Source organism: Quercus robur, chromosome 3 (assembly GCF_932294415.1).
Source record: "Quercus robur chromosome 3, dhQueRobu3.1, whole genome shotgun sequence".
NCBI classification, from domain to species: domain Eukaryota; kingdom Viridiplantae; phylum Streptophyta; class Magnoliopsida; order Fagales; family Fagaceae; genus Quercus; species Quercus robur.
Genome location: NC_065536.1, coordinates 48,333,490 through 48,405,578, shown reverse-complemented (window position 1 = coordinate 48,405,578; position 72,089 = coordinate 48,333,490). Strand labels below are relative to the sequence as shown.

Sequence of the window (72,089 nt, the reverse complement as noted above, 5' to 3'; positions counted from 1 at the left end):
CTTTAATTAAGCTAAAACATATCTATTTCGAATTTTTGGGGATAACGACGCAATCCAATTCGTATCTAATCCTATTCAACTTATTTTTCAAGCATCCAACCTCTATAAATAGGAAATCAGGGCCTTTTTTCTGACTTCTTTGCTCCCCTTACGTTAAAGACATTTTGGAAGCCTTGGCTTTAAGAATTTCTTTTCCGTAAGTGAACATATTTTAGATCTCAAAGAGGTTAAACTTCTTTGATTTCTAAAATATTCTTTCATTGAAGGGTATATTCATGCATGTATGTCTTTACTCTCACTTTTTGTTTATTCTTTTCTTTCTTATCTGATATATGTATTTTGTTCATTGCATGATTTTTAGGAATATATGTTTGATTTTATTCATTGTTGATACAATCTTGTTCATATTTTTTTCTGCCATGTTCACATGTTTAATTTGTTGTTTAATAGTTGATTAACATGTCTAGGTTTAAGATTTGGTTCTTCCTTAAATTTCAAGATCTGCAATAAACCACTAAAAACAATTTTTTTTAAAAAAAAAAATTGGTCTGTATTTTCATTAAATACAGATCTGAAATTTTCAGCACATAAAAACTAGTAAGTATTTTCATTAAATACAGATCTAAAAAGTTTTTTTTCATAACAAAACAGATATGTATTTTCATTAAATACAGATTTGAAAATTCTTTTGAACAAAAACTGATCTGTATTTTCATTAAATACAAATCTGAAATTTTTTTGGCATAACAAAACAGATTTGTACTTTTATTAAAGGGATAATTACAGTAAACCCACCTGAGGTTTGGCCCGTTTACACTTTACCTACCCATGGTTTAAAACTTATCACTTTGCTCGCCTGAGGTGCCTTCCGTTAGAGATCTGTTACCCACCTCTCCCTTTGCCGTTAGAAAAACACATTTTTAGAGAAAAACAAACATAACAAAGATAAAAAAGTTAGGGTTTTTTTTTTACTTAAGAACTTCACGATCTCAATCCAACTCCGCCACTAAGATCCAGTCCGCATACCGGGCCCACGCGATCCGCACCCTGTACAAAAAGATCTCAGCCGTCAGCTCCGAAGCTGATCACCTCCAGCGCTTAATCCAACGGCAAGAAACGGTGGACGCAATCTACAGCAACGAGCGGGAGAAGCTGAGGATGAACGAGGCCCTGATGGGTCTGCTACTGAAGCTGGACTCGGTGCCCGGAGTTAATCCAATGGTGAGGGAGGTGAGGAGGAAGGTGAGTAGTCGGATCGTGGCGTTGCAGGAAATACTCGACGCTGTTTCGGAGGCAAAGACGGTTTACGACGACGACTGTTACGAATACAAGTTTGTGAGGAGCTGGGACGACGTCGTTACGCAGATGGAGGAAGAGGTTTGTAGAGAAAGAGGAGGTGATGAGATGGAGAGGTTTTATGCTGAGCATTTGGGGTTTCGTTGCTTGTAGAGATTTCTCAGTGGGCCCTGATCTTCTGTGCTCCGGTACAGACTCTACACCCCTATATATATATAGTGTATGTATAGTTTAATAGTTGATTGTGTAAGTCTAATCTAATTTTCGTTCTCTGATTTCGTTTGTAGAAGGATCCAGATGCACAAAAGTATGGACAAGAGAATAGCAATACTGTTGGTTTGTGTTTTGTTCTAAAAGAAGTTCTTAAGAAATAAAAAATCCTAACTTTTTGATCTTTGTTATGTTTGTTTTTCTCTAAAAATGTGTTTTTCTAACGGCAAAGGGAGAGGTGGGTAATAGATCTCTAACGGAAGGCACCTCAGGTAGGCAAAGTGATAAGTTTTAAACCACGGGTAGGTAAAGTGTAAACGGGCCAAACCTCAGGTGGGTTTGCTGTAATTATCCCTTTATTAAATATAGATTTTAATTTTTTTTGCATAACAAAACATAATACAGATCTAAAATTTTTTTTGTATAACAAAACAAATCTGTATTTTCATTAAATACAGATTTGAAAATTTTTTCAAAACAAAAACTGATCTGTATTTTCATTAAACACAAATCTAAATTTTTATGCTTAAAAAAAAAAAACTAATATGTATTTTCATTAAATGCATATCTAAACCTTTTTTTATAATAAAAAAAATGTTTTCTTCAATGTAAAATATCACAAATTTTGTATTTCTTCTTAAATAAAAAATGCAAATTTTGAATCCTTAAAGAATGAATTAATCTTGAATTTGGGAACTTCAATATGTCATGCATCATTTAAATGGATATGTAAATGGTCATTTAGAGTCTAGAAGACCACACTTCGTCTGGGCAGAATGGGTGCCTAACACCTTCCCATTCTGTAACCTAGCCCCTAAATCTAGATTTTGGTTCGTAGATAGTGTGTTATCCTTTCTTTTTTAGATTGTAATCTAGGAAACAAAGCTTTGTAATTTTTTTTTACTAGATTTTAATCTAGGAAACAAAGCCATGTAAACGTTATTTTATCAAATTGTAATTCATTCAAATTAATGAGAGGTTGTATTATTGAAGTATGTACCTTGTGTATTTCTTTTTTCTTTTTTCTTTTTTTTTGTAACAAAAAAATAAGTGGTGACTCCAAATATAATCTTGAAAAGGGAAGGTGTCGATGCCTCACCCCTTTTCTAAGAGCACCATTTGGAAGCTAGTATTTTCTACAGTCTCTCATAGTGGCGACTCCGCTGGGAATGTCGAGGGCTAAGCTTCACATTAGACTTCAAATTACCAATTATATACCCTTGTTTTTTGTATGATATTTTTGTTTGGTTCTTTATGTCTTGTTTTATTTGTATAATATTTTGTTTGAAGTTGCCATGTTGGTTATTAAAAGCTTTTCCTAATTGTCATAGTGTGTACCATCAAAATAACAAATATGCATGTACCTATCTCAATATATGGTGGTAGTAACCATGGATCACCGGTCTTCATTAGATTCGGGTACCCCAGTGGTGAACTCACTAACCCATAGCCCAAAGTCATTGGATCATTTCTTGTTGACTAAAAAGGATAGACCATGCTCTTGGACCAACGTAATGGTCATCACATGACAAGTTGGGAGGTGTAACTTCCTAGATATGGGAAACAACAAAACAACAAACCCACCCTACAATGTAATGACTTAGAACCTATTCTTATGCCAGTTCATGTTAAAATTGCATTACATTCTTTGTATGTTTGTTTGGTTGATAGATTGATATAAATGAAGATGGGGACCTAGCTTTGTTTGACCCAACCAAGCCTTTTCTTAGGGGAGAATTTGGTCAAGATCAGAGGGAAGACTCCAAAGAGAATCCAAGAACAATAGCCAAGCTAGTAGTTCTAGCTCCAAGCCTATCACAGTACTAAGGCCCGTGAGTATAAAAGGTACTCCGTAGTTACAACATCTCAACCTTGTGTTCGACTTGCAAGACAGCATAGCCAAAAGAAATCTGAAGACTTTGTCACCATGGTAGAGGGGGAAGAGCACCCAAACACTGAAGAGCCAATGAACACTCAAGAGCTACTAAACACTATGGTGGCAAGCCAAATTCAGTTAAGGTAATACATGAACCTTATCGTGCAGCAGTTTCAGAACTTGAAGGGTAGCCAAGAGGAAAACAAGACCAATTAGAATCCCCCTATCTCGAAGAGTGAGAAGAAGATTAGTAAGATGGAGGAGATGATCAAAAGGGCCCACAAGATGGAAGATCTCATGGATTACCAAAAGCTCTCGCTTTTCTCAAATGTGAGATTGCCCCTAAAGTTCAAGATGCTAGTCTTGGACAAGTTCGATGGCACAGGCTGCCCCAAATCCCACCTAAAGATGTACGTGAGGGCTATGCAGCCCCTGGGAGCTACTAAAGAAATGTTGGCACAAATGTTCCAAAATACCTTGACTAGAGTCGCTCTTAGATGGTTCCTCAATGTTGAAGACAATAGAGCTAGAAACTAGGAAGACATTTGCTAGGTTCTAAAGACTTAGGATTTTATGTATTTAGAACTCTAATGTGTATTGTTGGCAAACCATGATCAAAACAAGATGTTTAGTCGTGTTTAGACTTGCTCAAAGTTGTGTCATTTATGTAAATTTGGATTTAAGTTGATGCAGATTTAATAAAGCAATTCGACCTGGTTCGATTGATCGAAGCTTAGGCTCAATCAATCGAAATTCGGGTAGAATGCATTTTCTGCAGAATTCCAACTCATCCCTAGTTTATTTAAAGTGTTTAGGGTTTTGTGTTTTTGCCCTAGGTATATAAGGCAAACCCTAGCCACGTTTTAGTGTTGCTCATATTGCTGTTTGTGTATATCTCTTGTGAGATCTGTGAGGAGCTTTCTTTTACACAAACTTAGGATTATCAAGAAGGAGATTCGTTCAAGAACTTGATGATCATTCAGTTGCTGCCATAAGAACTTAAAGAAACACAAGTGGGTGTGCTTGTACTTGTTGGAGAATCCAAGAAAGGAGGAGTCCGTGGTTTTGGAGCTTGCACGTGGTCATGTTTGTAAGTTTCTACTGGTGGGTAGCAATAGGATGTTAGCGGTCTAAGTCCTATTGTAAAACTTCGATTCTTTTATAATGAATTCAAGTTTACTTTGAGGATAGCTAGGTTAAATCCTCCCCAGGTGTTTATCGGTTTGGTTTCCTGGGTGATCATATCATTGTGTTATTTATCTTTCCGCTGCTTTGCATGATATGATTGTTTGATTGTGATAACTTAGATTTGGAATTTGGACTAAGTAATAACTTGGCTAATTAACTAGGTTGATCCAATTATGTTTTAAGGGGTCTAAAAAACTTTCAAGTGGTATCAGAGCGGGTTGCTCTCTTGTTGTTGATCTTTTGATCACTAAGCTGATCCTTGACTCCTGTTGTCATGGAACATGGACATTCTCTTGTTATTCCTCCTCACTTTGATGGGAATAACTATGCTTATTGGAAAGTAAGGATGAAAGCATTCCTGAAATCAATTGATGAGAGAGTCTAGAACTCCGTCGAATACGGATGGGAGAAGCCTACTACTCCTGTTAGTGAGTGGCAAACTTCTCAAAAAGAAGCAGCCACGTTCAATAGCAAAGCTATGAATGCTATCTTTAATGCTGTTTCTATGGAGGAATTTAAGAGAATCTCTAATGTTGAGGTTGCTCATACTGCTTGAAATATCCTCCAGACTGTGCATGAAGGCGTAAAGGCTGTCAAAATCAACAAATTGCAGCAGTTAACTTCTAAATTTGAAAGCATTAGGATGTTTGATGATGAATCTTTTGATGAATTCTATGTTAAACTTAATGATATTGTTAATTCTGCATATAACTTAGGTGAAATCTATGATCAACCTAAAATTGTTAGGAAGATTCTCAGATCTTTGACTGAAGATTTTAGACCCAAGGTGACTACCATCACTGAGAGCAAGGATGTGGACTCCATCCCTGTTGATGAACTTGTAAGATCTCTTCAATTCTATGAGTTGGACCTACCTAAGACTAGCAAATCCAAATCAATGGCTCTTAAGTCAGTTGATAATGTTGATGTTGGTGGATTTGATGATGAGCTCTCTGCTACAGAGATTGCTTACCTTGCCAAGAACTTTAGGAATTTCCCTAGAAACAACAACAGAAGGGCAAGAAATAAGAACACTGCTGAACCTAGAAACTTTAGGAAGAATGATCCCACTAAGGTTAATAACACCGATAAACCTAAAGAAAAAGTAGGTCAATCTTCTAATAATTCTATGGGTCCTCAGTGTTTTGGATGTCAAGGGTATGGTTACATGAAATCTGAATGTCCTACTTACTTGAAGTCTAAGGGTAAAACTATGGTTGTAACCCTTAGTGATGGTGAAGTTTCTGATGATGAGTCTGGTTGTGACGAGGATGGAAACTTCATTGCTTTCACTGCTACTGCTGTAGTCAATGAAAGTGTATCTGCTGAAGAGAACCCTTCTGATGGGGAACTCTCTGAGGATGCAGATCTTCAAGAAGCCTACAATAAACTTTGCAAAGTTGCTGCAAAGGATGCTATGAATGTTGAATTAGGCTTAAAGAAAATTGCATCTCTTGAGCTTGATAAGAAAAATTTGCTTGTTAAATTGTTTGATGCTACTAAACTGTTGAATAATGTGAAGACTAAGAACATGCTTTTGCTTGATAAAGTTAAGAATTTGGAACATGAGTTTTCTGTTGCTAGAGAACAATCTAATAGGTCTGCTAGTTCCAAACTTGATCATATGCTTAGTGTTCAAAAGTCTCCTTCTGACAAAACTGGGTTAGGTTTTGTAGAAAGCATCAATGTGTCTACACCAAATTCCACTATCTTTGTTCCTTCATCTTCTTCTGAACCCTCTGTGAATGAGGTTGTGAGTGAGGTTGTCAAACCCTTAGAAGTTACACCTCCTAGGAAAATTAGGGTTGATCTGAAAGAGTCTAAACCTAAGCAGCCTACCCTTTCTAAGGACAAGTCACATGATAAGCCTGCATGGGTTTGTCATTTTTGTGGAAAGTCTAGACACATTCGTCCAAACTGTTACAAGTTGCAACATGCCAAGAGAGCAAACAAACTAAAAGTATTTGTGCCCCAAGCACAAGATCCTATGGTACTCATTGGTGAATTGGTAAAGGCTCTAAACCTTTATTCCAATCCTGGAGTTGGAAATCATATGCTCGTGGTGCATCTAAAAAGTTTTGGATGCAAAAGGCTTAATCTAATTGAGTCCTTCTAACATGGTCCTTGTACTTCATTGCTATTCTTTGTGACCATTGTTCTTTGGTTTTTGTTTTCTTTATTTCTAGGATTTGCATTGCATAACATTCATGCATTTCATTCTAGGTTGTTTTTGTTTATCTTTTTCAAATTTTTTTTAAAAAAAAGGAAGAAAAAGGAAGCAAGTTGTGTTTTGCACTATTTTCTTGGTTTTTGAAAACAAGGTTGGTCAATTTATTTTCACTTAACATGTCTTTTGTACTTTGTTTAGCTTTGATGAACTTACTCATTGCACTTTACTAGTTGAAGCTTTGTAGTGCATGTTGTGTGGGAAAGATGCTTATGATTTTGATCACTTTGTCTTGATCTTGAAGTCACATGTCTTTGACTGTCGGACTTGAACCTTTAGAGAAATGCATAAATAACCATCTCACCACTATTCACTAGCCAATCATGAACACCTTAGTGCATATCGTAAGATTTTGTGCTCGAGAAAGTGTAGCACATGCACAAAAAGATCATAAGATGTAGCCTCGGTTTAAATGCTAAAATTGGTGTGTACATTATTGGACTAAAAGCTAAATCAAATAATTGCTAAAATTGGTGTGTACATTATCCCGGCTATTATAATAAGTTTCTGAATAATTTAAAATTGGTGTGTACAATATGAGGCAAAATCAAGAAACTTACATGATTGCAAGCTTATGATCTAGGACATGTGGGAGTTATATGATGTAACCCTTTTAGTAATAGTCTCCTTCAAATTCTATGTGATGAATTTTGTAGACTTTGTGTTTAATTGCTATACACATATCACCTCACATGTATCTCAAACTTTTGCCAGTTGCACACACTACACAAGTTACTCTTTGCTAAACATTGTACATGTTATTGTGTGTGTCTTTGGTCTGACCAACCAAGTTTGCAAATACTTTGAGTTTTTATGCAAAACAGATTTGATGCTTGAGAATTTATGGAGAATGTTTGGTGATCTTAATTTTGGGAAAACTGGGTTTAAAACTTTGTTTTTGAAATACATGTCATCACATACTCATGCATTTTGTTCATCAATTTCAATACTTTGAGGTGTTTCTAAAATGTGTCTTTGTTATTTTCAAAACTGTGTTTTTTTCTCAAAAATTTTGTGAGCCTCTATCTGGTTCGATTGATCCAATCTGTATTTCGATCAATCGAAATTGTTTTAAAATTGTTTAAGGAAGCCTTTGTCTGCTTCGATCGATCCAAACTGATTTTAGATCAATCAAAATTGTTTTGAAATTGTTTTAAAATTTTTAAAGAAGCCTCTGTTTGTTTCGATCAATCGAAACTGATTTTCGATCAATCGAAACTCATGAATCAGGTTTTTTAAAAATCAGATTTGACTTGTTCAAACTTACTTTTCAAAAGGGGTTTTCAAACTTTTTCTCTCTCTCCGAATTGGACAAGGCTAGCCCACAAATATTTTGTCGTTTTCCTCTGGAGTTTTTGCAAGGTTTTCCTCTCTATAAGCTGGTAAGTCCATTGTGCCCTTCCTTTTGCATTTTATTTCATATTTTCATGCATTTCATTGGGTATCAGGTCCAGGAGATTTTGAGGGGTGCATGCTAAACAAAGCCTTTCTAACCTCTTCTGGTGTGTAGGGTTGGTAGGGTTGAAGGAGTGTATGGTTCATATCTGTATGGACCACCTTATCCACCGAGTCCAAGACCGACTCCAAATTTGTTAGGTTAGACGTTGTGAACAAATTCTGAAAATAATTTTCAGCCAATCTGGCTATATCAACATCTAATGTACGCCATTGTTCATGCTTATATAGGAATCCATGGATATGGTTCTTTCATCTTCGTCGGCTGGCTCTTTGATGAAAATATCTTGTATTTTTGTCTCCTGCAAGAAGCCAAATAGCCCTAAACCGCTGTCTCCAAAACAATTCATCCTGTAAGAGCAAACAATTTATCTCATCCTGAACTTTGTGAATCTGTCTTGATTTTTGGCTAGGTTCATAGAGGTTAATGCCTCTAATTCTGCATACTTCACCTCAATTTACTCCTTAGAATTGCCCAAAGTTCAGCTCCACCTCACCAAAGCCATACGACAAGCCTTTATTTTTTCAAATAATTGATACATGCGGCTACCTGTGAGGTTCACTCTTTCCTATGCCTCTCGGATCACCCCCTCACAAGCCGGATCCAATGCCCACCACTCTTCAAACCTCTTTGGCTTTCGTCTCCTTCTAATAAATTGTGTGACTTCCTGTGTGGTAATCAAAATTGGCTCATGATTAGAGTATGCTGCATGGAGGTGGTGCACTCTTGAAAATGGATAGATTTCCCTCCATTTAGTATTTGCACATGCCCGGTCCAACCTCTCTTGGACAAAAGCCCTTCTCGGCCTTCCATTCCTCCAGGTAAAGATGTTTCCAATGAAGCCAAGATCGCTCAAACCACAATGTAATAGTGCTTGGCGAAATTCCTCAACTGGCCTAGGTGGTCGTGGTAGGCACCCTTTCTTTTCATCTAATGACAATATCACGTTGTAGTCACCCACACACAACCACGGCATGGAATCTCTAGAGTTCAGGTGCCTTAAGAGCTCCCAAGACTCATGTTTTCAATGTGCCTCCGGTCTTCCATAAAAACCTGTTAATCTCCAAGGTGTAGGTGAATAATTCATGATTCGGGCATCAATATGATTCAAAGAAAAGTTTGCATGTGTAAATCAACTCTTGCCTTCCACATCATTGCCAGGCCACTTGCTCTACGGACACATGGGACTGCTAGCATAGATTCATAGTGTAAATCAGCTTGAATAGTTTTCATCTCTTCAACTATCTGTTTTGTCTCCATGAGAAACAAAATATCGGGAGCTTTCCCTCTCACCAAGTGAGAGAGTACAGTGCCTGCATGAGGTTCCCAAGCCCCTAGCAATTCCAACTTAGGGCGATCATTGTGCTCGGCGGGGCTAGTCATCAGCCTTTACCATTTTGCTTTCAATTTCTTTTGCCGCTGCCCTTGATTTTTTCTTGGACCCATCTTGTGCTGCCCCTACTTGTGATCTTTTTTTTTTCCTATTTCTATTCTACCCATGATTGTTGTATTGTTGGCTAAAGCTTCCCTAGCAATTTTTGTCCACTTAGGAGTCTTTGGTCGTGTGGTTTGATGTGAAACACGTGACTGCCCCTCAGTTTCGTGTGTGGCTAGGGTTTCACGTTGAAAATTTTTTCCTAAGTTGACCATATTGCCCACGTAAGCTATTGGAACCGTAATAAATTCCTCAGCCTTTAATTCTGCATGTTGCTCCTTCCCATTTAGTTCCTTGCTGTTTGAAACCTCATAATTATCCAAGTTTATTTCCCTCATAACTCCTGGAGTAATTCCCTCCGTAATATCTGGATTTATATCCTCCATAATGGTTGGTTTGGTCATGCCGTGACCATTTTGTGCATTTAGTGCGATCATTGAGTCCATTACTCCCTCATTATTGTCACGTTCCACGCTGGTATCGGACCGAGTAGGAGCCACCACTAGTATGTCAGTTTGTCTGTGAGGGTTGGTGGTTCGTTTGCTGTCGATGGGGTGGGCTTGGTGCCTCCTTTCTTGGTTGCTCTCTCTGCCTTCAACCCCCAGCCCGTAGCCAGTCTTCATAGGGAAGCTCTTCCCCCTTTCTGACACTCGGACCTGAACACACCTTTGCCTCATGCCCCAACAGTCCACACCATAAACATAATCCCAGCAGCCTTTCGTATTGGAAAGCCACCCACACCGTATCCCCCTTCGGGTTGAGGACTAGTGCCCTACAGCAAACCGGTTTGTCCAACGGCATGTCGACTCTGACATATAGGAATTTAGCTTGGTTTGCTGCTATGGCTTATAGTCAACCTTGATGACCCTCCCAATTCCTCTTCTAATGTCTCTCCTAGCCTCCTCACTGATCAGGTTGAAAGGCAATCCCCATACTTGCACCCAAATGGGAATTGTTTTGAAATTCACCAAGAAAGCAGTCATTCCTTTTTCCCACCGTCGCAATAGTAGGATATGATTTTCGAAACTCCACTATCCGTTATTCATAACCCACTTCAGTTGGCTCTCCATCGTGAATTTAAATTGGAACATCCCACCCCTTACCTCTGTAATCATCATATCCTTCCCCATCTTCCATACAGACCTAAGAAGGTTTTTCATAGCTCTGAAGTTAATATTTTTAGTTGTATGGAATCTTCCCACTAGACTAAGTGAACAATCCTCTAATATCTTCTCCCGATTTTCTGCACGTACTATAATCACCTCACCTTCTTCTGCCATTAACTTAATCTTTTGTAAACGTTCAATAAATTCCGAGTCCGTGTCGAGGAAAGAAAAATTAGAAAAAATGATGATGAATGACAAAACCTACACCTAGCAGGGGAGGAGAGTTTGTTTTGTGACCCACACTGTAGGGTAGGAAGAAAGAAATCTCACTCTTCATGTGAAAGGAAACTCCTAGCAAGAGGAGTAGAAAAAATATTGTATTTGGATTTTCTCTTTTAATATATACTAGTGTGTAGCCCCGTGCATATGCACGGGTACAATTTAAAACAATTATAATTATACGGTTAAAATTATACCTTATTTTTTAAAAGAGATTCAAATTATACATGGTATTAGCTTACACTTTTTAAAAACTATACATTTCTAAAATATGTAATGGTTTTCTCATATATATATATGATTTAGAATTTTATTGATTTTAGACTCTTTGGTTTTTACACCCAATAATGCTCTTGCCACAAAAATTAAAAATTTAGATTGACATGTGGCGGAAAATTGGACTTCAATTTAGAATTTAATTAGATTTGGACTTTTCGATTTTTACACTCAATAATTCACTTGACTCAAAATTAAAAATTAAATGGGATACGTGGCACAAAATTATTTTTATATATAAATATAAATAATTTAGAATTTAATTGGTTTTAGGCTTTTCAATTTTTGCACCTAATAATTCACTTGCCACAAAAATTAAAAACTTAGATGGACACATGGCAGAAAATTTGACTCCAATTGAAATCCATTTTTGAATTTAATTGGATTTGGATTTTTCGATTTTTACACTCAATAATTCACTTGGCACAAAATTAAAAATTAAATGGACATGTGGTGCAAAATTGAGAATTCAATTAAAATCTAATTGAATTTTATCTAAGCTTTGGCTATTAATATATACTAGTGTGTAGCCCCATGCATATGCACAGGTACAATTAAAAAAAATTACAATTATATGGTTCAAATTTTACATTTTTTTTATAAGAGATTCAAATATTACATGGTATTAGCTTACATTTTTTTTTTAAACCATGCATTTCTAAAATATGTAATGGATGCTTACATTTTTTTGCACCTAATAATTCACTTGACAAAAAATTAAAAACTTAGATGGACACATGGTGAAAAATTGGACTCCAATTTAGAATCTAATTAGATTTGGACACTTCAATTTTTACACTCAATAATTCACTTTACACAAAATAAAAATTCAAATATGACACATGACGCAAAATTGAGAATCCAATTAAAGTCTAATTGGATTTTTTCTAAGCTTTGAATATAGATTATGGGGGTTGTTTTTAGGGATTTAATTCTCTGATAATGAGATGTGAGTGGCAGGTGTTAATGTAATGATTAGAATCTCAGAAGTGTTCATTAATCATGCTTGGGATTGTCCATCCAAACTGATCCTAAGAGGTTGTTTTAGGCTTTCTTGAGGTGGGTGATCAAAGTAAGGAGATGGGTCATCACTTGGCTTTGTCATAGAAAGGGTACACTGTCTCAAGAGTCCCAATAAAGGATGAGGAATTGTCTTTGAAAATCTCTCGATGGATGAGATCTTCCAAGTAGTCGTCTCGAAGAGGTGACTGTAGGCACTCAATTTTGCACCCATAATTTAAGCAAGGAAGATGACTGGAGTAACCATCCACGTACAAAAAAGAAAAAAGAAAAAAAAGAAGTTCATTCTTGCATCACATGCATCATTTTGTTCTTGCATCACATGCATCAATTTGTTCCTGCATTGTATGCACTAATTCATTCATTGCATATCATAAAAATGATCTTGAGATTCTAACAGTCGCAACGGTGTTTCCGACTTCCAAATTGGACCATTGGATCGAAAGATATTGCAAGATCAAGTTTGAACGGTCAGCATGCATTGTGTCTAAGTAGAATTGACCGCACATGATTAATTTAAATTAATTCTGATTGGATAAGCAAATAAAATTAATTAGATAATTTTGTGATTGGTTGATAATTAGTGTTTAAAATAGGGATGCATGCATGGGAATAAAAGGGATGATTGGATAACAATAAAATTGTGGATAATCTAAAATTTATCAAGATTTATTTTAAGGTATTTATCTTCAAGATAATTACTCTTAAAAAAGCCTAAATTATCTAGAAAAGAGACAAAAAAATCATAAACGGAGGTTGAAAACACGTCTAGGTACAAGGACCGGTCAAAAAACCCTCGAAGGAGAGACCAAATGGCACCCGAACACGAAAGTGTGTTCGGCCTCCAAGAGCCAATTTGGCACTTTTGGAGTGCCGAACGGCACTCCAAAAGTGTCGAATTGCCATCATGTGGGCTTTGGCCCAACGGCCTTCGGGTGACGATAATGCACACCCTTTTCGATCTTTTCGCAAAAGGATGCAGCTAGATTCAAACCCTAATCATCCATACCTATTTTTTAGAGTCTTCTGTCCTCTATAAATAGAGACTAAACCTCATAATTCAGCACCTTTTTTTCACCCTCTGAGAGGCATACATTTTTTACTCTCAAACCACACATATTTTCTGATCCTCTCTCTGAGTGTTGCTACAAAATTAGGGTTTTTAGGTTTCAGAGAGAATTGAACAAATTTCTTTGAACCCTAAAACATCTTCTCAAGAACAAACTGTGCTCATGCAAGAGGTTGTTTCCTTCACCCTTCTCTTGTGATGTGATGATGCATGTTATATATCTTTCTTTTTCAAATATCTATGAATTGTTAATTGTGCTTTTGTTTGAAACATGATATTTTCTATATGATTTTTATAATCTTTTTCTTGAACGACAATAAATTTGCATGTGAACAATTATTTTCTTAAAACAAAACAGATCTACATCTTTATAAGATGTAGATCTGAATTTTTCTTTAAAAAAAAAAAAAATCTTTCTTAAGATGTAGATCTGAGTTTTCTCAAACAAAAAGTGATCTGCATCTTTATGAGATGCAGATCTAAATTTTTCTCAAATTTGATTTTCTTAATACATGAAAATTGTTGAAATAAAGAAAGAGATTATGTATTATTGTGCTTATGTTTATTTTAATTCATGATTGCATAATTTTAGATTATGAGTGAAGTTTTCTTCTTAGAAAATATATTTTTTAAAATATATAATTAAACAGATCTAAATTTTTGTCATCAAAAATCACTTTTTTTTTTTTTTTTTAATATATATATAACAAAATAGATCTGAATTTTTGTCATCACAAAACCTTTTTTTTTTACATCCCACGAAGCAGATATGATATTTTGACAAATCAAAATCATTTTTTTAACAATAAAAACAGACATGATATATATATATATATATTTTTTTTTTTTTTTTTACAAAAGAAGAGATTTCATCCATACATAAATTTGTGTGATTTGATTTTTCATTCACATGTTCAACATATCATGCATGACATGCATAGCATAGTACATTGGTCACAAGAGTCTAGAAGACCAAACTTTGTCTGGGTAGAATGGGTGCTTAACATCTTCCCATTCCGTAACCTAGCCTCTGGATTTAGGTTTTTTGTTTATTTATGTTTTATGGGATGTTGTATTTTGGTGTATGATATTTTGTTGTTTGTTTTGGTTGTTAAAATCTTTCCCTAACTGTCATAGTGTGTGCCATCCAAACAATAATGTATGCACCCCTTTCAACAATTTTGTGGTAGTAGTAACCATGGATCACTAGTCTTCATTAGATTCGGGTACCTAGTGGCGAACTCACCAACGCATAGCCCAAAGTCACTGGATCATTTCCTGTTGACTATAATGGACAAACCATGCCATTTGGACCAACGCAATGTTCATTACATTACAAGTTGGGAGGTGTAGTGTCCTAGCTATAGGAAACAATGAAATAACAAACCCACTGTACAACATAATGACTTAGAACCTATCCTTAGGTTGGTCTCGGTTAAAATTCCATTGCATGTTGTGTGTGTTTTTTTTGATTGACTAATGGATGTGGATCAGGTCTTAGCTTTGATTAACTCAACCAGTCTAGAATCTGGTCAAGATCTGAAGGAAGGCTACATAGAGAACTAAAGTCCGACACTCAAGCCAGTAGCTCCAGCTCCAAGCCTGTCACTTCCATCACAATACTGAAGCCTTCAAGCTTAGAAGAGACCCCACTGCTGTAACATCACAACCCCATCTTTGACCTCCAAGATAGTTCAAGCCATAAGAAGTTTGAAGCCTCTAGCAATATGGCAAAAGAGGGAGAACACCCAAACATAGAGGAACCTATGAACACCCAGCAGCTACTAAACACTATGGTAGCTAGTTAGATTTAGCTGAGGGAAGATATGAACTGTATGATGCAACAGTTTCAGAATTTAAAGAGCAATCAAGAGGGGGATAATACTGATCATAATCCACCAGCCCTAGAGAGTGAGAAGAAGATCAATGAAAGGATGAATAAAATGGAGGAGATGATTAGAAGAGCCCGCAAGATGGAGGAACTTATGGATTACGATTCTCTTTCCCTATTTCCCAATGCAAGGTTGCCACCCAAGTTCAAGATGCCAAATCTAAACAAGTTTGATGGGACCGGTTGCCCAAAGTCTCATCTGAAGATGTATATGAGAGCTATGCAGCCCTTAGGTGCGACCAAGGAAGTACTTGCTTAGATGTTCCAAAACACATTGACCGGAGTCGCATTTAGATGGTTCCTCAACCTAGATGATGCAAGAGCAAGAAGTTGGGAGGACATCTGCCGAGAGTTTCACAAGCAATACAAGTACAATATGGAAGTGGACATCACAAGAAGAGACCTTCAGACTACCAAGCAAGAGCCGAAAGAATCCTTCTCTACTTTCATCACCAAGTGGAGAGCCAAGGCAGCACAGATGATAAGTAGGCCGAGTGAAGAAGAACAGTTAGCCATGGTTGTAAAGAACTTATTGCCTGTATACCATAAATATATGTTTGCACAATATTTTCCCAATTTTAAGGCTTTAATTGCTGTCAGAACTCAAATTGAAGATGTTATAAACAATGGTACTATAAAGACTGATGACCTTCCAAGGTTTAGAAAGAATCTAGGATCTAATTCTAAGACTGCAAAGGTTTCCAATATTCATAAAAATGATCCTTATCAATTGGTTGCACCCATTGCACCTGTGAAAATACCCCAAGGGCCTAGACCCAAGAGAGAATTTCATGAGTTGTACAAGCCCATAAGTCAAGTGTTTGATAAGCTAAAAGTAAAAGGGTTACTGAAACCCTTGGACCCAAGACCAATTCCAAACCCTTTGCCCTCAGGATTTGATATGAATAAAAGATGTGCCTACCACCAAGTACCTAGTCATGACACTGATCGTTGTTTCGCCTTTGGTCATGCAATTCAAGACCTAATAGACAATAAAGCGATTGTGCCGCCTACAAGGCCTAGCATCACTAACAATCCCTTGTCCAATCAGAATTTTGGGAAAGGACCAAGGGTTAATTGCTTGATGACCGAAGAAGATAATAAGGAAGACCCGTTCGACTTGATCTATGACCTCCCCGAGTGTTTCATGATGACGTGGAAAGAATTAATGGATAAAACCTCTGTTACCGTCACAAGATATGACATATGGAATGAAGTACTAGAATAGGAGAACAACCAAACACCCACAAATGGGGGGAGACACTTCAAACCCCAAGAGAACAACCAAACACCCATAAATGAGGGGAGACACTTCAAACCCTAAAAGAATAGCCAAACATCTACAAATGGAGGGAGACACTTCAAACCCCAAGAGAACAGCCAAACATCCACAAACTAGGGGAGACACTTCAAACCCCAAGAAAACAACCAAACATCCACAAATGGGGGGAGACACTTCAAACCTTGAGACACTAATCCCCATGATTCAACCAAAATTGCCCATATCACAAGGGGGGAAGACACTTCAAACCCCCACATTTAGAGACCGATAACCCGGTTGAAGCTCTGAACAAGTCCACTTAACAAACACCTGCCGAAGAAGATGAATTCCTCAAGCAACTACAGAAGACGTAAGCCAACATATCCTTATGGGGTTTACTCATGGCCTTATTCAAACACCGACAAAACCTAGTAAACTGGCTCAACCAAATCCAAGTCCCAACAACCACAACCTCCCAAGATCTGAATGCTATGATTGGGTCCATAAATAGGGAGCTTATTATTTCCTATTTCGACATGGATTTGACCAAGAAAGGGAAGCACCACAACGATCCGTTGCATATCACTGTGGATTCCATGGGGAAAAGGATACCAATGGTTTTAATCGATGATGGAAGTGCCTTGAATGTCTGTCCTTTAAAGACCGCAAGTGCCTTGGCTTGAGTATTGAAGACTTTGTGCCTACCGATCAACATGTGAGGCCATACGACAACAGTAGAAGAGAAGTCCTGGGAACCATAACATTAGAGCTTACCATCGGACTGATGGTCAAGAAGGTGGATTTTCAGGTCCTTAATATAGCCTCATGCTTCAATATGCTCCTTGGGCGACCATGGATCCATGACACAAAAGCCATACCTTCTTCCCTATATCAAAAGGTTCGGTTTCCACATGAAGGAGCTATTGTAACCATCTATGGGGATACTTTGACTATGCCTAAACCCGTTTACGGTATTGATTCTAAGAAAGAGTCATTGACTTTGGATGGCTTTGAGATTGAGAGGCCTAGTTTTGAGAAGAGAGAAGAAGAAGTTGAGAAGATCCCAATAGACTTTGCTCCTTATGGTAACAATAATGTGGTAGCAATGATGAGAAGAATGAACTACCTTCTTGGAATGAATTTGGGGAGAGCTATAAAGAAGCCAACTATTCAAGACTTGGCAATTCCTACTACCACACCACCTTTTAGGCTAGGCTATAAGCCCACTGACGATGATTTGTTGGAAATGGAAGTAAGAAGGATGGCTTGAGCCAAGGCCAAAGCAAAAGGACTTCCTTGTCCTCTAGAATCTAAAGCCCTACATTCCTACACTGAATGGGAAGTTTGTAAAAGCTGGAGAAAGTCAATGTTATTAGGGATTCCCAGAACCGAGATTCGATCCTATAACAAAGACAATAGTGCCCGATTTCGAGATACTACTAGATTGTCACAATAACTCTCCAGAATTGAAGAAGGAAGATACAACCTAGGTCCCTATTGATTGGGCTAATCACATGGATCCTAACGCCATGACTACGCTCCTTGGAGATCATATCTATAACATAGAAGAAGAAGAATATTGGGAGGCCTTCCAGCATATGTTGAAGAGCCCGTATGAACTAAAAGCTAATGATGAAGATGAGGAAGGGGGAGTAGCCCTTAGTGATGATGAAGATGGAAGTGAAGACAAGAGTAATAGTAGTAGTGACAACAGCAGCAATGATGGTGGACATGGTGATGATGACAGCAGCACCAATAGTGATGACAACAGCAACAGAAGTTATGATAGCCCATACAGCGAAGACGATTGGGGTGAACCCCCTAGTGATAGAGAAGATGAAGATGCAGACCTAATCTATGAGGAATATGACAGTGATATGGATTACTATAATTAAGAAATTGAAGATGATACTGAAACTAACAGGTGGAATGACATTGATAATGATCAATACGGGCTGATAAATGTGTTAGAGGATGCAAGAGAGGAAAATGCACAAGCCAACCAAATGTATCACGAAGAATATCCCTATGGGCATCTTTTAGATTGGAGTGATATCACCAATGTCAGCTCAAGGTCTGGCCCTAGGTATGACAAGCATGGAAGAGAGGTTCCGAAATTGGAGTCGTATTATGAGTCAGAACCAAGTACACCAACCTTACATACTGTAGAGCATGATGACATAGATGCCATGTTGGTCGCTCTAGACCAAAAACTGATGGTCCACAGTCTTAGGGTCATGACACTTGAAAATGTTGAACATAATGAGGAGAGAATGGAAGGAAGTGAGCCAGAGCATCTCCCTCAACCCATTGATTTGGGCAACAAAGGAAAGTAAGAGCTATTTGATGAATGGATGGATGGCATAGAGCACCTGGATGCTCTAGTGACAAACAAGCCCATAGATATGGAGGTTGAAGAAGAAGCTACAGATTATATGGATGTAGATCCTACGGTACTAATGCTGAGGGAAGAAGAAACTTACTGGGAGCCACCTGCAATGATGGAAGCCAAGACTGAGTTGAAGAACTGGGCATGGGAAGGAGCCATCCACCCTATGGAGGACTTTATGAGGAAAATCAAGACCGTAGAGCCAGTCTCTCCTGCCAAAAACATTGTTTCTATTCCTATTGAGTCTATTTCTGCTAGTTCCTGTTAAGTCTATTTGTGATAGTTTTCCAGTTAAGTCTGTTGAGTCTGTTAAAAACTTTGTCCCTTTTAATATGATTTCTAATTCTACTTATTTGTTGGCTTTGAATGTTTTTATTTCTAAAAATTGGTAAAGAAACTCTTAATAATAAGGAATTAAAACATGGATACCTAGAACCTATAAAAGAAGAAACCCAACTCATTAACCTAAGAACTGATGATGAACCCAAAATAATCCAAGTGGGCAACACCCTAACCGCCTCAGAGAAAGATGCATTAGTGGCACTGCTGACAGAGTTCAAAGAGATCTTTGCCTGGTCATATGAAGACATGCCTGGGATTGAAACAAATATAGTACAACATTGCATTCCAATAGATCCAACCATAAACCTAGCCAAGTAGAAGTTGAGAAGAATGAAGCTAGAATGGACTCTCAAGATCAAAGAAAAAGTAGAAAAATAGTACAATACAAAATTCCTAAGAGTGGTTAGCTAATGTGGTTCCGGTACCAAAGAAGGATGGGAAGGTCAGAATGTGTGTAGATTTCCGAGATCTGAATAAGGCCAGCCCAAAAGACGACTTTCCATTGCCTCACATTGACGTCCTGGTTAACAACACAGCAGGGCATGCGCTACTTTCATTTATGGATGGATTTTTAGGATACAATTAGATTAAGATGGCTCCAGAAGATATGGAGAAGACTTCCTTCATTACACCATAAGGGATATATTGCTACAAGGTCATGCCATTTGGCCTTAAGAATGCTAGTGCTACTTACCAACGAGCAACCACCACTTTGTTGCATGATTTGATCCACAAGGAAGTAGAAGTTTATGTTAATGACATGATAGTAAAGTCCAATGACTGTGAAGGGCACATACTAGCTTTGAGGAAGTTCTTTGAGAGAATTTGGTTCTATAAGCTGTGGTTGAATAAGAAGAAGTGTACTTTCGGAGTCACATCTAGAAAACTGTTAGGGTTTATCGTAAGCTAGAGGGGAATAGAAGTTGATCCTGACAAAATCAAGGCAATCATAGAAAATGAAGCCTCCAAAGACTAAAAAGGAGATCCGAGGATTTTTGGGGAGAATGCAGTACATCAGCAAGTTCATAGCTCAACTCATTATGACATGTGAACCAATCTTCCGACTGCTTAAGAAGGAGGTCCCAATCATGTGGAATGAACAATGCCAAGAAGCCTTTGAGAAGATCAAAAGTTATCTAATGAAACCACCAATACTTGTTCCATCAGCTCTTGAAAATCCATTGTTGTTATACCTTACCACTATAGATATAGTGATAGGGGCTTTACTTACACAATACTTAGAGGAGACTAGAAAGGAGAATGTCATATACTACATCAGTAAGAAGATGATGCCTTATGAAGAGAAGTATTCACCATTAGAAAAGACATGTGTAGCACTCATATGGGCAACCCGTAAACTTAGACATTTTATGCTAGCTTACAAGGTTCTGTTGATTGCAAGAATGGATCCTTTGAAGTATTTAATGGAAAAACTGTGCAAGATGGGAAGACTGTGAAATGGGTTTTGCTTTTGTCAGAATTCGATATTAGGTATGTGACTCAGAAATTTGTGAAAGGAAGAGCAATTGCCAATCACTTAGCCCATTGTTCACCAAAAGAAGCTGAAGAGATTCAAGGAGACTTTTTGGATGAAGACACCATGGAGATTGAAGTAGAATCATGGAAGATATATTTTGATGGAGTAACAAATCAAAATGAAAGTGGAATTGGAGTTCTCTTAATTTCTCCAAAATGGGCACACATCCTATTTTCTGCCAGACTCAACTTCCCTGCCATCAACAACGCCACAAAATATGAAACTTGCATCATGGGCCTACAAGCAACCTTAAGCCTAGGAGTGAAAGAGTTGGAGGTGTATGGAGACTCAACTCTAATAATCTCTCAGGTACAGAATAAATGGAAGATCAAAGAAGAGAGGCTTATGCCTTATCATCAATGTCTACAAAAGTGGTCATCAAAATTTAGCAAGATCCAATATCAGTATGTGCCGAGGATGCAGAATCAAATTGTAGATGCTTTAGTAACCATGACATCCATGATGGATGAGCCAAAAGAAGATGAAGCTAGACTTATAATGTTGGAACAAAAAGAAGAACTAGCCTACTGCATAATAGTAGAAGAAGATGAAGGAAAGGATGGGGAAGGTGAATGGTATTCAGACACCATACAATACCTCAAGGATGGAACATAGTCGGAGTCTGCAGACAAGAATGATTAGTTAACCATTCGGAGGTTGTCCACTAATTATATTATTTGTGGTGAAAGGCTTTACCAAAGATCATATGATGGAATTCATCTCCTTTGTGTAACTACCAAGGAAGCACAACAGATAATTGAAGAGGTTCATAAGTCAAGTTATAGGCCACATATGAATGCACATATGTTATCAAGGAAGATAATGAGACAGGGTTACCACTGGACCACTATGGAAGCCAACTGTGCGGCTCATGTTCGAAGATGTCATCAATGCCAAGTCCATGGAGATCTGAAGCACATGCCACCCATGCCACTACATACCATGACATCGCCTTGGCCATTCTCTATATGGGGAATAGACATTATTAGGAAGATCCACCCTAAAGCATCCAATGGCCATGAATTTATACTTGTAGCCATTGATTACTTTACTAAATGGGTAGAAGCTACCTCATACAAAGTTTTGAATTCAAAGAAAGTTGTTCAGTTCATTCAGACCAATATCATTTGCAGATATGGGGTACTGCATGAAATTATCTCTGACAATGGGCAGCATTTCAAAGGGGAAACAGAAAACTTTCTACGACAATTAAACATTTAGCACCACAAGCCTTCACCTTACCGCCCTCAAACTAATGGAGCAATTGAGGCTGCTAATAAGAACATAGGGCAAATCTTGAAGAAGAGCACAAAGAACTACAAAGACTGGCACCTACAGTTGCCCTATGCACTCTGGGGGTATAGAACATCAATTCGATCTTCCACAGGAGCCATTCCTTATTCATTAGTGTATGGGATGAAAGTAGTCCTTCCCATCAAGATGGGTGTCCGATCACTAAGGACAGTATTGGAAAGTGAAATCTCTAAAGCAAATTGGTTGCAAAGCAGATATGATCAGTTATGCATGCTAGATGAGAAAAGACTTAAGGCCTTGTATCATATTCAAGGTTACTAGAGGAAGCTTAGGAAAGCTTTTGACAAGAAAGTGAGAACCAGAGATTTGAAGTTAGGGGATTTAGTGTTGAAGAAAATCCGAGCCTTGGTTCAAGATGCAAATAGGAAGTTCAAGCAAAATTGGGCAAGCCCATACATTATCAAACATACATATTCTGGAAGAGCAGTAAGATTGATTGACTTAGATGCAAACCTTTCACTGAGCCAACCAACATGGATCAATTGAAGAAATAATACATCTGAGGTGGTTATGAATTATGTTATTTCCCTTCCTGGGTTTGACTAAAAAAAAAGCTCGCTAGGCTGAAAACCCGAAAGGGCAATCTAGGCAAAAGTTAGAGCAACCAAAAAAAAAAAAAAACAAAAAAAAAGTGGTAGGTTGAAAACTCGAAAGGGCGGTCTACGCAAAGGGAGAGTAAAAAAAAAAAAAAAAAAGGAAAAAAAAATGAGAGAGTGAGAAAGCCTTTTGCCCATTAACCAAAATTACCAAAAATTCAACCATTCCATTAAACCATGTCATTACACAAAATCCAAAAGCCCAAACCCTAAATCAAACCATAAAAATTCCAAACCCAAAAGCCTACACCTTAAATAGAATCCCTAACCTGCAAATTCTAAATAATTCCTAAACATAAGAGTTTTACATCAACTTCTAAAATAAACATGTTCAAAGCCAAAAAATAAGAAGATCACTTTGTCTTCAGTCTTTTCTTTTTCTGTTGATCATCAATTCCCTCTGTGATAGGTATTGTCCCTTCTTTTGAATTCATAATTGCCTTCATCAAGCCTTTCCTGGTTGTCTCTGAGAAACTGTTCTCTCATAGCAATCCTTTTAGCTTCCTTGTCAACAATCTTGTCTATCAACCAGTTAGAGTATTTTGTAGTCATCTTATGGAAGTGCACCTTGACAAAAGATTGGTCCACTCAGTCAACCATCTCTAAACCCAATAGCATGTTCTGTACAGAAGTAACATTTGTGTCCACAGAAGAGAAAGGTCTTCTTCTTTTGCCACCAGGTATTCCTTGCATATTTGAATTGCCTCAAGAGTCTATCTCCCTTATCGAAAGTTGCTCTCCACAATCCAACAAGGAAAATATGATCTGATCCTAGAGACCTCAGTAAAGGGGGTGGGCACTTCCACCAATAACAGTCCCATTGAATTGAGGTACTAGATTTCTTGTCTAAGAATTTCACCCAGTCACTCTCAGTTTGGCATTTAGTCTTGATTATAGCCCTGCTAAGAAAATTGCTAGGCCCATAATTACTGGTTGTAGGCTTGGCAATTATGTCCTGTCGCTCCATTAGCCATATCTGCAAAGTCAAAGGACTTCCTAAAAGGTTTTGAGTTTCTCCACCATGAAATACAGCATCCAATCCTTGAAGAGTTTCTGCCAAGATCAAAGAAATAGGATTATCACCATCCTTAATCTGACTCACAACATTTATAGCTCGAGCATCCACAAAGCTGTGTCTTCCAGAGCAAAGCAAAAATTTTCCCACAAAGCATAAAGCCAAACCGAAGTTTTTCTGCATGTTGCCGGTCACTCCATAGGTGTGTTTGTCAATCAGCCGAGAGATAATGGCATGAAGATTCACCATATGACCTTCAATCATACTATCAGTAATGGAAGTAGGAAGACCGAGAGCATTAAACAAAGATTCCTTATGCCTGGGGTCACATGAAATCGCTACAGATTTTTTACTAGGATCGTAGCCTAAGATAGCAGAGAATTCTTCAATTGTTGGACAGAGTTCAACAGTGTTGAATCGGAACACATGATCTTCAGGATCCCAAAATTTCACAACAGTGCAAAGGAAGTCCCACTTGATTTTGACATTCCTCAGAGCCTTGATTCTCTCTAATTTAAAGGCTGTAAAATTGGTTTTGGTACTGAAATCAAAACTACGAACCCATCTATTGATGTCATGAATTGTTGAATGAGAAAAATTATGATTGCTAGCCATGGATGACTTTTACTTGTGATTATTGTATTTTGCTAACCTTTATGCAGAGATTTGTCACAGGAGAATCCATTTAAATAAGTTGCACCAATTCCTAATCAAGTTTGAAATAGGTTTTAGAGAGTTTGTAGCTGACTAGGAGAGAGTCTCATGATCACAAACAAAGTAAATGTTTTTCAAAAAATTCGAAAACGCGAAGCGCGCATTGGGAGACCATAAGGAGTCGGCCCACCATGGCTTAAGTGTCATGGTGTGGCTCAGTGCAATTTGGCACTCTAGAAGTGCCGAACGGCACTCTAAAAGTGCCAAATAGCACTCCAAAAGTGCCAAATGGCACTCTTCAATTGCCAAGTGGCACGTAGCCCCTCGATCCTACACTCATGCAATTTCATGCAGTTTCATGTTCTCGTGTAATTTTTTAAGATCGTTTGACACTCAAAAAGATTTTTTTCAATTAAACTAAGACATTCTGACAAGTCTAACACACTTGTTTTCAAAAAATCATTACATGCATCATTGTTCTAAAAAAGTGATCAACTCAAGTTTTCTTAAGACTCATGGATTTATGTTCCAAACTAGGGGCATTCGCCCACGCCTCATAAATTTTCAAAAAAAAAAAAAACCCACCATCATTTTATTTTTTTTTTTTAAAGGGAGGAAGAAGAGAAAAAAAAAAAAATCATTGAGATTTCCAAGAATCATGCATCCTTTTGTATACTAGGGGCATTCACCCATGGCTCTTTTTTTCAAAAAAAAAATCACATCAAGATTTTCAAAAGTCATGCATTCATTTTAAACTAGGGGCATTTAGCTCCAACTCATGCAAGTAAGTGTAGATTCCAATAGAGCCAAGCAAGATAATTTTAAATTAGTACTACAAGATCTTATCAGGTGAATTCTAAACTTGTCTTAGTTAAAGTTTCTACATGATCCAAGGTGATACCAAGGACAAAGAGCTAAACATGGAAAATAATACAAGATTGTCTAAGGAACACTTCCTTTTTGTTTTGCAGGACATACAAGTCATGCATCATTAGGACTCTGAGTTTGCCAGTGGGAGGATCTCCTTGATCCACCTTTAGAGAAGCCACCTTTAGTATTTCCTTCTTGACTTGAGAAAAAGTGGGGATCGTACTGACGATTTTCAAGTTCGAGGCTCCTGATCCTTTCCTCTAAGGCTCTCCTGGTAGAGTCAGCAGTTTCCATTTGATGTGCCTAAAAGATCAGCAAAATCAAGTGTTAAAGACACTATCAAGCAAAGCTTAAGACAAAGATACTCAGAAAACAACATGGCATACCCAGTTGGAATCATTGATCACATATTGGGAGGACTGAGTACGAGCCAATGACTACAAGCCTCCAATCATCCGCATGCTTTCTTCCACAAGATCCACATCAACCTGGAGCACAACTCTACCGAGTTAGAAGCCATTCAAGAAAATAAGGAACTAAACATTCAAGAACATACTGAATCGAGCCAAGGAATATTTGGTACATGCTCTGACCTAGTCAAAGGCATGGAACTATACGTTCCATCAGGACTCATCACATCATACTGCCATGCCGAAAAATGAGGATAAGTCTCTATGAAAGAACTAGAAGAACCACCAGCATGGTGAGGAGAGGGAATCTCTTCCTCTTCCTCTTCCTTTCTTTCAGAAGATGGAGGCTGAAAATCCAACATGCAAATATTGTTACCAACCATATGGAGAAGGAATTGGTAGAACTTTGATCTTAGCAGGGAAGGAAAATACCATTCTGCAAACTAGGAAACCTTACAAATGATCCCAAATAAATTCAGAATAATCTCCTTCTACTCATGCAACAATGTAACCATCATGGGCCCGAGCAATCTCTTCATCAGCTAAAAAGTCAGCTAACCAAACAATGCAACAAGGATGAGACAGAATTGTGGCAGGAGGATACACATGTTCAACTTGGGGCAACACCCAATCACCAAGATACCAATACTTTCCATGCCCACATTCAAACAATACTTGGTGGTTATTCATTTCTAAAGCCCGCTCACACTTAGCATACCCCTCACATCTAGCCCAAGGATTTAATTTTATCTAGAAAGTCACAAAGAAACTCAGAAAGAGAAGAGACTAGATCATAACCAAATGCCAAGGATTTAAAAAGGAGAAAGAAAGAACTCACATCATCAATGGTCAGATTGTCAACCACCAAGCGCCAAATCTCCAAAGAACGCCATTTTCAAATATAATCAATTAATAATTTTTAAAAGACCTACAAAACTGCTAAACGATATGAGTCATGGGACCTACTAAGATAGTTGGGAAGCCAGAGTAACCTACCCTGGATGTGTGCCGGTGATTTTAATGAAATAACAAGAACTGAGGAGAAACTTGGTGGCCGTCTTAGACCAAACTGTCAGATGCAAAGTTTTCGAGACATCATAGACAAAGTGGGCTTTAAAGACCTTCGATATGTAGGTGACAGATTTACTTGGGAAAAGCATTATCCGAATGGTTCAGTCATTTGGGAGCGCTTGGATAGAGCTTTGGGTACAGGAGCTTGGATCAATATGTTCCCTGCTTTCAAAGTGGTTCATTTGGAGTGTGGGATGTTGGATCACAAGCCAATACAGATTCTCCCCTTAGGAATCACTCCCCGGCAGAATAGACCATGGCGTTTTGAACAGGCTTAGCTCTCTGAAGATGGCTGCCACGATACCATCAAGGCAGCATGGGGAGAGGAACTCACATGTCCAACTTTAAGCTTGGTTGGGGAAAAAATAAAAAAAAAATGCCAAAAGGGGTTGAAGTGGTGGAGTAGTAAACATTTCTATAATATCTCCAGGACTCTTAAGGAAAAAAAAACAATTACTTAAGAGTGTTGAGGAAGCTGCACAGAAGGGGATCTCTTTTGACTCTGTATCAACCATCAAGAAGGAAATAATGGCACTGCTTGCTCAGGAGGAAAAGTTGTGGCAACAAAGATCTCATGCCCATTGGTTGTCTTCGAGAGATAAAAATACAACTTTCTTTCATAGCAAAGCCTCCCAACGCTATAGAAGAAACAAGATTGAGAGTATCAGAGACAACAATGGAAACTTATGTGTGGACAATGAAGAAATATCGACCTTATTAGTGTCTTATTATCAGCAACTTTTTACAAGTTCAAATTCGAATGGCATTGAGACTGTTTTGGAGGTTGTTCCTCATGTAGTTACTGAAGAGATGAATATAGACCTGACAAGAGAATTCACAAAGGCAGAAGTGGTTCATGCCTTAAAACAAATGGCCCCCCTTAAGGCCCCCGGACCCGATGGTGTGCCTCCTATCTTTTATTAACACTATTGGCATCTTATTGGTGATGATGTAGCTAGGGCTGTGCTTTTTTGTCTCCAAAATGGTCATTTCCCTCCTGATTTAAACCACACTTACCTGACCCTCATCCCTAAGGTCAAAAAACCTGAACAAGTCACTAACTTCTGTCCCATAGCACTATGTAATGTCTTATACAAGTTAGTCTCAAAAGTCCTAGCAAATCGACTTAAAAAAATTCTCCCCTTGATTATATCTGAAACACAAAGTGCCTTTCAATCTGACAAAGCCATCTCCGATAATATTCTTGTAGCCTTTGAGACCCTACATCATATGAAAACCAGTAACTCAGGAAAAAATGGCTTTATGACCATGAAGTTAGACATGAGCAAAGCCTATGATAGGGTGGAGTGGAGATTTCTTTTACAGTTGATGGGAAAGATGGGTTTTAGTCCTAAATGGATCCACCTTATTTCTGAATGCATTAGTACAGTTTCCTACTCTGTTTTGGTTAATGGTGAACCCATAAATTTTTTCAAACCTACTAGGGGGATTATACAAGGGGACCCACTATCCCCTTATCTCTTCCTCTTATGTTCTAAAGGTTTAACACAGCTCATAAACAATGCTATCCATGCTAAAAAGATTAGAGGTTACTCTCTTTGTCGTAATGGGCCTAAGATATCTCAACCGTTTTTTGCAGACGACAGTTTGTTGTTTTGCAGAGCTCAATTGGGAGATGTGAAAACCATTCAAGAGATCCTGGATAAGTACGAGAAAGCATCAGGGCAGCAAATAAACAAGCAAAAGACTACCCTCTTCTTCAGCAAGTCCGTCTCCCTTGATGCAAAAAATCAAATAAAAGCCTTCTTGGGGCTGCCTGAAATAAGAGCCTATGAGAAGTATCTAGGCCTACCAGCGATGATCGGGAAGAGTAAACGGGAGAGCCTAAACTATATTAAAGAAAGGGTGTGGGGGAAATTACAAGGGTGGAAGGAAAAGATCTTATCCCAAGCCGAAAATGAGATTTTACTTAAAGCTGTGGTTCAAGCCATTCCCACTTTTGCAATGGCATGTTTCAAACTCCCAATAGGTCTGTGTAAGGACATTGAAACAATGATCCGGAAGTTTTGGTGGGGGCAAAGGGGGGATAGAAGAAAAGTCCATTGGAAAAATTGGGACACTTTATGCCAACCAAAAAAAGAAGGAGGTTTGGGTTTCAAAGACCTGTGCAAGTTCAATGATGCAATGCTTGCAAAACAAGTTTGGCGACTAATTCATAACAAGGAGTCCTTATTCTACAAGGTGTTCAAATCAAAATATTTCCCAAACTCTACCATTTTAAAAGCAAAGTCTGCTAATGGATCATATGCATGGAAAAGTATTTTGAAGGCTAGAAGGGTGATTACTATGGGAGCAAAATGGCGTGTGGGTGATGGTAGGTGCATACGGATATATGGTGATAATTGGATTCCGGGTGAAGGTTCGGGGAAAGTGATATCTCCTAGAACATCTCTAGCAGCTAACACCTTAGTTGCTGAGTTGATACACCCAGTCTCCGGGTGGTGGGACTCCTGGATCATTGATTCAAACTTTCTCCCTTTTGAAGTCCAAAGGATCAAAGCTATTCCCATCAGTTCTGTTGCGTTGGAAGACATCTTAATATGGCCAAAGAGCAGTGACGGAATGTACTCTGTAAAATCAGGGTATAAGGCTCTGTGCGAGGAAAGCTTGGGAGATAGTGCCTCGGGCTCAGGTTTTGGTAGTGGAAGAAGCTTCTGGTCAGGAATTTGGAAGCTGCAAGTACCCGGGAAAGTTAAGCACTTTTTGTGGAGGGCTTGTTCAGACTCACTCCCCACTAAGCAAAACCTATGGAGAAGGAAGATTACAGCCTGCCCAAAGTGTGAAGCTTGCAACTCCTTTCCAGAAAATACTATACATGCTCTGTGGGAATGTGACGAAATCAGGGCTATGTGGGTGCGGGATTTTGACTAGATTGACAGGAGAAAAGTTGTTAGGGGAAGCTTTGCGGACTTGTGGGAATTGCTCGGTAATAGACCTAAAACTAGGGAGTTGTTTGCAGTAACAACATGGTTCCTATGGACTCGCCAAAACAAGAAAAGGGCGAACCAGACCATGTTGCCTCTACAACAGGTTACGGCGGAAGCCCATCACTATCTATCTGAGTATAAGAAGCACAACTACTCAATGGTGATGCAACAAAAGCCTCGGAGCATGAGATGGACACCACCAGAAGCAAGTCACTTCAAAACAAACTTTGATGGAACTTTCCTCGCAGAATATGGAGCGGCAGGCATCGGAGTGGTGATACGGAACAACACAGGTCAAGTAAAAGCTGCGCTCTCTGAAAAGATCCATGCTCCTGCCTCAGTTACAGTGTTGGAGATGCTTGCTGCTAGGAGAGCAACTGCCTTCACAAGAGTGATGGGGATAGAAAGCTGCATCCTGGAGGGGGACTCTCAGATAGTAATAAAAGCACTGCAAGATGGAGACAAGACTTTCTCAGAGTTTGGTCACATACTACAGGACACACTGTCCCATTTAAATTCTTTTAAGAATTGGTTGCTCTCTCATACCCTTAGACAAGGCAATGCGGTAGCAGATGCTTTAGCTAGGAGAGCAAAATTTTCTTATCCATTTACCATTTGGTTGGAGTCTGTTCCACCAGATTTAATAGTTTTTGTAAACGCTGATTCACTTGCAGTTTAATAAAGTTATCCTTTGACGGAATTCTCAAAAAAAAAAAAAAAAAAAAAAGAATTATCCAATAAAAATAGGTGCACTCTTGTCTATAGCCAAAACCAATAAGATTATAATATGTAATTAATCTATATACATTAAGAGGATTCAGAAATTTAGTTATTGCATTTTTTACTATCAAAACTACCCCTAATTTAATTAACTTATCATTATTCTTGAAACATAAGAAATGGAGTTAAAGCAGTAAATTGACAAAAATTAAAAACAAAAAATCTACCATGTTTATAAAACTACCCCATGTTCTAGAAAACTTCCCACTACCCCAGGTATATAGAGGATTCAGAAAGTTAGTTATTGCATTTTTTTACTATCAAAACTACCCTTAATTTAATTAACTTATCATTATTCTTGAAACATAAGAAATGGGGTTAAAACAATAAATTGACAAAAATTAAAAACAAAAAACCTAGCATGTTTATAAAACTACCCCATGTTCTATAAAACTTCCCACTACCCTAGGTAGACAACCAAAACTACCCCATCTTCCTATAAAAAAAAAAAAACTACCCCATGTTCTAAAAAAAACAAATACCACAAATTCCTATTTTTTTTTTTTAAATCCTACAAAAAAAAATTCATTAAATGCGTAAAGCACGTGTGATGAGACTAGTTATAATTAAATTCATAGAGAATCAATTATAATTAATCACACATGCTTAAGAATGCGTATCATCTATTAAAATCTTGACGTGACTTGATCTTGCATTTCAATTGTCCAATCTAAACACATGAGATGTCATTTTGATAGTTAGATTTTATAGATTCATTTTTAATTAAGGTTTTGAAAATTTAACAGTCAAGGTGACAATTTTTCTCTTTTATCATAAAATAACGTCTTTGCCCTCTGATATTGTGTTATTGATGGTTACAAATTGGGCGTAGGGATGGCAATGAGGCAGGGCCGAAGGATGGGGTCTTCGTCCCCACCTCGCATGGTTTTGTCATGCCTCATCCTCCCCCCCCCCCAGCATGACGGGAAAATCTTTCTCACCCCATCCCCGCCCCTTGGGACCCCATGAAGCCCCACCCCACCCCGTAAAACTCTACTTTTAGTTAATTTTCCCTACAACTAGTACAATTTTTTTAATGAAACCTACTTCATTAATAAAAATATACTTGAAATTACAACTAAATTTATCCCATCAAATTAAATCAATTTTTAGAAAAAATTGAATAATATATCCAAGTGTTTAACAAGAAAATCATAAATAATAAATAATAAATAGATAAAAATCTCATAGTAGAGCACATAACAAAATAAAGGCAGAGAACCACATTGAGTAGAATAAAATAAGTTAATATTGATATATTTGTTTAAATAGTAGGGTTTTAGAGTATGAAAATTTTACAATTATAACCCCTTAGCAACACGGGACGGGATGGGGATGGGGAGGGGTGAGGCGGGGTGGGTCTTAAAAGTCTAAACCCATCCTTGCCCTGCCCCGCCACGTGGTGTGGGGCTAAAATCCCATCCTTGCCCCACCACCTTTGCGGGGCGGGGAAAACCAGGGCAAGGCGAAGCGGGGAAGGGCGGGTTAAGCAAGGCGGGGCAAAATTGTCATCCCTAATTGGGAGTGTCTATAGATTTGCATGTAAGTGATGTAACCACCATATCATTTCATTAGTGGTGGGAATGACTTCCGCGAAACCCCTTTTCCCACCTATTGGAATTGGATTCCCAAAAACAGGGTTTAAACTTTAAACCCATTTTATTTTAAGTGAAACTAAGCACATGCTAACCATGGGTTGTAAATGGGTTACACTTCAATGTGGTTCAATGAAAATAGGCCTAAATTGAAAGTCCATGTGTTTATTGAAGGAGAACAAAGCTCAATAATTCGTCAAGAGTTTTGCAGCTCAACTAATTGGCACTTCTTGATATTTCCAATAGAAACATACAGGATTCAAATCCTTCCTCCCTCACTTGTGAGTCTATGACTATCGAATTGTTATTAAAGAAAAGAAAGAAAAGAAAATTTTAAATTCTTGTAAAGTTAAAACTTTGAACAATTTATAGTCGATGTGCATGAGAAAATCAATGAACTCCTCATAATTAGAGGTAATGGTTAAATGCCTAAAATCTCACACACAAACAATTAAGGAAATCTAAATCGGTGCCATGATGAATGCATTTATGCCCCTCATCATGGTAGGTGAGAATTATACAATTGGGATTTTTTTTTTCTTTTTTTTGGAGAATGAAACCTGTTCTTATAATTCATTAAAGGAGGCTAAATTAGCCTGAATAACAAAGCAAATGTTTGGTGGTACATTTTCCATCTAGACAATTAAATTGGGAGACTTAATCACCCATCTAGCCAAAGCATGAGCGACACTATTTCCTTGTCTATGTACATATGTAATGTTAGGACATATGTGATTCACTTGTTAGGAACATATGTCACTATTTTATGTAATTGGCTTATCCTTTGACAAAACGCACTTTACTTGTATTTAGGTAGATCTAGGATGTGTTTAATACTTCAAGAAACTGTGTTCCAAAATCAAGTGTTGAAGACATGCAAGTCTGTCCAAGATTCAAGCTGAAGAAGTGCTATTCATTAAAACTCGACAGTTAGCTATCCATCGAGCTTAAGAAGCTGTTCCAGCCCCGTGGCTTGACAGCACCTCATCAGACAGTTATTTGTCGAGCTTTATGAAAAACAGAATTCCAGTTCTGTTTTGACTTTAATCCGAGATTATGCGTTTGAGCCTTCCTTTCTTTTAACCCTAGACATATAAAATGATTATTTTTAAGGGCCGTCAAAGTGTACACAAGTTGTACAAGTGTTGAGCAAAGTTTGTTCAAGAAATTTGTAACCGGAGACAAAGTTTTGCCCTAGATCATTCTTGTGAAGAAGTTGCTATGTATATGCACCGTAGGGTTTTGTGACCAAGTATCTTCTTGATCTTCATCGTTGGGATGAACTAAAAAACTTTACAGCCAATAACCTTCTCTAGTTGGTGATTGAAGTCGCATATTGGGATCCGCGCATTAGTTAGTCATGTACTTGGGAGCCGTGCATCGAAAAGGGAAATTGTCACTACAGAACAAGTCCAATTGAGTATTGGGGTAAGGGTTCAACTGTAGGTTGGTATAAGGTACTGAGATTCCTTTACTTGTAACCGCTTGTTGTGATAATAGTGGAATTTCGGGAGTAGTGACCTGAAAATCACCCGATGGGGTTTTTGCCGTTAGGTTTTCCCCATTCGTAAACAAATCACCGTGTCATTTTTTTTCCGCTGCATATTTAGTTATTTGGTGATTTGTTTGTGCTGCCATGCGTTTGCATGTTAATTAACTTAATTAATTCGCTTGGCTAAATTAATTGGTTAATTTATCACAAGGAGTCAATTCGTTTTTGGCCTATCAAGTGGTATCAGAGCAGGCACACTCTGATTAGGGTTTAATCTTTGCTGTATTGATCCATTGACTCCTGTTTGTCACGGATAGGGGACAGTCGTTAATCATACCTCCTTTATTTGATGGCACTAACTATACATACTGGAAAGTACACATGAGAGCTTTCTTGTAGTCTTTAGATGAGAAAGTGTGGTAAGCTATTGAGATAGGCTGGACCAAGCCGATGGAAGCGCTGGCCGACTAGGATGATGCCAAGATCAAGGCAACAAACTTCAACAGCAAAGAGTTGAATTCCTTATTCAGTGCGGTCACCAATGAGGAGTTCAAGAAGATATCCTCCACTAAAACTGCTAAGGAAGCATGGACCATCCTCCAGACAACCTATGAGGGAACAAAGGCGGTTAAGGATTCAAAGCTTCAGAGGCTCACTACAAGCTTTGAAGAGATTAAGATGGAGGAGGATAAGTCATTCAATAAGTTCTATGCCAAGCTCAAGGACATAGTGAACTCAGCTTTCAATCTTGGGGAAACCATTCTTGAACCCAAGATTGTGAGAAAAGTGCTCAGATCTCTACCTGAGAGATTCCATGCCAAGATTACGGAAATTGAGGAATCAAAGGACGTTGACAAGATTCCTTTGACAAAGTTGATTGGAAATCTGCAGACCTACGAGCTAGGGTTAACTAGGATTAACAAAACGAGTAAAGGCAAGAGCATGGCACTGAAAGCCAAGAGCAATGAGATAGATGAGCCTTTAGATGATGAAGATTCTAAGATGAAGTCCTACATCACCAGGCAGTTCAAGAAGTTTATGAAGAATGCAAATGGAAAGGGCTTCGACAAGGACCGTAGGCAATCCAGTTCTTCTCAATTCAAGATCCAAGACAAAGGGAAGAAGGATGCAAGGGATGGCGGTCAGTACACTATTCCCGCAGGACCTAAGTGCTTTGGGTGTCAAGGTTTCGGTCACATGAAGCAAGAGTGTCCTACATATCTCAAGAGCACTGGGAAGAGCAAGGCACTTATTGCTACCTTGAGCGACACCGAGGCTGAGGATGATTCCGACAATGAGGATGACGGAATCTTGAATGCCTTCACTGCCACTATTAATCCTACTGATGGGATTGTTGAAGATGTGGTTGAAGAAGAGGAACTGGTGGAATCCAAGTTTGAGAAAATGGATGATCAAGATGATATCCATACAGCCTATGAGAAATTATACAAGCTTTCTGAGAAATATGAGAAACTTTACAGGTTAACCACCAAGAAGCTCAGTGATGTGGAACTTGATCGTGAAGAGCTTTTCACAAAGTTTGATGAGGCTAATCAGACTATTGGAGCACTGAGGTACGAGAACAATTTCTTGGCTAATAAGACCAAGAAGCTTGAAGCAGAGCTGTTTCAAGTCAGAGCTCAATTGGAGAAGACTTCAAGTGTAAAGCTTGATGAGATGCTAGGTAAAGAGCCCGAATTCAAAAAATCTAGAACTGAAGTAACTACATCTTCTCTTACCAAATCCCAAAAATTTTGATAAAAAAGAGGAGACATCCCATCCAGACCTGGAGCTTTGAGTGGAGCCATCTATTTCAAAGCATTTTCAACCTCCCACGCTTGAAACTCACTACTCAAAATCTCATTCATGTCTTCTGTAACTATTTGTGGAATTTAGTCTAAATCTGCCACAAGCTTATCCGAATTTGAAGATGTGAAAAGCTGCTAGTAGTACTCCAAGAAAATATCTGAAACCTGGTCTTGATGAGTGCACCATTCATTTGCTTGATTTCTAAAACCTACAATGAAGTTTCTGCATTTTCTCTAAGTGGCTCTACAATGGAAGAAGTGGGTATTTTAGTCCCCATCCTTGATATATAGTGCACGTGATCTTTGTTGCCACATTCTCTCCTCTTTATCCATGAGAGAGTTTATCTCTTTTTTTAACCGGAAAATCTTGTTTGATCCACCATTCTGCAAGATTGCACTCTCTATCGAGCAAGTTCCTTTCTTTTCTTTTCCAACTCCTTTCGAATGTTCCCAAAACAATCTTGGCTCCATCTAGTCAATGCCTTCCCACAATTCTCCAATTTCCGAAGCACCCTTCTATTCTTAGCATCATCATAACTTGCTTGCCACACCCCTTCAATAGTTTCCCCACAACCCTTGTCCCCTAACCACATTTCTTCGAACCTGAATAATTTTTAATTTTGCAAGAAGTCCAATTCTGATCGCTCTATCCATAGCATTTTATGGTCAGATATCATGTTGTCCATGTGATACACCCATGTACCAGGAAATGCTAAGAACCACTCATAAAAAGCTACTGCTCTATCTAATCTCTCCCAAATCGAAACTCCATTGTTGTAGTGTTTACTCCAAGTAAATGGAAAGCCTTTGAATCCCAAGTCCATAAATCCACATTCTTCTAAGGCCTCTCTAAAAATCTACATCTGACCATGAGGCATTAATCTCCCTCCTTGCTTCTTGGTTTGTTTAATTATCTCATTAAAATTGCCTGCACATAACCAAGGTAAGGAGTTCTGTTTATGTAAACGATGAAGAAGGTCCCATGATTCATGTTGTTTATAAGTTTCAGGTTCACCATAGAAGCCAGTAAATCGCCATGCTACTTTTGTATTTTTATTGGTCGTGACATCAATGTGGTACAATGAAGAGGATTCCACATCAACCTCAATTTCTTTCTTCCAGTACAATACTAACCCTCCACCTTTATTATTCCTTTGAACAAATTTTTTTTTTATCAAACTGAATCCAATCCTTTACATAGTCTATCCTTGCTTCATCCGCCTATGTTTCGGCTAAAAACATGATAGTGAGAGCTTTTGCCTACACCAAATTCACAAGCTCTTGAACTGCCAATTGGTTCCTAAGCCCCTTGCAATTCCAAACAATGCAACTTATTGCGCCTAGCGGGGCTGGAAACTAGCCTCTGCCAATATCGGGATGTTTTCTTTATCATTGTGTGAAACCAAAATTCTCTTGCTTGGTAACTCACTCTGATTAGTAATCAAATCAATGGGACATTCTGAGCCAACTGTGTCTTCTGTGATGGAAAGGAGTCCTTCAACTACACGCTGGTGTCATTTCCACTTGGCATGGATAGGAATTTCAAAACCTACAGGAATCTAAGGAAAGTTTGAGACATCATGGAGAGAAGTTATAACCTCCTTGTGAGTCGAGGGTACCAGACTTGGACTTCTTGGCAAACTCTGATTCGTGTCAAGCTCTATCCTTAAATTTTGTAAGTCAAAAAGTGGAGAAGTTTCCTTTTAGGACTTAAATTTCTTAACCTGTACTAATTTCGGGGGATCCTCATAAATCCTAAGATCCTTATCAATCTCCTTTATTTTCTGAGCAAAATAATCCCCTTTATTCTCGTGAGCCTGAAAAGGAGAAGTTGAATTTCCTTTTGGAACCGTAGACTAGTGGGATTCTAAATTTTGAATATTCGCAAAATCTGCTTGCACATCTAGTAGATTCCTTAGCAAGTTGGTTCACTATTTCTAGTAGTGTTACCGGAATCGAACTGGATTTTCCTTCCCTTCGTTGCCGTGTGGAAATATTCTCCTCTCTGTCTTCATAGAATCCCAAAACCCAAACTACATTCTTCTTGGATGGACCTGACTGATTTGCTCGTATCCACGAATCATACTGCTGTGAACTTGGTTGAAGAATGCCCTTGCTTTGGATCCAAATGTCACAATCCTTGTCACCATGATCAAAACATCCACACCAATAGCATATATTAGGTAATCACTCATACTTGAAGTTAACCCAATTTTTTTTCTCCGTCCTCAAGCTTTATTATCCTTCCTCGACAAATAGGTTGAAAAACATCCAGGGTGACTTGAACATGGATAAAGCTTCCCTTCCCCCCTTACTCTTCGAAGCTTTAGTTGAGCAATCGACTAGACCAATAGCTTCACAAATATCTTCTGCCACTAATTTATTCCAGTATCCAATTGGTATATTATGGACCTGCACTGTGGACACAAGGGGTTTTAGGAGTCGCCACCTAGTTATATGGTCTAAGAACCATGAATATAGCGTCCTTTCGAGGAAGGACCTTTGATCTTACTACCAGAGGATGGGTTTGGAGTTTAGGTACGCTCTTGGGAAGGTGTTAGGCACCCAAGATCGCCCAACCCTAAGGTTAGCCTCCCATCATTGTGTCTTATGTCTTAACCTTATTAAAGGCATATTCAACACTTGGATCTATACTCACACACACATTAGCATACATCTAAGCATATAATATGGCATTTTTATTCCAAAACAGCATACTTATCCATCTACCCAAACAAAAGAGAACCAAACATATCAAAGAAATCCTAGCATTCATCTATCATGTGAAAACCTATCATACATCTAATACATCTTATAAACCAAACGTCAACAAACTAGAAACCCTAATCATGAATCTAAGCATGTTTCATCACATCCTAAGGCCAAAGCACAAATGCATGGACATTGCTAATGCATGACTTGCCTTTTACTTACCTCTCAGCACCACAGCACCTATGGCAACATGAATGGGCATGTGAATGCATGTCTATGGCATCAAGGCAAGAAACAAACATAAAAACCCTAATCTAAGCATGTTAAAGACAAACAAGCATGTTAAATGGTGAACAAGAACTCATGGGGCTTAAAACATATAAAGAAGAGGCTACACAGAACAAACATGTGAATACAAAAACAAAACAAACCAAAATTAGGGTTTCTAGGCAACAGCATCACGCATGCTAGAACAAGTCTGCGCACACAAAATCAAGCCTGCGTGCGTAGGCTAGATCATGCATACGCAGATCCTTACCCAGAAACCTAAAAACACGGAAACAAAGCAGAACTTTAAAACAACAAACTAGCAACCTCACGTACACAAAATATGAAAAGAACTAAAGGGTTAATCTAAGAAAACATGTACAAACATAAAAAATAGGATTAAAACACAAAAGAAAAACAGAAAAGGAAGAAAAAAAAAGAAAAAAGAAAGGTTAGACTTAATACCTTAAACAAAAATTTTCCAAGCTTGATTTTGATCGTTCCCCTCAGTCAAATCTATTCACAAACCAATAAGAGAGTGATTAATAACGTTGAACTAAAAGGATTGGGGCTAGAGAAGGTCCCAATCAAATAAAATTGACTTGAGGGTGTTTTGTGAAAAACTCTCTTTTGATTCACTATTTTCTAGTGAATCTTAGGTCTTTCCCATGGGATTTTTGTGTGTCTTGAAAATGTTCCATGTAAGGCTTTTTATAGTGGAAAAAATAGGGTTTGGAATAGCTCCCAGACAATGTGGGATTTATTTCAAACCTCAACCATTATTGCAAAAAACTTGTTTTTCTTATACTTTTGAAACCATAGCTGCATACGCAAGAATGTGCCTACGTACGCATGCATTGGCTCGCATACGCAAGCTGCAACTCACATACGTAGGCCAAGGGCCACTTTGGTCATTTTATTTCCAAAAATAAATTTTTGCTCATTTAAAAGGTTATATTTTCCATTTTAACACTCCTCAAGTCAATTTATTATCTGATTGGGCTCTAAATTGGCCTTGGGCCTTAGAGTTCGAGTATCATTGGAAAACGGGTGCCCGAGTCGTAAGAGGTACAAAATGCAGTGTCTTCATGCACCCAAAAGGATGCCTTGTCGAAATTCAGTTCTTCAAGGGGAGTTTGCCCGTCATATCTTTGTAAAACAACCAAAGATTTATCAAAACTTCATGACTCACTAGATAAAATACAATCTACATCCTCCTTATTATCAAAGATAAAGAGGACCTTGTGTCTTTTTTTTTTTGGATCAGTTCGATCAGCGTCTTTTTTTTTTTTTTTTTTTTAAATTCTAATAAAATAAATATAAATTTCCGAAGAATTAAATACTTAATGACGTTTTTCAAACACAACTGTTTGCCCAATATGATTAGTTTTTGTGCTGCATAGACGCACAATTCTTTAGTTTCTTATTTTCATAATTGGGTTTTGTGAATTCGTGTCTTAGGTAATAGTTCTAACTTCCTCTGGCCTGAAAACTCTCCTCACTTGGATGAAATCATTTTACTACCCACTTCTGATTATGCATTTTCAGGTAGTAGATACACTGGCATTTCTGTTATGAGGCTACTGCTGACATGGCCTGTTGCAATTGGTGCATAATAAAAGTGGTGTCCGTGGTGGACTTAGGTGAGAGTGATGTAAGCACTTCGTGCATGGGGAGGTATCATCCCGCCTACAAGGGTGGATGGTGATGTTGCTTCAATCAAGCAGGATATGTTAGTAGTTGCAAAAAATGTTTTTGTACCCAAAAAAAAACAAAAGAAAAGAAAATGTGTGCAGCGTGTCTGTGAGTGTAACAAATGTAAGTTCAATTTGAGGTAAATGCATTTGATTATCTCAACAATGTAGCTGACAACATGAGGAATACAATAAAGCTTATAAATATCCTGTCTAGGCACGAGAAGTCTATTTATTTGATTCTGTTCTATCATCTAATGCGGATATAAAGTCGGTTGAAGATTGCACAGGTGATCACATGGAAGGCATCATTGTTGCCAACTTGCCATTGTACTTTTAATAGGCCTATGATCATGTTGATTGTAATCTTTTTGTCCTGTATGATGGAGAAGAAGGTTTTTGGTGTGAAATATATCTTGTGCTGTAGAAATGCATTGTTCTGTGGGTTATTGAGGTCTTTACGATGAGATTGCTAGAAGTTCTTTTTGGAAATCTATCTCCAATCCCTTCTCACTTTGGTTGTGGTTACTCTCATAGTGTTCAACATTAAACACCAATCCTTTTTTAGTTTTACTACCATAGGCGAAGATAATACTGAGGTTTGTGCATGAAGTCTATTGATATTAACTATTTGAGAGTGAAAGATGATAGATTGATCCAATTTTAGTTCTGCTTGTGTTTGTGTTCTTTGGTTCGTATTAATGTTCCTTAGGATGGGCTAGAGCACCTTTTAATATTAATTCCTTGGCTAATTGGCCTTTTATTTAGTGTGCTTCAAATATGTGGAGCTTTGTTATGGTAGTTATTCTTTTGGCTTTTGGAGTGAGTAAACCTTTTGGCTTCTTAGAATGGAGATTCATTTTTTTCAGGGGAGTGGTACTGTTATCAACCTTCTAGTTAACAGCATATTACTAATTCAATATGTTTAAGACTTTTGTCAAAGTTCTGAGACGTTTAATTATGCTAAAAAGGAAGAATTTGGGTACATAATGGAGGGAGGAAAACTAGTGAACTGGGATAAGTGATGTCCTTAGGAGTTTAGAAGGTTTGCTGTTGATGGTATAGGCATGAAGGATATTTCTTATGTGCTTGCTTTGTAGGTTTCCTGGATATCCCATTTCTTTATGGCTTTTGTATATTTAGAGGACAAATTGCTTTCATTTAAATGGTAGGATATAATGCAGTTATTATGACACTGTTATAGATGAGCTTTGATCCTTTGCAAAACCAAATTAATATCCTGCAGTTGAGGACATTTGAAAACATTCCAGCTAAGTGATTGCACAAGAAAGACTACTGTCAATTAAATGTAATAGACGTTGATTTCTATTTAATACATTGCAAGTTCTTTCAGATATATACTGAAACTATTGTTGAAGCCAACATATAGAATCCTTCCTTGGTCTTTTTATGAAATTTCAGTGGACAGACTAAATGCTAAATTTATATGCTCTGTTTGCTTTAAAATTTCTTTTGCCTCAATGGATATATGCATTCATAAAGTTCATAGGTACCGTTCAATTTATAGGAAGATTTATTTACTCGATGCAGATTATGGATGCAATTGAGAATATGGGGTTGATGCACATTGATCGATTCTCAACACAGCACCTGCACAAAAGGCAGTGCAAGAAGCTTATTGCCAAGGACATGTTGTGCTTATTGCTGCCATATTGTCTGCAATAATGAGGCAAGGACCTTAATTCCATTTGGTAAGAATATCATGTGTAGATGTAGTTCGGAAAACTCTCCTGCACTTTCGGTCTTCATCATTGATTGTCATAATTATTTGGCCCTGTATTTGATGTTATGTTTACAGATATCTTTTTAACAGAAAAAGGAAAAGTTAGGCGAAAGTTATGACCCCATGATTTTCCAACATGAGCACCTGGATCAAATGTGTACCACATCTGCCCCATCAATAATGTTGAATTATCGAATTCAGTTTGTCCTATCTGCAATGCAAAAGGCAATTAAATTTTTTTTTTTTTTTTTTTGGAAGTGGTCTGGCTCTTTCAGTAGTTGAGAATTTTGCTGGATCTGAAACCTAGCATTGTCATGATGAGACTTCTTGGTTGGAAGATGAAGTGTTTCTTCATTGTTTTTCCAATACTAGAAATTAAGGACCCATTCCACTTAAAGTTTGTCCTCGTAAATGAACTTGACCACTTGGTTAATTCTCTACCGTCAAAATTTTCACATTCCTTGGTTGTTTAGCTTTTTATCCATTTGATGTTGCATGTCATGAATCATGATAATGATTTGTGAAGTGCTTTGTTTTTTTCTTCTCCAATTGGGTGTTATTTCTTTTTCTTTTACTGAAACAACAATGATTGAACCAACCATTTGCCTGGCTTGCAGATTGTGACTAGCTTGGCGGACCCATTTGGTTGAAAATTTTTCAAAAGGCTTTGTTGATGGATTCTTTTATCATCTAGTTGAGGGGTTCACAAGTGGAAGTGCTTCCTACGCCAGCCACTGCGCTTATCGTCAACTACGACACGTGTAAAAAAAAAAGGCTTCATCATTTGTGTGTTTGCTGACTGGTGCCACGTGGCGCTTCTTATGATCAAACCACTCTCCTTTTCACTACTTCTGGGTGGAAGAAATTGCTATCCAGCTTTTTAATTCTATTCTTCATTTAGCAGTCTCTTGTTAGAAACAAAAAATTGCCCATGTGGAATTTAATGGTTAATATGAATGTAGTTTTCCTGGAACTATTCAATTCAGGTGCTTTTTCCCTTCACCTCATTGCATATGGTGGGTCTACCTAACTTAATAAGACAGTGATTGTTTGAGATGCATTTCACCTTGACCTTCTTTTATTGTGGGAAAACAGGTGAGACTTTCAACTTTATGTTCTAAACCAACCAAGGTGTGGCAAGGTCTTAATTGGACTTGGAATAGACAGACTAAATAAATTGGGATATTTTTCAGAAACTATGTATTAAACATATCTGGAAAAAGCTCAATAACAAAATTGGGATAGCCTTCTTGAATTTTGTCAAGTTATTGCTATATGTATTTAACATGCAATCCTGTTTGGGCTTGAAATTAAGCACTGAAAATAGTGGTGTACTTCTTGTATATCAACCGTTTGTTCATTTTCGGGGTTGAAATGATTGATACAGTTTACAGGTGACATGGTTTTATGATATAGGGCCTATAGGCAAGGACAAATTTTACTGTGCGACACTTATGCCAGTCATAAATCATAATACTTCTTGTTGGAGAATTCAGAAGATGGGAGGACCAAATGGATCAATAATTGACTAAAATTAAATTTGTTTCAGGCCTTACAATCTAATCTGTTCATGGGAGTTATTAATCAGTATTCAATGCGCATCAGGTCCTTACACTAGCATATTTGGTGGCTGGAGGTATCTTATACCAAGCCACAGTGTTTCTCTTTGGCCTTAACAATCAATGTCAAAATTAAAGTGGCTGTATTGCTATACTATTTGTAAAGTTACAAGAATTGTTCTTTTCCTTATCTTGTATCCATCAACTCAAAAAAAAATAAAAAAGTGTTAAAACTCTTCTCTTGCAGTATCGGGTTTCCAGTTCCTTTAAATGTTAAATTATAGTAATGCATTATCATGGTTGGGGTTATTGCGGTATGAGTCACCCAAGAGGAGGATATAAACAGCTATAATTCATTATGATTTGATGGTGCATGCGGCGCTTAGATTGGCATGCTTATCATGACAAACTCGTTGTTTTCAGTTCTGCTCCTAATTAAAGTAAATTATTGTTTCTCAAAAAAAAAAATTTAATTAAATTATTATTATTATTTTGTTACAGATCGAAATCAGAGATTTTATCAATTAAATTATTCTTTTTGGGGAATCAATTAAACTAGTTAAAACCCATAAGTTAATTATTATTTTATTCAACTATTTAAAGTGTATTCATTTTGATAGATAAAAAAATTTCAATATATGCTTATGCTCTGTCGTGATTGGTTTTTATCATAAGAAGCTAAGATGTCAATCAATTTTTTATGTAAATGAAGTTCAAACCTTAGATCTTATTATAAAATGCTAAAACATCAATTATTTTTTTGTGTAAGTAGAGCTCGAATCCCATATCTTATCATAAGAAGTTAATACACTAATCGATTTTTTGTGTAAACAGAGCTTAAACTTCAAATTTTTTATTTGATGATAAAAGACTTTTCTACTGAGCTAATTGAACTCTAGGTTTAGAGTGTATTCATAATTTATATAATGTTGTGCTGATAGGTTGTTAGGTTAAGAAAGAATTTTTTTATAAAAGTTTTTTTTTGGGGGAAGGGGGGTTTGGAGGAGGTTGGAAAAGGAATAAGGTTTGGCGAATTATCACCATAGCTCATGTGGACGTATCGCTATCACACAAACTCTTAATGGGCTTGTTGGTCCACCATGGAAATGTTCTTGTGAATAAAAATCTCAATTATTTTAATACAAGTGAATAGAACTTTTTAAGTTGAATTAATTTAACACATTTATCCTCACGTTCCTTGCTTTCTCACATCACTTCCTCCAAACGTAAGCATCCATCCAACGTTCCCAAAAATGCCACGTGACATCAGCCGGGTTTTCAACGTGTATTACAAAGAACAAAAAAACAATACTATAATATAATATAATAACATATAAATAATTAAACATTAAAATAGTTTATCAGATTAAAAGAAAGAGCCTAAATGAGCAATGAGAGTACTTTACTACTTTTGTTTGAGAAACTTTAACCCTTTATTCTCTTTGTTGACGAAAGCATCTTGTCAGCCGTTTTCGTCGTGGTGGGTGAGATGCCGTAATCTCTGACATCTGGTTTGTTTCTTAATGAAACCGGGTAGGAAACTTATGAGAGTGATCCAAGTATGTTTATTTATTTTTTGCTTTGGTAAGATATCAAAACAAACATGTAATTTTCTTTTGTTTAATTATCATTTTAGTTCTTGTCGTTTATTTAATTATCATTTTAGTTCTATGTATCAAAGTGGTTTCTATAGTTTTATATGTTTTAGTTTAGTTTTTATCATTAGTATTGTGTCAAAATAGTTTTACCATTAAATGACTAAACTACTACTGTGTTTTAAACAATATAATATGTTTAATAAGGTCTTCTATGAGGAGTGTGATGACTCTTCTTTAACTAGGGCTAAATGTTTTGGATTCATTTTTCTGTAGGTGGCTTTTGACTCGAAAAACAATTATTATGGATTAAAATGATTTTCTGTTTCTTTTTTGTATTGTATGTTGAAAGACCCTATCAATTCTTTTACTTAGCAGTTAGGACAAAGCTTCCTCAGGCTTTATAAATTAAATTAATTCCTAGGAAGTCTTCTTTCTCTTTCTCTCTCACTCTAATTGAACCTCAAATAAATATTTTGAAAGTTTCAAGAGCTTCATTTTTTTTTTCTCCTCCATGTCCCAAGTTAAACTATTTCTTCTTTGAATATTTGGGTCAAGCCAAGCGTTCTCCATGTTTTTGTTAAGAGTAGGAATAGCTTGTCGTAAGTGAATACCTGAGGCAGTTTTCCTTGTTTAGATTAGTACATTAGTTTTCTTGGTATTTTAATTTTTCCTTGCTTATATTATATTTGTAAGCAGCACTCTCAAGTCATTGAAGATTGAAGTTGAACTAACACACACACACAAAGAACCAAAAAAAAAAAAAAAGGAAAAAGTAAACCTTTGCGGAATGGATAAGCGTTGATAGGAATAGGAGGATGGATGAATTAATAAAATAAAAATCTCGCACAAGAAGAAGCCGGCCGATGCCTAACTCCTAAAAGGAATGTCCCCCTGAAGGAAAAAATATACGTCAATACTCAATGTATCGTACGCATATTCTAAACTGGACTAATAAACCTGTTCAAACTCTTACTTTAGATGCAAAGTTGTTGTCAATGTAGACAAATAACTATTTGTTTATGCAAGACATGCCTGAAAATCAGTAATTTAGGTATCATTTGTCGCTAATTTTATCATTAGAAATCAGTATTTCGAAAGTCATAAAGGCTTTTTGGTAGAGTTTCATTCACCAGGCTCTTTGACATTTTGACTGTTCTAAATTTTGATGCCCCTCCACTAATGTCAACTTCTTTAGAAAAATAGCTCAACTTGGGAAGCCATCCCATAATTTTTTGGGCGAAAAAGAAAGGAACATTATACTTTTCTCTGAAACAACTAATTAACAACAAGGTTAGTATGGTTAGTGGTTGAAGACCTTATGAAAAAAAAAATAGTTTGTTAGATGCATAAGATTTGTTCCATATTATCTGCTCTTCAAGTTCAAACTCGCTGACCACAATCTTGTAAAAGTGCCTATGACAGTAAAGGGCTAAAGGACATAGAATTTGAAATGACAAGGGGTTAATCAAATCACAGTTTATTGCACTTAACATCAAAATATAGTCAATTGGGTCTTTTTTAGTCAAAATGTATCTAACCCACCCAAAAATACATTGCATCAGGTTAGTTTGTTGGTAGGAATATTTTCTAAGGGTCATTTGGTTCATTGTGATGTGTGCCACATCAAGGTCTCATTATGAATATTACGGTCTTTGGTTCACTTCAATGTTTCCAAGATTACGGTAATTTAAAATTATAAAATATATCACATCGTCATAATTTTATTACCTTATTAAATAAGGATAATTTACATTACTTTTGGTGGGGGACATAATAATTTATATAATTGACAAAATTTTCTACACTAATAAATCTTATTTTACTCATGAGAATGACTGAGGCTGTGTTTGGTTCAATGTAAAATATTTTCTGGAAATGCTATTTTCGAAAAAGGAAAATATTTTCAAATATTTGGTTGCATTATGAAAATTGTTCTAGAAAATATTTTCATGTGTTTGGTAACATTCTGAAAATGTTATTTTCCACCACCACCCACACAAAACCCACCACCACACAACAGGAAAACCACCAAAACACCACCACCCACACCACCACAACAACAACAAAAAAATCAGAGATCAAGGAGAGAAAGTAAAAAATCAAAATCACACAGAAACGTAGATCGGTTCATGGGTTGATCAAAATCACACAAAAAATCAAAATCACACAGAGAGAGATCGGTTCGTGGGTTCGTGGTGCGAAGGCTCTGGGTCGCCGACGAAGTCGAAGGCTCTGGGTCGAAGATCAGTTCGTGGGTTCGTAGATCGATGGGTCGAAGGCTCTAGGTCGAAAATTGGTTCGTGGGTTCGTAGATCGGCGAAGTCGAAGGCGTGATCTAGGCTTTGGGTTCGTGGCGTGATCTGAGCTCTGGGTTCACTGACGAAGTCGAAGGCGTGATCTGGGCTCTCTCTCTCTCTCTCTCTTTATGCGTGAGTCCAGAAATGGTTTGAAGTGAAAATTTTGACTGAAACCAATTTCTGGGTCAAAGCCATTAAAACAAACGGTCAACTGAAAATATTTTCCAGAAAATTTATTTTCCATGCGCAACCAAACACCCGCATTTACGAAAAAGCATTTCCGGAAGTGATTTAAAGCCAAAACAAACACAGCCTAAAATGCCAACAAACCTCTAAAATACCCCAAAACTTCTAAAATAACCAAAATACCCTTAGAATCACCAAAATGACTAAAATGCACTACCAACGTCTAAAACATCCCAAAAATCTTTTAAATGACCAACATGTCCCTAAAACCTCCAAAATGACCACAATACCCCCCAAAACCTTCAAAATGACCAAAAAAAAGCCCCCCAAAACCTCTAAAATGACTAAAATACCCCAAAAATCTATAAAATGACCCAAAATATCTAAAATACCCCTAAACCTAAAAATTATCAAATTAATCTTAAAACCTTTAAAATGAACAAAATACCCCTAAAACCTCTAAAATGAGCAAAAATACATTGAATCACTAAAATGATAGAAAATACTCTAAAACCTCTAAAATAAGCAAAATACTCCTGAATACACTAAAATGCCTAGAATACACTTGAAAACCACTAGAATGACAAAAATACTCCTAAACCTCAAAATTACCAAAATAATTCAAAACCTCTAAAATGACCAAAATACTTTTGAAACCACTAGAATTGCCCAAATACACCCGAAACCACTAGAATTATTAAAATACCCTCGAAACCTCTAAAATGACCAAAATACCCTAAAATCTCTAGAATTACCAAAATAGACCAAAATACCCCTGAAACTATTAGAATTAGCAAAAATACCTTAAAACCTTTAAATGACCAAAATACTCCCCAAAACCTCTAAAATGATTAAAATACTCCTGAAATTGCTAAAATGACCAAATGCCCTCAAATCCTCTAAAAAAAATTACTCTGAAAGCTCTAAAATGACTAAGAAACCCTAAAGTCGCTAAAATGACCAAAATTACCCCTGAAAAATTTTGGTTATTTACAAGGTATCGAGTATTTTAGGCTAGTTTAATCAATGGTTTTGGGGAATTTTTAGTCATTTTTGGTCATTTATAATTGAATATATAATTATAAATATGTTCATCAATGCCCAAATAAGCATATTCAACAATAATTCAAAGCCAATAAATATATTTAGCAATATCATATAAAGATATCTAGGAATAAATGAGGAGAGTGGAAAAGAAAGGGAGAGATACTATGAGATAGTCACATGCTCTCATAAAGATTTGGTTAAAACCCATCTTTATCCTTTTGTTGAAACAAATATGAGGCATATGCAAGAAGGTCAAGCCCAAAGATTCACAACAAAAAGTGTGAATTTCAATTGTTACAAATGGATCTTAGTACCCTATCACTTTAGTGAAGTACAAGAGAAATAAAATATATGGGAGATAATAAATATGAAATTTTTTATTGTGAGATATTAACTTAAATAAGGAAGATGATATGAGATTGGTGAGAGAGGAGAGAAAAGACACTTGAAGAGTGCTACTAAATGAAGTAGAATTTTTTTTAGACCTATTGATTTAAGAGAATGAGTTGGAAAAATCTAAGTAAAATTAACATGAGAGATTTTATAAAGCAACTTTGATATTTTCCTTGCTGTAGGAGTTACAAGGTGTTCAGCTCCTCCTCTTTTTCCTCTTAGCTTCGCATCCCCTTTATGTCTAGCCACCCCCTTTGTGTACTTTGTTTTTTGGCCAAAAAGTGCATCCCAAAAGTAACATGTAAGAATAAGTTGGCTTGTAAGTGTGGGTTTCACCACAACCCAAGTTTTAGGCAATAGATTTTACAGGTTTTTTTTTTTTTTTGCACTTGGCAACTTAATTAGGTTTTGGGTTGTGAATTTTGTAGGCAACTTGATTAGATTTTTGGACATTCAATAGCTAGATTTGGTTTTGCATTGGAAAAGGTAATTTGGTTGATTTGTTTTTGGTTTGTTTCTATAAGAGCATCTCTAGTAGACTCTCTATATATTTGGAGAGTAAACATTAACTTTTATCTTTTACTTACTTTTACAAATACATTTTTTAATAGACTCTCTATCATTTGTCTATTATTATTTCTTCACTCTTTCTCTATTCTCTTTTTAGTCTTCCTTTATTAATTTCCAACACTATATTTTTCAAATTCCCAACATCTATATTTTTTAAATCTCATAACAACAACATTTTCAAATTTTCCAAAGATTATATTTCCCAACAGTCTTCTTTTTTTTTTTTTTTTAATAAAAAATTTAACAATCATATTTTTTAAATGGTCATGTTTAACAATGATCATATTTTTAAAACGATCACGCATTTTTAGTATAAATAAGACTAATGTCACCCTAAGACTGAACAATATCTTTAAGATTAATTGATAAATATAATGTTCTAATGGCAAGTTTAAATGACAATAGCATCAAATCTATCGACTACTTGTAGTGAAAGATGCAAATGTTGTAATGTATCAAATGATAGTAGATAACAACTACTATCCTTAGTCAGTGGGATCACATTGCAGCAAAACAAGATGAGTGACCAAATATATTCTAGTTAGTTGGATCACATTACAGCAAAACAAGTTTAAAGTGTTCTCTTAATCACACAAAATAAGAGCACCCTATGTCAAGCTAATTCTTTGTTTTTCAAGGATTTCCATTTGACGTTGAGAAACATATTCTTGTTGCATTGGAGGCAACACACTTGCATTAATCATCATAATCTCCTTTTCCTCCATCTATTCCAATCCCAAATTTTCCATTACCCTATCCTCTTTTAGTTTTTCCATTTCCAATTCCATTTTCATTTGTATCATTGCATTTTTTATCCTCAAGTTGAATTTGCATTATCTCTTGCCCATGGTTTGCAAGATGTCCTTTCTCAATAGTGGCCATTTTCATCTCATTCAATTTTCTTCTTTCTTCCATCATGACATTTAATAAGTCTTCCATATTTGAAGTTGTACATTCTTTGCTCTTTTGTTTCTTCAATCTCTTTTTTTTTTTTTTTTTTCTTTTTTTGTCTTCTTTCCAAATGGCCTCTCTAAGTCTACATTGGGAACATGGGGGATATTTTCATCCTCTAAATTTATTGACTCTAGATTAAAAGATGAAGATGTTGTCTCAAATCTCCATATTTTTTGTCTATAATTGTGAATAATACACAACTATTTTAGTGAGTGCTTCAAAACATTCCAACAATGTTCATATGGAAATGTGAAACCATGGAATTCTTGATATTTTTGTCTTTCCTTATGAAGCTGAAAAATTAACAAATGCATTATAATTAGTATCTTCAAATAGTTGGAACAAATTAGCTAACTAACACAAATTTCTTTGTAAGATGTACCTTGGTTTCCTACAAGTAAGTTCCTTTTTGTTTTTAGTACTTTGCACTACATCTTGGTTAACATTAAGTAAACATAAGAAAATTGTCTTTTGCATCGATGGTTGACCTATTAAGCCTCTGGTTCCTCTTTTCAGTAAACCCCAAAATAGCCTCAATCATTTGATCAAGAGAGTCTCCTTTCTTCTTTTTTCCATCTAAATGAACCGGTTCGACTGCCCAATTTTTAGCTCGTCTCCTACTTTGCCCTTCACCTAGTGTGGGCAACTCCTCCACGTTGTCCCCACTATCAGCGTCGACATTCACATGTACCCCTGTTGATAGGAAGGCCGCATCCAACTCTCGCTCTTTGGAATTGTTTGGAGCTGGTTGGCAGATGAAATTTGTAGCAAGCCCATGACAGTGTTGGCATTGAAAAGCTGGCCCAACAGCTCGTAGTGTTCTAGCTCCTTTTTTCGAAACTCCTTGCATCGATAGTTGGCCCATTAACAATCATATATATGGGGTTAAACGATTTATTTATATAAAAACCAATACAAATGACTTTGCTAATTATTATGTTAAGATTATGTTCAGCACTTACCGCAATTGCATTTGCTCATGTTGCATCACTTCCTACAACCGTTTTCACAACGAGGTCCCATCCCATTCTCATATGTCCAAGGAGCTCGGAAAAAACCTAGTGCCAAACCTTCAATCTTTGATATTTTTGCCTAAGTTATTCTTTTTGATAATTTTTATTTGCACATAGGTTAAACTCACACTGATTGGATCCCCAAAGTCCTTTCTTAAACTGCCCTTGGGGCGTATTCACTCTAACTTCCTCCTCTACCAACACATCTATGAAATGCTTCTCCACTGGGGGAGGCCACAACTTTCCATCCTCAGCGTCACTTGTGGCATTTGCCATCTAAATAAAGTTTGACATACACATATATACTCCTCATTTGAAATTTTATGATACAAATAATCAAACATGAACTTCCTACTCAATAAACCACCAAGTAACAGGCATATACTATAAATCTTAGACTAAATTATAGGTTGTGACGGTTTAGAAATTCGAGTTTACTATGAAGATTTAATCAGAAAGAGATATGCTACTGGATATAATAAGAGTGTAAATCAAACTTAATGTAAGAGGCAATTCAAGTTTAGAAAAATAGCATGTGCTTCATAAAAATTATAAGGACAAAAAAATGAAAATGCCATAATAGAGTTAAAGGCAGATGTTGATCTTTAAGAGTTAAAGGCAACAACAACAGTCCAAAAAAATGAAAAAGAAGTACTTCTCGTTTTAAATTGTATGACACAAGTAGATAAGGTATCACAACCATAAATTGATCTATTATAATTGTTGTATGACAAGGAAACTAATTATAATCTTGTTTTTCTCACAATACACTGAACAAATTAAAGTGGACATCATACACCAATGATAGCTTCATGAAAAAATATCCAAAGCATAGATTGCTGATTACTCAATAGGTTTACAGTTACATTTACAAAGCAAAAGGATTTTGTATACAAATTTTGCTTCACAAGGAAAAACACAACACAAAGGCCACAAAATGAAGACAAATTATATCAGAACTAGATACAAAATGATTAACTAGCTATGAAATTATAACAAAACAAGCACAAAAATGACAACAAATTAAAATCACATATATGAGGAATTGAAGGTGTTGGAAATAAAGGAGAGATGATACTTGAATTTTCCTTGAAAATTACATAATTTGATTTTACCAAAAGAAGTGGCAGAGATAGGTGTGGACCAAGTCACTGTCTTGAGACAAATCATGCCGTCTACAGTATATCCCATGTAATTAGACAAATAGTTTCTACACGTTGTCCCCAGGATACAACAACTCAGCCACCTTTGCTGATTACCCTTGCGAGCCTACATTACTCGTAGGATATAAGCTCTTTATAGTACTTTCTTTTTCCCAAAAAATTTAGTAAAGGTAAAATATTTTTGTGAATGGTAAGAAGTAATAGATGGTAAGTGTTTAGAACAATAAAAATTGTTTTTTGAAAGTCTGTAACTTTGCAATTCAAAAATAATGTGTGTTTAGAAACTTTTATTTCTTTCCATATATATAGAGCCGGACATGTAGCTTGTCCTTAGCCAAAAAATAAAAACGTTTGCTAACTTTAAATGGTCATAAAGTTGTTGAAATCAATATGTGATCAATAGCTCTCTTTTAATATATATTATATATAAACCGGTCAAAACTTTTTGCCAATGTATATACGTTGAGGTAAGTTAATAGCCAAAATCAAGTTTGTCTTTTAGTGTCATAATGCCATTAAAAGCAAAATAACAGCCCCTATCATGGTTGACCTTTAGATATCAAATAATATTTTCCTTTGAAACTTTGACTATACACAATAATTACAACGAAGAACGGAAAGCAATATGTAATGCTATAAACCATCAACGATAAATTATATAAATATATAGTTGTACAATATATGATACTTTCTATCTATAACGTATTAAATATATTAAAAGAAATATTTTAAAGAAAAAGTTTATAAAGGAAAGTATACTAAAAGCTGGCAATATATGGTATTAAAATTCACATTAATTTTTCAGAGATTTCCTAATTAAAACTATTGACAATAGCTATTCAAATTTTGAATTATATTTGAATTTTCAAAATTTAGCAATCAACGTATCTGACATTAAGGGATAATTGATTTCCTCAATTCACATAAATAAGTATTAAAATAAATATGATGTTTTTTATAAAAATATCCAATAGAAGGGAACACGGTAAAATCACACTTTCATTACATAGATGCAGACCACTTGCCAATAAAGGAACACAGTCAGGGTAGGAACAACTCAAGGGTACTGATGTTCTGTATAGCACTATTGAGGTGGAAGATGCAGTGTCTGATTCCATTTGAATGAAGGACTGAGAATAAAAATACGCAACTAATGTGAGTTAATGTGATTTGAGATGAGGTAGGTTAGATGTGAAAGAAAGCTATGAGAAAATTTGGGGAAATTTAAAAATCTTACCTTACCAAGCCCTAGTCGACTATGTGGCAAGAGCTCAAAGCAGAGTAGCTGTGGGTGGAGTCAAATCTGTACAAGATGACGGTCTTAGATTGGGTCGATGACCATTGGGGATTTTTATGAGGGGCAGTTGGGCGAAGAATCGTATTTCTAAGCCAGGGTTTAACTGAGTTTGACTTATTTTGTTAATGCGTTGTGAGGGAGAGAGCTTCTACAAGAAGGTGTTGATGGGTTGATGAGTTATGGCACTAATGGGTGGTTGGGTTTAAGATGACTTTTGATTCGTTGTGAAGGAGAGAGATTCGTTGTGAGGGAGAGAGCTTCGTTGAGTTTTGTGAGATGGGTTGGTGAGTTATGGTGTTGATGGGTGGTTGAGACTTTTTTAATTAATGTTCTACTATTGCTTCCTTTGGCGTGTTAAAGATAAGGGCTGAGGCAGGTCTGATGAGAATAAGAGAAGAGAGGGAAGGGTTTTGTCACATCAAGTTGGACCTACGGGTTTGAAGGTATTTTTAGTAGTGCCATTGGAAAGTGTTGTTTTTTGTTTAAAAATAGGTATCAAGTGATTTCAAAAAGCATTGTTTAAAAAAAAAATATTTTGAACAACATTGTTCAAACAACACTGAACAAAGATGCCCTACCAAACACATGTTTTTTTTTTTTTTTTTGAACAACAGTGTTCAGTGTTTAAACGCTAAACACTGATGTTTAAAAGCAGTAACCAAACAGGCTCTGAGCTTGTGGAATATTATCTTCACCACTTATATGTGAAGAACCTGCCACATATTCAATATTGAGATCTTCTAAAAGATCAGTGAAAGTTATGTCTCCTAGAATATGCGAATCCATCCCTAGTACATCTGTAAAGTTGTAACTTACAACTATGTTTTTATTGGCTTTAATTCCGTGCCAAATTTGATTGTAATTATGTTCAATCTTTTGTTCCTTATATTTCATGTGGGTTTTATTTGTAAGGGTTGTGTGTGAGAGAGAGAGTGTGTGAAGACTCAAGGAAAATTGAAAACTGAAGTGTTTTCATGGGTAACTCGCGACCAAGCACTTCCCACGAAATGATTTTTAGGCAAAATTTGGAAAACACAAGTTTCATACAGAGACTATCGCGACTGTCTCACAACTTTTTCGCAACTAAAAGCTTCTTGCGAAAGCTTCTGTGCTTCAGTAGTGTTTTTTGCAACTAATTTCGCGACTATCTAACCCGCGAAATACGCGTGTTTTCAGTTTTATAAGGTTGATGTGACAGTTTTTTTAAACACTCTCTATTTCCCTCGCACTGCCTCTCTCGAACCTCTCTCAACCCAAATCTATTTTTCTCTCAAAACCCCATCATTTTCAAGCTTGATTTTTGTAAAATCAACTTAAAGGTATGTTTTCTTAACATTAATTTCATTGTTTTTCTAAGATTATGCAGAAATTAACTTAGGTTTTTTAAATTGGGGATTTTTGAAAAAGGGGTTGGGTTCATGATTTTTAAGCAAAATTTTTTCAAAATTTTGATTGGCCTGTGTCCCATTTCACTTGTGTGTATCTATGTTGGTCCCTTGTGGCATTTTAAACTTGTATTGAGGCATATTTCTATGTTTTCATGCATTTTCCATTCATGTAGTGTAGTGTTGCATGCCAAGTGTTTGTCAAAATGTTCAAGTGACATTTTTGTATTGTTTTGGACTCAAATGAGTTCCAATTTTTGGGAATACCCTTGATTGAACTTGGTTACCATGTTTTGATCATTGGGTGTGTGTTTTACACACTTTGCCCAATCTGTGCCTCACAATGCCATGCCATGCCATGCATCACCTAGGCACACACCATGCATCACCTCATGCACACGCATGCATACTAGATGCACACACATGCACAGTTGCTAATTTCTTGCATTTTGGTAATGTTTACATAGTTTAGCACTTATAGCATGTTGTTTTACCTTTTTTGTGTTCTGTTTTGAGTATTTTTACTTTTGTTTTAGATTAACATGAAACTAATCATGTTTGTGCTTTGTTTTTGTGTTTGTGCACCTGTTTCCTTTCTCTATTCTCTGTGTACATGTGCAGATGTCTCCCACCGAGCATTTAGCGTCTAAGAAATCCTCCAAGCGTGCTTGAACGGATTCTGACAACTTCAAGTCTGTTGAAGCAGACATGGCCTATAACGACTACCACAAGCGAGCCACGATAATTATGGAAAGGGTTGTTAAATTGGATACCCTTTAGGACACTTGCATACCTGAAGTGTTCAAGGAAAGGACATGGACGAAGCTGCTGAATCTGATTGGAGTTGTGTACTCGGAAATCATTAAAAAATTCTTCTTGAATGCTAGTGTGGAAAGAGATCATATAAACTACTGGGTGAGATACAAAGAGTTTGTTATCACAAGGGAAAGCATACAAGAGTTCTTGGAAGTTCGTCCTCCTTCTCAGCCGATTACCGTGCAATACGATGATCGTTTGGAATCCATTGAGGAAATGGTAAGGCTTCTTGGTGGTACACTAAACAAGAAGTCCATGAACACAATTCCATTCAATTCAGAGATGAGGGCTCTTGCTTATATAATGATCCACAACTTGTATCCAGTCACCAACCTAATGACATTGTCCGCCCCAAGGACAATCTTCTTGTACAATCTCTTCACTCACAAGGAGATTGATATTTGTGGACACATCTTCCACCTCCTGACCAAAAGCATCACTAAAAGGAACTCAAGGACAATCATGCCATTTCCCACTCTTATTATGGGCCTCATTGCAAAGGCAAGGCTTAAACTTTCGAGTGGTCTCATCGTGGAACATAGAGATTACCCTATTGGAGCACACACAGTGACTCATAGCACAGCTCACATTAGAGGATCCAAAACCGGTGTGTCTCAAATACCAAGGGATCGAGTTGAGGAAGAGGGTGGAGATACAGAGGAGGAGATTGAGAGATTAACCTCTGCACCAGAGACTTCTGCTCAACCATCATCTTCAGCACCAGCACGGGGACCCGATAGACTTGATCACCTCCTTGCTAGAGTAGAACAAATGTATACTATGCTAGACTCCCATGTGCAGCACATCGCGGACCAATTTGCATACATCCAGGGTCAAATTACCGCATTATCCTCATAGGTTGACGACATGTCAATGGCACAAGGATCCGATTCAGAGTCAGATCAATTCTAGCCTCTTTGGCCATTCCGGTAAAAAAAAAGGGGAGAAAAGTTTAAGGGGGAGCTTGCACAGTTGAGGGGAAGCATAGCTTAGACCATAGATTTTGGTTCATTTCAGGCAATTTAGCATTATTTCTGTTTAGTTTAAAATATTTTAGTTTTTATAACTCCTGGATAACTGTTTTTATTGCTTTCTTTTAAAGCTTAAGTACTTTGAATTTATATTTCAGTTTATTATTCAGTACTTGTATCTTCTTCATTGCTTTGTAGCAATTTTTTTGTACTTTTAAGATATTGCTAATATGTCTTAAGTACCTCACACTTGTACCCTTGTAGGATCTTGTATCCTAGATGCATATACTTCGTGTATTTTGTACTGGTTGTATGTTGGACATACAATTGATCATTGTGATTGGTCTTTATTGCTTTGCATGTCTGGATAAGCATTTACTAGTTAAATGTTCATTGTAGTCATTCTTATAGACCGACCTTGTTTGATCAAGATATGCTTACATGTTTTATAGTGTTTACAAACTTGATTGCACTTTACTTACTCATGTGCGTACCATGTATTCAACTTGTCATAAGCTTAATGAAAGTTTTGTTTGTGTGCGAGTGTTTTAGGTTATAGGTATATACGTGCAAGTGCTTCACAGCTTTTAGATTAGGTGTGACTGAGTTTTGTCATTGTTCCTAAACTCACTTTTAAGTCTAGAGTTTGTTTTAGGGGTTTTGTCACAGAATAGCCAAAAAGAGAGATTGTAAAGTTGTAATTTACAACTATGTTTTTATGGCTTTAACTCCGTGCCAAATTTGATTGTAATTATGTTCAATCTTTTGTACCCTGTATTTCATATGGGTTTTATTTGTAAGGGTTGTGTGTGAGAGAGAGAGTTTATGAAGACTCAAGGCAAATTGAAGACTGAAGTGTTTTCTCGGGTAGATCGCGAGTAAGCATCCTGCGAAAAGATGCATGCGCCCTGCACATGACTGGAATGCGAAGAGTCAGGACAGGATGAAGACAGCTGGTTTTTGCGAGTGTTTCGTGAATAAGGCCTTCCCGCGAGACACCTGTGAAACATTCTATTTTGCTGAACTGTCATTTATGATACACATTATCTGTACTCACACTATATATACCCCCATTACCCACATATGTTGAAGAGTGCTTCTTAGAGAAAACCCTAGCCACAAACCTTGAGAGTTAGAGATTGTTATACCCATAATTCTCTACACAATTGCTTGTGGATTTTCCTCAACTCCTACCTCTCCATTTCTATACCATTGAGAGATTGATTGCCCAAACTCTTACTACACCCTTTCAGAGTGTTCAGTGAGGTTTTGGTGCTGCTGGGAAGCATTGGAAGAAGCTAGGCTTTAACGGATGCAATCGAGTGTATTACGGGATCCAGAGAGCTAGACAAGACACGGTTCCGAGAAGCCTTGTTGGAATAAGAGCTTGGAGAGCTTAGGTGCATCGGATAGATTAGGCTTGGAGGTTCTCTTGCTAACCCATGTATTCCAACTAATTGTCTAGTGGATCGATTACCGCTTGGAGGGCAGCAGAGAGGTTTTAAACCGAGTACTTCGGTTTCCTCTTCGATAACACATCGGCATGTTATCTTGTATTTGCATTCTTCTTCCCTACTCTTTTAGCTTTCATTTTACTTCTGTGCTATATTGAATATGGCTTAGAGTAGTTTGTTTGTTTATCCGCTCACATTTACTCTATTTCGTACTTAATATAAGTTAGAGTAAAATCTATCAAGCCATAATTTTTTTTTTAACTTGGGGGTCTAAATAGCTCTTGTGTTTTTAACACATTTTTGAGCTTTCAACATCTATTCTATTATTACAAAGTAAAACAATAGCTCATTAGTAAAAAGGATGGAAACACAAATATAATGTAGTGTTAACAATCTTTATATCAGAACAAGCAATGCAAGCCTTAAGGAAGCAATCATGATACATACATCGCACAAAGATAGTACTAGTTTCTTAAAAAGATTTACTCAACCAAGAAAAGTTTAATTCAAAACTAAGATGGAGACAACAAATTTTAGAAATAGTATAAACCCAAACATAAGTAACTCACAAGTAGGTCATAATATTACTAACAATTGTTTAAACTCTTTAAGATTACAGGATATGCAGGTCAATAACTACATTAAACAATTATTTTTTTTCATTAACATATAATCAAGAGAGCATATACCATAAAAAGGTTAATCTATCTTCTATAGCAGTCCTACAACTTGATCAACTACAATGAAATCAGTACATAAATTCTACACAACCACCAAAAGGTTTAATGTAACAAAACTATGAAGTTAAATAAGAGAAAAAAATTTCTTATTATATGAAAGTCTAATTAAAAGATTGATTCTATTACCAGCTGCACATTTTAGCTGCTTCATTGTTTTGGTCACATTAACAATATGGTTGCTTTGAATATGTTTTTCCAATAATTTTCAAATGTCATCCACTAAGTTTAGACTCAAACTAAACTAAAAAAAACATAGTCTAAATTTTCCCTAAAGCTAACCACACAGCAACACTAATCACCAGAAAATCTTCCCTTTTCCACTTACCCGTAAGCCCTTCACTAGCTATTAACAACCATCATTTAAGCAACCAAAGAAATCCCAAAAAAAACCAAAATTCCACCAACAATACAATAAAAAAAAAAAATTAAAAAAAAAAAACCCAAAAACAAAACCCTCATTTTTCACTCACCCGAAACCACATCACAACAAAAAACAACAGCCGCAAGGAACTTCAACAAACAAGAGCATCCAACAATAAAGAATACCATCTATGAGTTCTTTAAGACTTAATAAAGCCATGGGAAATATTATTTTGCCTTGCCAACCAATGGGAAATACCATCTAAGTTGAATTCGAATTCAAAATAAAATCAAACAAAGATAATATCTCTTAAGTTCTAGCTTCAAATACCTTTGAGTTATCTCTTCTATTTAAATTTAAATCCGATACTAATCTTTGAGTCTTTAAATTTGGTTATGCTTTATCTGCTGATAGCTGGACATTATCCTCATATGTAACAAGTTCTATCCATTGTATTTGTTAGAAATACTGGAAGATTGTATTGTATTTCATAATGAGAGAATATGCATCAGAGCCTTATATAGGAGGCGTAAGTGTGCGGTACAAGTAAAGTGTAGTACAAGTACAAGTGTGCTATACAAGAAAGGTAATTGGGCCTAAAGCCCATAATATAATATAATATACATTAACAGCCCCCCTCAAACTCAAGGTGGATGTGAGACCAACTTGAGGTTGTCAACTAAATCACGAGTGCGTCTCTTAGGAAGTGACTTGGTGAAGATATCTGCAAGTTGATCTTTGGAGGAGACGGAGAAGAGCTTAAGAGCACCATGGACAAGATGATAATGGATAAAATGACAATCAATCTCGATGTGTTTAGTCCGTTCATGAAAGACATCATTGTGAGCAATATGAATGGCACTCTGGTTGTCACAATAAAGGGGAGTAGCAGAGGAGGTGGACACACCCAAATCCTTAAGAAGCCATCGTAGCCAAAGGAGCTCAGATGTGGTATCAGCAAGGGCACGATATTCTGCTTCAGTACTAGAGCGGGCCACAAAAGTTTGTTTCTTACTTCGCCAAGAAATCAAAGAAGAACCAAGGAGAAAGCAATAACCTGTAGTGGACCTACGATCAGTGGGATCCCCTGCCCAATCAGCATCAGAAAATGCACGAAACACAAGAAGGGACTGAGCTGAGTAGAAAAGGCCATGGAAGAGAGTGCCCTTCAGATATCGAAGAATGCGCAAAATAGCAGCATAGTGAGTAGATCGTGGAGCAGACAGATACTGGCTCACCTGATGAACAGCATAGGAGATGTCTGGACGAGTAACTGTGAGATAAACTAGGCTGCCAACCAATCGTCTGTAAAGAGAAGGATTAGACAATGGTTTCCCCCCCGAGGGTGTCAAATGCGCATTAAGTTCAACCGGAGTGTCAACAGTCTTGCTGTCAGTGAGTCCAGCTCGAGATAAAAGGTCAGAAGCATACTTGGCTTGAGTAATATAAAGACCATCTGTGGAATGAGTAATTTCAAGACCCAAGAAATAACTGAGATGTTCAAGATCTTTCATCTCAAATTGCTGACTGAGAAAATCCTTGAGTTCTTGAATGCCACTGAGGTCATCACCAATTATGATCATATCATCCACATATAGAAGAAGCAAAATGGTGCCTTTATCAGTACGACGAAGAAATAAGGCAGAATCTTACGGACTGGCAGTGTAACCCAAGCGAAAGATAGTGGAGCTGAACTTGGCAAACCAAGCTCGTGGAGCTTGTTTAAGACCATAAAGTGCACGTCGAAGATGACAAACCTTGTTTGAGTCAACAGAGAGACCAGGAGGAGGTTGCATATAGACTGCTTCACTTAAATCCCCATTAAGGAAAGCATTTTTAACATCCATCTGAAAAAGATCCCATTTACTAGCAGCAGCAACAGCTAAGAGGGCACGAACAGATGAGATACGAGCAACTGGAGCAAAAGTCTCTTCATAATCAATCTCATACTCCTGTGTAAAACCTTTTGCAACAAGACGAGCCTTGTAGCGCTCAATGGACCCATCAGAGCGAGTCTTGATCTTATAGATCCACTTACAACCAACCACAGACTGTCCAGGAGGGAGAGTGACCAGATCCCAGGTATGGTTTTTGGTTAATGCATCAAGTTCCTCTTTCATTGCAATCTGCCATAAAGGGTCAGTGGAGGCCTCACGATAGGTTTGAGGCTCGTGAAGTGTAGCAAGGGCAGTGTAACAATGATAGTCAAGTAAATGTGTAGGAATGGATCTTACCCGGGTTGAGTGGCGATGTGGAATGTCTTGTGGAGGTTCTTCAGGCGGAGCAGGAGTAGGGGACCCAGGCTCAAGGTGGGGTAGCTCGTCATCAACCTGTTCATCTTCAACCTGTCTAGGAGAAGCATCAAAAATATCTGGAGAGAAGTCCAAAGAAGGATCAAAAGTATTTGTAGAAGGAACAAGAGACTCGTCTGGAAAGATTTCTAAAACAGAGGAGTTAGTCAAGGAAGAACGAAAGTGAGAGAGCTCAACAAACAATCGGTGTTCCCAAAAGACAACATTACGAGAAACACGAAGACGATGAGAGACAGGATCATAACACCTATACCCCTTTTGAGTTTCGCCATAACCAAGGAAACAACAAAGTCTAGATCGAGGCTCAAGTTTGTTGTGCTCATGAGGCTGAAGAAGAACGAAACAAGCAGATCCAAAGGATCGAAGGTGATGATAATCAGGAGGTGACCCAAAGAGACGCTCATATGGAGTCTGATTATGGATGACAGCACTTGGAATGCGATTAATCGCATGAACAGCATTAAGAGCAGCTTCACCCCAAAATGGGGCAGGAACTTTGGCAGAAAGAAGAAGAGCACGAACAGTGTCAAGAATATGACGAAGTTTTCTTTCGGCTCGACCATTTTGCTGAGAGGTACCTGGACAAGTTAGATGATGCACAGTGCCATAGGAATGTAACAGAGCTTGAAAAGCATATTGAGTATATTCAAGAGCATTATCAGAACGAAAAGTTTTGATACGTTTGGAGAATTGGGTTTCAACCATTTTGGCAAAGTTGCTGTATATTGGTAAAATTTCAGAACGAGATTTTATAGGAAATATCCAACTATAACGAGAATAATCATCAATAAAGACAACAAAATATCGAGATATCGAGATCCACCAATACTAGCAACAGAAGAAGGTCCCCAAACATCAGAATGAATTAACTCAAAAATACTATTAGAAATGGATTCACTGTTATTAAAAGGCAAAGCTGGTTGTTTTCCTAACTGACATGAAGTACAATCAAAATTGTCTTTGGACACAGAACCCAACAGACCCCTAGAAGCTAACTGTTGTACCCGAGAAGATGATGCATGACCAAGACGAGAATGCCAAAGTGCAAGAGATGGTAAGGAAGAAACTGCAGTAGCTGCAGCAGCAACAGAAACAGGAGCAACAGGTGGAAGATGAAGATTGTCCACGGGAAACATACGCCCAACTCTAGGGCCGGTCCCAAGCTCTTGTCCCGTCCTCAGATCCTGCACAATACACCCAGAATAGTCAAAAATAAGGCGATAACCTAATTCAGCTAATTGTCCCACAGAGCACAAATTATAGGATAGGTCAGGTACATGGAAGACTCCAGGAACAGAAAGGTTAGAGGTTGAAACAAAACCTAAACTATTTCCATGCATGGTGGAACCATCAGCTATATGAATATTTAGAGGATGTGGTGCAAGGTCAAGTTTGGAGAATAAGGATGAGTGAGGTGTCATGTGATTGCAGCAGGCAGAATCAAAAAGCCAAGTTTGAGACTTACCGGGTAGAACAGATAGGGCAGTGGAAAGAGATGCATTACCAGCCATAAGAACAGCCTGAGCTATGATCTCCTGTAGTTCAGTGGGGGAGAGGTTGATAGTGGATCTAGAAGACTGGGACTCAACTGAGGTGGAAGCCATTGGCGGAGTAGGCTCAGTATTAGCAACAGCAGCAGTAGATTTGTTGCGACGGAAACAAGTCTCAATGGTGTGGCCAGAACGCTTGCAATAGTTGCAGACTTTTTGTTGGACTGCTTGCGACGATTGTGAGAGCCAGAGGAATCACTTGATTGCTGAGGTTGCTCTATGAGTGGAGTAGATGGAGTAATAGCCAAAACATTGAGCTTATTCTGGGCTTGGAGGGTTGCAAGACGAGCTTCTTCTCTAACTAACTCATTCACAGCAGTATCAAGAGAAGGAGCAGGACTGCGATTTAGAAGCTGACCTCGAATGGGCTCAAAGTCCTTGTGAAGTGACATCAGGAATTCATAGAGGCGAAATTCATCTCTGATGGAAGCATATTGCTGAGCATCCTTTGAGCATGCCCAAGTTGGATCAGAAAGGTCAATTTGGTCCCAAATGTAGCGAAGCTGATCATAATAGTCATTGATGGATTGCCCTGGTTCTTGCCTGAGTTGATGCAATTCAACCACTAACTGATATTTCATGGATCCATGAGTAGTGGAGTACCTTTTGGCCAACATATCCCATGCAGATTTTGCATCATCAAAGCTGCCCAACAGATTGGAAATAGAGGGAATGGAAGTGTTCCGAATCCATGTGAGGATCATGTGGTTATGACTATCCCATTCAATCATGCGACCAAGAAAAACAGCATCTTCTTCACTTGCTCCCTTGACAGGAATAGTCATTGCACCAGTACAATAATGCCAGAGCATGCAACCCTTAAGAAAACTGCGCATAGCTTGAGACCAAGATAAGTAATTTTTATTCCCCTCCAATACAGTATTGATGGGGCGAGGAACAAAATTATCCTTTTTATCCATTTAGAGACACAATATGCAAAAACAGACAGCAGAAATGAAATCTATGCGAAAAACTGGGTAAGGAGAACCTGGACTGAAAAAGTCAACCCCGAAAAAGTCAACGGTCAACGGCCAACGGTCAACGGCCAGTCAAAGTCGACGGTCAACCTGAAGTCAACGGTCAAATCCAGATTCAGAAGGTGACGTCAGTAGATGACGCAAGCAGTGACGTCAGCAAGCTGTTAGGGCTGACGTCAGCGAGGCTGTTGAGGCGCGTGAAGGCGCGTGGAGGCGCGTGGAGGCGCATGAAGGCGCGTGACGGCGCGTGACGGCGCGTGAAAAGAAGCTGTGGCGCGTGGTGACGCGTGTGGCGCGTGATCGGCGGAACAGCAACTTTGAACGGCGCGTGGGGGCGCGTGCAGTCTCCGATGGCGACGAGGCTTCCACGAGTGTGTAGATCGGCGCTGGACGATCTCAGTGGTACCTTCAAAATCGTAATCAGAGCAATAATTGCAGCGGAGCAGTGGTCTGTGCAGTGTGAAACTCCTTAACGACGGCGGCTGCAGGTCCGGAACCCAAGGACGACGGCTGGATGACGTCGGAAGTTCAACGGCGAAAGGCTGCGGCGGCAGTGTGATGGCGGAAGCGTTGTTAAAAAGAAAGCCACACTAATGAAGACAAGACTGCTAAGAAAAGGTCAGAGCAGTGGCTCTGATACCATGTTAGAAATACTGGAAGATTGTATTGTATTTCATAATGAGAGAATATACATCAGAGCCTTATATAGGAGGCGTAAGTGTGCGGTACAAGTAAAGTGTAGTACAAGTACAAGTGTGCTATACAAGAAAGGTAATTGGGCCTAAAGCCCATAATATAATATAATATACATTAACAGTATTTACTTTAATATGAACATGGTAATGATTGAACACAAATTTCGCACACAAACACATTCACATATATTTTGCAAACCCACATACCTCAAACCCACATCCAAATTCCCTTCTAACCTAATTTCAACCCATTTTGAACTGAATCCCAAACCCAGCCTGAAAATAGCCAATCAACCACTATTCCCTTGAAACCCCAAAAATTCAAATCAAGAACATTTAATAGAACACAAACCCATCATACCCATAACTCCATTTTTCTAAACTCGAAAAGAGCCAATTAAAAAAATGATTTCAAATCATTGATGTTGGCATACCCATTTGATTTCAATTCTATGATCATTTGTAGACCAGAGAACTTTAGCTCTATACCTTTTAAGGCAAAAAAAAAGTACGAGAGGAGAGAGAAAATTTATTTCTTTTATTAAGTTATTTGATTTTTTGGGTTGAGTCGATGTTCTTATAGATGGTTGAGGCGAAATCCGATTGCAAGCCACGGTACGTCTTGGACATTGACCTAAGAGAAGGAGGAGTTTTGCCTCCTTTCCTTTTTTCTCAGAGAGAGAGAGAGAGAGAGAGAGATTCCCAATCTACAGTAATTCACCTTGCCTAGAGAGGTATTGTTGATGAACAAAACACTTTTTGAGATTTGAAGAGACAATTGGATCAGTGTTTTAAGGTTTTACTCTCTACAATAGAGAGTATTTTATGTTTAGCGTTTGGAGATGCTTTAAGAGGAACAACAACCTTTGATTTAACTAAATTTGAGGGATCAAGAAAATAAGCATTATTTGTGATCGAGCTAGTATATTTTGGGAGGTTTGCAATTTGATTGAAAGAAAATCACAGCAAATGCAAACAAGTTTTATGCGTCTTCTTAGTTACTATACATTGTATTATTCATACGCTTATAGGTATCACAAATCCTCCAAGCCCATTGCAAGATTTCCAATAAAAAATAAAACTAAAGTAACTAGGATAGATGAGAAAATTAAATCTCTTTTGTCAACAAGTTGGTAAGATCTTTTGTATAAACCCAGCTTATGCACTGCGTATTAATTTCTTATAGGCTCTCATGAGCTTGCAAGCATTCTAAGCATATTTACAAGTCTACTCATGGAGCCCAAAGAGGATTGTCAAAATGCCATTCAAATCAAAACTACTGTATCTACCATAAAAAGCTACATCTGGTTTTTTTTTTTTTTTTTTTTTTTTTTTTTTTGAATCAGTATTTCAATTCACGAGCTCATAGATTTCAAAAATTCTTAACACCACGTTATAATTTTTTTTTTTTTTTTCCTTCAGCTTAATTAATAAGTATTCTATGGTCATACAATACTTTTGATAATCTTTTCCACATCATTTACCATGTCATTCACACCCTCTCAATTTATGGTTTATCAATCAAATATGTTGAAAACTCTTGCTCTTTAGTATTTCCTGACCATTTAGTCTTACAACTCCTTTATTTTTGTTATATTTTACTAAATTTATATTCCATATACTCTATTTAGTCATATTTTTGTTTTGATGAATTGTTTTAGTGGTACTTAATTGAAAGCCTTAGACTGTAAAATATTACCCAAAACTTTTAACTTGACATTAACTCTACATTTTAGTTTTACTAACTGAAATTTAGCTAAATTTTAAAAAGTTACACATGAAAGCTCCTATTCTTATATTGCTCAAGAAATTGTTTCTCACAAAAAGATAAAAGAAAAAATAAATAATATCATATACACGAAGTGGTAAACTTCCCAATGTCTTTAAAATAATCACTTTAGCCATCGTATTGGAGTGGAGTGGGGAAGAAGATGGACTGCAATGGTCTTTTCAACCAATGGCGCATCAAACCATATATATATATATATATATATATATATATTCAACATGTACAGCTTCTCGTGATGGAGCCCAGTCCTTGAAAACGAATGAGCTTCAACAATAGTAGCATATGATGTAAGCTAGGCAATAATGCCTGCTTGGGGACCCAAAGCTGCCCATGTTGGCTGTTGCTAATCACTAGTTGAGCATAATATCATTTCTTTTAGGCCTACTTCTTTTTTGGTTGAGTAATCTATAGGATTACTGAATACAATAATAAATCAAATAATGCATGTTAATTATTTACTTCGACATGTACCATAGTCTGGTTTAATTAAGACTCATATGCCTTCTGAAAATTACGTACAAAGTCCCTTTTAGGTTGCCAGATGACTTTATGGTCATTGTCTTATTCATTTTTCAGTTCCCATAATTTCTAAACCCACTCCCCCCCTCTTTCCATTACGATAAGAAGGCATTGACTCATATTTGTTCATATAAAAACACCAAGTACTATGGCATAATAGCAAGGTACCTAGGGTACTCAAGTATTTAAAATTAGCTTCCAAACCATGGATGCTCTTAATTCAAGTGGTACTGACTCTCCCTTAGGGAAGACTTCGAATGTAATCTCCAGAAGAATTGTCCCCCATTAAAATGTTACTATATAAAAATAATAATAATAATAAAAAATAAATAAAAATAAATAAAAAAAAAAAAAAAAAAGAGAGAGAGAAAGAAAGAAAGCCAAGCAATCAAGTGAAATAACAAATGAGCAACATAATACTGCCAAACAAATGTATTGAAACAATAAATGAGCAACCTAAAAACAAACTACCTGGGGCCGCTAGGTTATGGTCCGTTGTTGCATGGATTGTCTTTTCTTGACGATGTGAAAAAGATAGGTCTGAAGGCAAAAAAGTTAAAACTCATATATACTGTAATAAATATATAACGCGTACACGTATTCACTTCTTGCATAAAAAAAAGAAAAAGAAAAAAAATATATATAAAAAGACCGAAACACTGATCGGTTTTTGGTATAAAGCAGAAATTAAACTTCTGTTTTCTTATTCAACCATCAAATACTTTACTATAATTGAGTTAATTGGAATCTACTGTATACACTTCTAAGATCTAATGAAAATGATATTATTAGATTATGGATGGCAATTTTACCTCGCCTCGCTTGACCCGCCCTTTCTTACTTTGCCCCACGTGGATTTTTCCTGCCTTGTAAAGGTGGTAGGGTGGGGATGGTGCGAGATTTTAGCCCCACACCATGGGGCGAGACGGGGATGGGTTTAGACTTTTTAAACTCACCCCGCCCCACATTGATAAGGATTGAATTGTAAATTTTTCATACTCTAAAACCCTAGTATTTAAACAAAAATATTATCAACTTATTTAATTCTACCTAACATGGTTCTATGCCTCTTTTTTCTCTCTAACAAAGTTGGAAATAAAGTACCAATTTTAATGTTTTCTTTTATCTTTATTAGAAACAAATTTATATTCCATTAAATCATTAATTTTGTACTATGAGATTTTTGTTTTTATTGTGATATTATCTTATTAAACACTTGGATAATATTATTTAGTTTTTGTTAAAGATTAGTTTGATTTGATAGGATGAATTTATTTGTAATTTCAAGTATATTTTTATTAATAAAATAAGTTTTATTAAAAAAAAGGTAATAGTTACAGACAAATCAACAAGAAGTAGAGTTTTACGGGGTGGCGTAGGGTTTCGCAGGGCCCCAAGGGGTAGGGATGGGGCAAAAAAAATTTCCCCATCATGCAGGACGGGGATGGAGTATGACAAAACTATGCGAGACCGGGGTGAAGACCCCATCCTTCGGACCCGCTCCGCCCCACCCCATCCCATTGCCAACCCTATATAAGATATATATAGGGACACAAATAATTGTGTATAAGAGAGAGAACCTGCAAATAATATCATACATTAATTTTTTTTTTTTTTTTTTAGTAAACAGTAATATTTATTAGAATACACACGAAAATAATAATATTAGTGTTTTAAATCGGGTTTATTAGTAAAACTTTATACGGTATTAATCACGTGAATTTTTTTTTTTTTATATGATGAACTTTGTACTTTCTTTGATGGCCATAAATGGTGCCCCAAATATAATGGCACACAGTTCTCTCGCTTGGCAGAATTATGTTAAAACAGACATGCTAGATGCATAAATCATAAATGTAATAACTAATAAGAAGAAAGTGACTTGGCTTCTGCCGCTTGTTGAGTTGTTAAGTTGATTTTAAATGAATTGAGTTGCGCGCGAAGAATATTGGCCGTGCCTAGGTTCACGCAAAAACTTGGAGGTGTTTTGTTTGTCCCCCTTCCATGGAGAAATTAAATCCATTTTAAATTCTGTGTACAATTAGTAAATTTCATGTTTCAGATTAATTTTATAAATGGTGAATGAATTGTCACAGTTGGATCCAGAAGTATATAACAAGCAAATTAATGAATATCATAGGATTTAATTTTATATTTCTTTGCCATAATTGATTTTACCAACCTTTTTAAGTAAAAAGCTTCATAATTTAGTGATATTTGTATACTCTCATTTTATTTATTTATTTATTTATTACATAATAATAATAATAATAATAATAATCTATTCTTTCTCTCTCTTTTGTTTTGTTTTTTTTTTTCTTTTTTTTCTTTTTGGTTTTTAAAAGTTGAAGTGCATGTAGATCAAAGCAATAACCCAATCTATATATATAAAGCTCAAAGAAAGTTCAATTAAAAAATTTAAATTATAATCAAATTTTGTGTCATGTGTCTAAATTTATATGGAGATCACACTATAATTATCCACTTAAGTTTTTTAATCTTTATACTAAGTGAGTTAATGAGTCCAAAATACTAAGAATCTAATATTAATAAACTCTAAAAATTTTATAAAAAAAAAAATCACATATACTTAATAAAAATCACCACATGTTCTATCTTATTAAAAATTATTTAAAAAAAAATGATCATAAGTGGTATTAAATTTAGGTAAAAATCTTAATATGTGACTAATTACGTTTACTTTAAAAAAAAATTGACTAATTATTTATATTTTATAATAAAAAATTTTCTTATTTTTAAATGCATCCATACGTTTGCATAAGTTACATGCTAGTTAAGCGTAATGTAAGAATAAAAAGGAAAAAAAATTAAATTATAAATTACGTACATAAATAGTCTCAGCCATGCTTTCAATTTAGTTCTCTAATTTTTATTGTTCATTTCAATTATTTAACTTCTATTCATTTTTTTAATGTAGTCTATTTGTCCACCTCTATTTAATTTATACCATTAAATGCACTCAAATGACATTGTTGAGCAATTGCAAAAGAACGGAACTAAATGAAAGGATTAGATCAACTAAATTGAAACACTTTAGCTAGAGACACTTTAACTATTGTTAACTCATTTTCAAGTTTTTCTCTCTCATATTGTAAGGCAAAGACAATGTCGTGGCACATGCCTTAATCCAGAGAGCTCGTTTATCTTTTCCTTTTACTCATTTGGATAGAGGATGTTCTATCGGATATTGAATCTATTGTTTTGGCAGATTACCAAAGTTCTTAATAAAGTATCTTTGCAGGCTTGGGATTGATTCTCAAAAAAAAAAAAAAAAAAAAAAAAATTGAAATTAGATCAAAGTTAGAGAACGTAATTTATGACTTAATCTAAATAAAAATATCAACCTAAAAATGTGGGCAACTTAAGGCATTGTTTGGTATCTAAATTTGAAGATTGTTCTCTGAATTTAAATACATAAAATGGTGGGTCACACCAATAATAGATGTGTTTGGCACATGAATTTTGCAAACAGTTTCTAGAAAATTGTTCACCAAAATTCACTCTAGAGAACTGTTTTTTATTTATTTATAGAATACTAAGTATTTTAACACAAACACATGGAGAGAGGAGAAAAGGTCTTAAAGAAACTGACAGTAATATAGATCCAAAAGGCACAACTCATGGAGGTGTTTTGGAGGTGTTTTATTTATTTATTTTTAATTTTAGTTTTCAAAGTCATTATTCATTAAAAATAATTTGTTACTTTATTTTTTAAACTCATTCTCTCACTCTCTGATTTTGACCACCTCATCATTTGATTCTCACAAGCATGAAAACCACCATGATTAAGAAGCTGAGCTGTTGGCAAAGTTGATACACCAAGCGTGGGTTTGATTAATTTGATTCAACTTTGTAGTGCACAATCCAAATCCCACTTAGTTCAATTTTTTTGGATTTGTCGATTGGGCTTTAATTGTAACATTATGTTGTTAGGTTTTTTTGGGTTCAACTAGGTTGTGCATTTTTTTTAATTATTATTAAAGAGAAAAAAAAAAAAAAAAGAATAGTCAATTTCATAAGTTAAAAAAACTGAAAATTGTTTTTAGAAAAATTCCTCAAAAACCTAAAAAACATTTTATGAAAATAGTTTTTTGAAAATAGGACTAAAAACTAACTTATTGCTAAGTGTGCACCCGTTAATTAAGAATTTAATGGATCCAATTGTATTGAAAAATAACAAAAATAAATAAACAAAAATTATCATTAATATATTAATTCCAAGACATAGTTTATATTCAATGTACCGAAGCATTATACTCAACAAAAAAAAAAACAAATGCAGTGTCCAATTTCTATAACGCGTTGGGATTGTGTTGGCTCCGATGCACGGCCCAAGCCTTTAACTTATTGTTGGCCAGGCACGCACACTTAGAAGCCGACATGCGACATGGATGGTCCAAAGAGGAGAAGAGGGAAGCCCTCTTTGTACACGTGAGAGAGGTAGATGCTTTTAATTTTATCCCTCCCCCACAGATGACACGTAGCAAGACAAAGCTATTATGGGCATTACACGTTGCGCAACGCCATTGGGCGGGGGCAGAGAACCGGTGCGCTGACGTGGGACATCGCTGTCAGAAAGAGCTCCCCAGACCCA

General features: G+C 36.8%; 1 protein-coding gene, 1 long non-coding RNA gene and 1 pseudogene across 2 annotated transcripts; all 3 read left to right on the top strand.

The window, feature by feature from the left end:
- Positions 1 to 459: 459 nt before the first annotated feature.
- On the top strand, positions 460 to 1,632 carry LOC126719692 (BAG family molecular chaperone regulator 5, mitochondrial-like; annotated as a pseudogene).
- Positions 1,633 to 20,277: 18,645 nt separating this feature from the next.
- On the top strand, positions 20,278 to 21,473 carry LOC126719691 (uncharacterized). Its single transcript, XM_050422221.1, has 2 exons — positions 20,278 to 20,627; positions 20,699 to 21,473. The coding sequence occupies exons 1-2, from the start codon at positions 20,278 to 20,280 to the stop codon at positions 21,471 to 21,473; spliced, it is 1,125 nt and encodes a 374-aa protein (XP_050278178.1).
- Positions 21,474 to 40,177: 18,704 nt separating this feature from the next.
- Positions 40,178 to 42,128, top strand: LOC126716408 (uncharacterized). The gene is made up of 3 exons (XR_007652115.1): positions 40,178 to 40,683; positions 41,636 to 41,796; positions 41,904 to 42,128. It is a non-coding gene; the product is annotated as an uncharacterized LOC126716408 (long non-coding RNA).
- Positions 42,129 to 72,089: the final 29,961 nt, after the last annotated feature.

Bases quoted from the DNA above. Each gene is read 5' to 3' on its own strand.
- LOC126719691 (XM_050422221.1), top strand. From the start codon at position 20,278: ATGAAGCCTCCAAAGACTAAAAAGGAGATCCGAGGATTTTTGGGGAGA. The intron at 20,628-20,698 runs GTATTCACCATT...ATTTTATGCTAG, and splicing joins ATGATGCCTTATGAAGAGAA to CTTACAAGGTTCTGTTGATT.